Source organism: Amphibalanus amphitrite, unplaced genomic scaffold, assembly GCF_019059575.1.
Source record: "Amphibalanus amphitrite isolate SeventyFive unplaced genomic scaffold, NRLGWU_Aamphi_draft 001257F_arrow, whole genome shotgun sequence".
In the NCBI taxonomy this organism is placed as follows: domain Eukaryota; kingdom Metazoa; phylum Arthropoda; class Thecostraca; order Balanomorpha; family Balanidae; genus Amphibalanus; species Amphibalanus amphitrite.
In genome coordinates, this window is record NW_024882750.1 from 89,448 (window position 1) to 161,536 (window position 72,089).

Below are 72,089 nucleotides of genomic sequence, written 5' to 3' on the forward strand. Positions count from 1 at the left end.
GTTTACAAAGTTTGTCGACCCCGGCTCTCAATGAAGATCTACGTACCGATCAAAATTTCATTGGCGTTCTTCCAGCGCGCCCCACGCGCGAACCGTGCACCCCAGCGAGTGGAAACCTAGAAAAGGCGCTGACCCGTTCTGTCACCTATAAGGTGTGCAAGTTTCAACCCCCTACGATATACCGTCTGCCCTGTAGGCCGACTAAATTGAACCCACTACACGGCGTGGCGGACAGACAGACAAACAGACGGATCCTGTTCAAATAGTAATATAGACTAGGGTTACCCGCGTGCTCCGCAACGCGAAGGGGGGATTTTTTGACCCGTGGGTATTGGGTTGGTCTGTGGCGATTTGGTTGGTATCCATTTCGTTCAAATGCTTTTTGACGGCCAAAACAAAAAAGATCCATCGCATCGAGGTGCCCGTGTCGTATTATCATGCGTTCTACTTTAGAATGATTCGAAAACTGGCGTGAAGTCTTTTGAGGGCCATCGATGAATTTCGCTAAAAATGACAATGTAATGGTTTGGAACATTTACATTTTTAAGGATACTGTTGCTAATCATGCAAAAATGAAGAGTGAATATTGGACAGAATTGAATGTTCTATCCAATGGTACCATATTCAATTGCCAAAGGTTTCAGGTTATGCAGCAAACCCCGTGTGATTAATAAAGTGGCACAAAATTGACAAATACCATTTTCTCCTGTGATTTGCACCACCTTGATTTGGATCAATCAGCTTTTCACAATTTCTATATGAGAGGCGGTACCTTTCTCTTGCAAATAGGCGTTGATTCAACTCGCTCCATTTAACGATCACCTAAAAATAAAATTAATTCCAAAATCCCTCAAAAACCGCAATTTTTCAAATAAAAGTGCCCTCTCCGGTGCACGTGGCGCGTGCTATCCTCTGCATTGCACACCATTCAATAGCCCGTTCAATTCTGTACACGATGCTGTTTTCCCCGTGCCGGTCGGACCCCTGGTCACCAAGATATTGCACGGGAACTGGACCCGTGTCGGCCAAAATTAGCCGTTTTCGCCCGATTTCGCACGCCGATTTATACATGTAAAGTCTATGACGCGAATTTGCACTTTTTGAGCACGCGCCACGCGCTCCCTATCAATCCGATCGAGCTGAGACCCCTCAAAGGCACATCCCGCATCCTTGATCTATAAGTTGTGCAAATTTCACCGGGCTAGGTGCAACGGTCTGGCCTGTAGTCCACGCAAAGCACCACCAAGTCGGGACCTCGGTAACGGACAGACGCACCCTCCTCAAATAGTAATATAGACAAGCGGCTGCGCCACTTGCTTTGCTGCGTGGTAGGAAAAAATTGCGGCACCAGCTAATTTGCTTTCGAATGGTGTTTGAATCATGTCGATGTGTCGTCTAGAAGTATAGATATGGACGGAAATGTGAAGAGAATTTAAAAAAGAACTGTTCTGAGGGCTTTGTTGGATAAAATTTGAGTGATACGGGGTCAAGACGGGTCAAAGGGGTCAGCCCCGGTCATTTTGGGTCAGGCCAGGTCACATAGGTCACTTCTCGTCCGATTGATTCAGCCCGGGCCACTGTTTTACTTTTGCCTCCACCACTACCCCTACCTCTACCACTACCCCTACCACTACCCCTACCCCTACCACTACCCCTACCACTACCCCTACCACTACCCCTACCCCTACCACTACCCCTACCCCTACTTCTACCACTACTACTCCTACCACTACCCCTACCCCTACCACTACCCTACCCCTACCCTACCACTACCCTACCCCTAGCCCTACCCCTACCCCTACCTATCCCTACCCCTACGAACACCGCTAGGTCATGTCAGGTCACAAAATAATTGGATTCAATCAGTGCTAAAATATCACACTTAAAGTGTTCCAAGCCCTGCCCCTATTCGTGCCATTCCTTTTGTCGGAAATGGCGCTTTGTGGCATATGTGGCGCATTGCGACAAACGCGGCGCATTTTCACCCGGCGATTGAGCATGTATCTTGGCACCAAATTGCACCCATATCGGACTATATTTGACAAAACTGTGCGATTTGCGGCAAAAAGGGCGCCTTGTGACCAATGTGACGCATTGCGGCAAACACGGTGCATTTGTATACTCGTATCACAAACTGTTTCCATTGAACGAAAATCAACACATTTTTTCGCCACTTTTCATTCAAATTAATAACTTGCCGATCCGCCAATGCGAGGCACCCGCCACCGATCGGCATGCATTTAATCCACAAAGTTTGTCGACCCCGGCTCTCAATGAAGATATAAGAACCAATCAAAATTTCATTGGCGATCTTCCAGCGCGCCCCACGCGCGAACCGTGCACCCCAGCGAGTGGAAACCTAGAAAAGGCGCTGACCCGCTCTGTCACCTATAAGGTGTGCAAATTTCAACCCCCTACGATATACCGTCTGCCCTGTAGGCCGGCTAAATTGAACCCACTACACGGCGTGGCGGACAGACAGACAAACAGATGGATCCTGTTGAAATAGTAGTATAGATGCAGACAGTGCAAAGAATGCAAGTTTCACATCAGCAAAGTAATCCTTGTTTTTTCACGTGGTCGACATCGCAAGAACTTCCCGTTAAGTCAAAAATTAATAATATCCTACCGGACAAAATACAGTGAAAAATTAATATTATAGGATTAAATTGGACTTACTCCACAAGAGAATCGTTTTCGGTCGGAGCTTTCGACATGTATTACATGTCCTCTTCAGCGAAGGTCGGTAATCGGGGCGAAAATAAAACGTTCGGGTCGAATCGAATCGCACAAGATGTCGGTGAGCTGCGCAGAGTTATTTCAGGCCGCTTGAATTATAAAATAAGCAAGCCTGAAACACGTGACGACAATAAGAGTATATACACTCAATGAGAAAGTCTACCAAAAAACACGAACGCATACCACACTAATAAAATCCTAAAAAATATAGAAATCAATACATACTATCTCGGTACAGAAATATAATTCGTTATACATACCTATAAATACCACAAAAGTTAAAAACTACAAAGATGCTAAAGCAGGTGGGGTACGAAAGTGTAAAGAGATCAATATAAAAAACACTATCACACGATATAAATGTTTAACACACTATAAAACTACTGGCAAACACGACGAATTATTGGCAGCCAGCGGTCTTGCAGCAGCGCACCTGAGTTTCTGTTCACATTCGCATCATTAGGCGACACCAAGACGGCCTCCCGCCGTCCCACAGTCCGGATGTACGCCGACTCGAGCAGCAGTCGCATCTGGTAGTGGCTGGCTCGATTTAGTACCTTGACCTCATCGAAGGCAGGTGAACAATCCCTGTGAGCACTGAAGGCCGATGCGTTGGCTCTCGAGCGAACAGCTCCAGTCCAGCTCTCCCGGTGTTCTCTGACTCTGGTTCCCAGCTCACGGTCTGTCTCGCCGATGTAGACCACAGGATCACCGTCAACTTGGCAGGAGCACTCGATCTTGTAGACCACGTTGCTCTCCTGCAGCTTCGGCAAGTGGTGCTTGGCTTTACTGCAGAGCAATGATCCGATGGTCAGCGACGGCTTGGAGACCAGCTGGATGCCGATCTTGCTGGCTTCCCGCTTGAGCTGGTAAAAACAGGAGCCAGCGAACGGGACTGACACTCTGACAGGCGCAGCTGGTGAGGTCGAGCTTGGTGGTGACGGTAGAGCCCTGGCCTTCAGTCTGAGATCCGCTTGCGCTTTCTGGATGGTGGCCTCGATGAATGGGAGCGGGTAGCCATGCTGACGGAACTTGCGGCGTATAAAGTCGAACTCCTGCTGGCAGGTTTTGATGGTCGTGCAGTAGCGGATGGCTCGAATGCAGTCCGATCTGATGGCCGACCTGAGATAGCGGGTCTCGGTGTATGATGAGAATGCCGGTACTTGATCAGTGCTGCATGCTTTCCGGTAGACCTTAGTGCTGAATCGGTCTTCCTTTCTTGTTATGAGGATGTCGAGGTAGGGCAGCTGTCGGTCAACTTCAATGTCAGTGGTGACCTTGATGTTAGGGTTCTTGCCGTTGAGCAGGTTCACCCACGCACTGAGAGTGTCATCGCTGCCCTCGAACAACACTAAGTAGCATGGGTGTAGTTTTCCAAAAATCATTGGGGGTGCTCAATAGCTTTCAGAAAGGCATGCCATAGTTTTTGTAGTTTTTTTAGCTGTTCTTTTTTTACTGTAGCCATCAGGCATCATGCAAGAAATGATGTTAAATCGGTTCGAGAGCTTGTTTTAATAGCGCCACTGTAAAACAATTTTGGCTCACCCAATGCATTAACCCGCGCGGGGCTGGGGTCTCCAGCCGAACGCGCGGGGCTGGGGGGGGGGGGGTAAATTTTACCCCCTGTTATCTCCCGAACTAATGGTCCGATTTGGAAAATTCAAACGCCAATCGAAAGATGTCATCACGAATAACTAAAAACATGTACTTAATTTAAAGTTTGAGGTCAAGGTCAAGGTCAGGTCAAGGGTACAAATTGCAAGTTTCTACAGTATCGGCCTTGCACCGTAGTTGCCGAAGAATGGAGTCATGGACTGAGACTGATTGCCCAAAACGTGTTTGGGCCTGACCTTGGCCATAAGTTTGGCAGGCCAGATTTTGTACTGGACCATTTTGAGTCAACTTTGAGAAATACATAACGTACAACGGTGGTAAAATCGTTGCTATAGGTATAACACAGTTTACCCGCTCCGGGTGTGAGGGAGGGGTGTGGGGCAATGAGTGCACTGACGTGGCGCCCTCGGAGGGCCGGTATGGGATTAAAGCTCAGCTACACTAAGGGCTTGTGTGGTGCCTTCATTTATCGGTGGCACCCTCAGAATCACCGGCGTAGGGCCCTCAGAGCCGCCGGTAAGGGAGGCACCGGTGTGGGGCCGCCATGCAGGTGCCGGTGTGGGCGATCAGAGGTGCTAGTGTTATTCTCTCAGAGGCGCCGATGAGGGTCCTTACAGGCGTTGCTCCGGGCCCTCATAGACGCTGGTGTAGAGCCATTACAGACGGGTGTGGGGCCTTAGAGCTGCTGACGCGAACTGTCTACAAGCCGGCAGGGGGTCTCAGTGACCAGCAAGGGGTCCTTAGGCTTAGGCCGGCAAAAGAAGTCCTGCGGGGTCCTAGAGACCGGCATGGTACTGTCAGACGCCGGTGGGGCCCTCAGGGTCATTCGTTGTGGGGCCCTCAAGTCATCAGTGGGTGGCCTTTATATGCGCAGGTGTTGGATGGGTCCCAGGGCATATTTTAAGGATTTTTTACTGCGTCCCAAAGGTGTCATAGGGCACATGCTTCGATCGGAAAGGGCACATCGCAAGCGAAATAGTAGGTATATAATGCGAGTGAGATAATGTACAGACAGATACATGTGCCATTGTGTACTGTGCTGGTGGAGGGGCAGCAAGCGGGATATTGGGAGCGGGCTGTTGTAATTGCTTTTGGCCGTATCGAAATTCGTAATTTTGGGACGCAGTGGTCCACATTTCGCGAGGACTACGTCCCAAAGGCAGGGGGCTGCGTCCCAAAATGGGACGCAGTCAGTGTGTTAAAATATGCCCTGATGGGTCCTCAGAGCCGCCGATATAGGACTTTAATAGGCACTGGTGTAGGCACTCGGAGTTGGGGGAGTGAAACCTTCAGAGACACCGGTGTGGGCCCTCATAGGCACCGACGAGGGCCCCATAGTTGCCGTTATGGGGCCCTCAGAAAAATAAGTGTGGGACCATCACAGGTGGGAAATGCCCCTAGAACTGTCCCCTCATAGGCCGGTAAGACCTCTCAGAGGCCAGTAACGGGCCTTTGGAGACCACCGAGGTGTCCTTAAAAGCCGCAAGAGGCCCTCAGAAGTCGGCGTGGGGCCCTTATGGAGACCTTAGTGTGGCTCTTTAGGGCCCATGAGGTGCTCTAACGAGCCCCACGGGGCCCTTCTAAGTAGAAATATGGCCATCGTTAACCCTCAGCGGTCAAATGGCGCCGCAGGGCCTCTCGGACCTGAGGGTCCCTTTGAACCCGATGGGGGGAGGGGGTACGTGTCCCCTTAGACCCCTAGCTATGCCACTGTTTCATATGCATCATGTCAGGTATTTTAGGCTCGCCCCCCCCCCCCAACGTGAAAATCGTTCCCGGGCCCCTGATTACGAGCGAGCGAGCGCAGCGAGCGAAGCGAGTCTTTTCAATATAACGGAAAAATCTCAGCATGAGCGGCCCGGCACGGCCCGGCCTGTAACGCTTTTGAGAGGCTTATATCTCAGCAACCGCTGGACCGATTGGCCTGTGGTCTTTTTTGCTGGGTAGCCCCATCCCTTCTACCCCGTAATTGACTACTTTTGATACACCTCAGTGACCGTCGTGGCACGTGCCAGTGAAAAGTCAAAGGTGTTCAAGCTGTTTTGCAAAAGTAGTGATTTTGAGAGGCTCATATCTCAGCAGCCGCTTGGGCGATTGATTTGCGGTAATTTTTTAGGGTAGCAGCATCCCTTCTACCAAAAATAGGATACTCCCGATGCATGTGGGTCACCCCCAGTGCACGTGCAAAATACAACAATGAGAGGTGTCAAATTTGTTCCCATTTTAATAACTCGGTAATTACTGGGGCGATTTCGCTGAAACTTGGCATACAGGTAGGCACCCACCAGGCAATGTATTCCCATGTGTTGCGGTTAAGGTGCTACTGCACGTGCGCACGTGCAGGGGGCGCTTCCAGATCTCGAGAACGGCTGGGCCGATTGCGCTCAAATTTCGTACACGGTTGGGGACCAGTTAGTAGGGTGCCATGCAAAAGTCAGTTTGGACCCCGTTTGCACGTGCGCACGTGCAGAATGCCGCTTCCAGATCTCAGGAACGGCTGGGCCGATTGCGTTCAAATTTGGTACACCGCTAGCGACCGGTTAGAAGGGTGCTTTGCGCAAGCCCGTTGGAAGTACCCTCTCGCCTTTCCGCACGTCCAGGGCTCACTATCTCGCTCGCTCGTTCTTCGCCCAGAAGGCGTTTTACTGGTAATATCAGATGTAATGTTTACACAAATATCATGCATCTTAATTTGTGGTGATTTATTCAATGTATATTCTCTTAGTCACTGAATTGAGTAAGCATAGTATTTGCATGATTAACTGGGCTCATCACAGTACTAGGAGATGGACATTCTGATTATTGAGGGCCTTGAGTCAGCTGGGAATGTTTTGAGGAGGCTGGGGGTGCTTTAAGAAGGCAGGGGGTGCTGAGCTCAGGATTGGGGGTGCTTGAGCACCCACAAAGAGATATAAAGTTACGCTTATGCTAAGTAGTCGTCCGCATACCTGCAGAATGACTGGACTCTGCCTCCGCAGCTGGCTGCCAAGAGCTCCAGATCGAGTTCCCAGTGACCCATATATAGGTCAGCGACAACTGGAGAATAACTCTTGCCCATGGCTAGGCCTGCTGATTGCCTGAACCATCTCTCCTTGTCACCATCTTGGACCACAGCATGACAGTTCTGGATGGATAGGCTCAGAAGGTCAGCGACTGCGTCCGGTTTCAGACAGGTGACATCCGAGAGGGCATCTCGGTTGTCTTGCAGCAGAGTCCGAATGAGTGCGATGGCCTCCTGAGTCGGTATGGATGGAAACATCGCCTCCACATCCAGAGAGATGAGCCGGCAGCTGTTGGTGGAATGGTCCATGTTCTGCAGCATGTCCAAGACTTGCAGCGGAGAGCTGATGGAGTGCGGCGGCCGCGGGAGAACCTTCAAGCATGCAGTGAGATGTTTGGTGAGCTCATAGTCTGCACCGCGGTGGGCTGGGCAGATGGGCCGGAGCTTCAGGTTGGCGATCCAGTGGAGTCTTTCCTCTTCGGTGGTTGGCGCCGAAGAGGAAAGTCGCTGAAGAGGACATGTAATACATGTCGAAAGCTCCGACCGAAAACGATTCTCTTGTGGAGTAAGTCCAATTTAATCCTATAATATCTATTTGCTCTCCACACTAACATGTCTCTAAGTGAAAAATTAAGATAATTTAAATGACGCACGCTCACTAAATGTAGAAACAGTCTCATTTGCATACTGTTAAACAATGACACTAGGCCTATGGATTCGCGTGAAAACAACTAAACGTCACTAATTACGGGGCACCGTACCTACCACATCTGACGGCACAAAAGTAGAAAAAAGGTTTTGCCCTACTCACTTCATCCAACAGGTCACACATTGCATCCTCGTGTGATTTTTTGATTGGCACAAACTATGATTTTTCCGAAAACCTAATAAACCGCATGATGCGACTACTTCAAAACGACGTCCCATATGGGGCTCAAATGAACGCCCCCGCTGTCGATGTTTATCGAAGGGCGTGACTGTCTGATTTCAATAGCCTCACGGATTTTCCTTTTCTTCCAGTGGCTTTCGATAATCGATGGCCAGAGTTGATGTCTCAAACGGGTTTATATCACCTCCACATGCCTCAAAATGTCTGGCGGTGGCAGAAGTCTCACGCCGTCCGTGCTTCATATCGGCGACATGTTCCTTCATACGATCACTTTTTGGCCTTCCGGTCTCCCCGATGTAACTTGCGCCGCACGAGCACCGGATCTGGTAAATTGCCCCCTTTTTCTGTTCTCCCGACACAGGGTCTTTGACTCTTACCAAGTGGTTTTTCAGCAGCTTTGACTTGTGGGCCACAACTCTTTGCGCTCTGAGCAGTTTCGCTATCTTTTCGCTGACGCCTGGTACGTAGGGCACCGCCGCAAATGCTTTTCTTGTACCGGACGGACACCCCGATAACAGCAACGGCTCACAAAGTTCTAGCAGGCCAGATTTTCCATTCTAATCTTTTGGGCGTTGACCTAAGATGACCCGGCCAAGACCTCGACAGCATCCTCGCTTTTCCGCGAAGCTCTACCTCGATTAGGGGCCAAAAGCATACCTTAGCGTTACGTTGGTAAACGTTTTACCTTAGCGACCCGTAAAACACGAATAAGAGCTACAGCGACACAGAAAGCGTATTTGATAGCTTTTTAAAGCTCTTTCGCCAACTTCGCCTCAGATATGACTTCGGGTCTATGGCTGGTGTACCACAGAGGCCAAACAGCTAAACGGACGGATTCTGCCGAAACATTTGTTCTGTAACAACCTATGATTCAGTGAATGTGTATGATATCCCGCGCCCCGCTGGGGGGGGGGGGGCAGAATCTGCCCCCTCCCGTTTTTCGCCAATAACTTCTAAACGCGTCACGCCAGCGACGTCAAACTTTCATTACCTTATCATACATCAATGTGACACGTTCCCTGAAAATTTGAGCAAAATCCGTCGGAATTTTTTTTGAGAAATTGACGTTTTTGTGACGTCATGTTCGCCATTTTCGCCTCAAAAACGGCAAAATTTCAAACGCCGCTAACATCTTCATTTTTAAAGGAATCAAGACGTAACAAAAAGGTTATACGTGATTCTACTTTGTCTATCAAATGGCTATCTCGGTTTTTTGAAAATTTTGGATTTTGACCCAATTTAAAAAAAAACTGACTTTTTTGGGAAAATTATTATAAAATCCAAAATTTTGAGTGTACCGAAAAAAACGGAATATATGTCAGAGAAGTAGTCTATGTGCACCTATATACCAATTTTTAAAAGAATCAGTTCAAAAATGTGGGAGTTATTCAAAATTTTATGACGTCACGACACACAAATTTTTTGGAAAATGATTTTTTTGGAAGTTCTAGACCTCGTACGGAAACAAAATAGCACTATTCGATTCGCCGTGAAAAACTGCATCAGATAGACACCTTTTTAGGCCTTAACAACCAACTTCAAAATTTGACCTCACTTGACCTGACCTTGACCTGACCTCGACCTGAAATTCACGTTTTGAGCAATCAGTCTCAGCCCATTCTCCGGCAACTACGGTGCAAGGCCGATACTGTAGAAACTTACATTTTGTACCCTTGACCTGACCTTGACCTGACCTCTGACCTACTTAAGCAAAAAAAAAACTTGGGCTCTTTAGATCCGCCTTGTTGAGAGCTTTCGATTGCCGTTTTCCCCGTCTTTCTACGACCATCGGTTCGGAAGTTAGACAGGGGGGCAGAATCTGCCCCCCCCCCCCCAGCAGGGCGCGTATGGCTGAATAGCCCAGCGGGGCGCGGGATATTCATGTTATCACCATCGTATTTGTTTCGTCGAAATACATCGCATGGCTTACAATTAACTTGAAAATTTAACTAGAAAACTTGACATCAGGTAAAGGTCATGTCCTGACCGGAAAAGAACCTGCTGCATATGGATCGATCTGTGTTGCTGAGCTGAACACACTCCAGGTGCTGTCATCGCTCTACAGCGTCTCCATCGAAAGTTGTTGTCGAAAATGTGTTAGAGACCTTTGGTGACCTAATGACTGACCAATTGACCATTCGAGTCACCATCTGGTGATTAGTTGCACCTTATCTCTAAAATTCGCAGAGGTGCCATGGCTACAAAAGTATCTAGCGTTTTTAGCATATTCGTTTAAAGCAGAGGGCATTCGTGCTTTTTCACATATGTTATCATGATTGGTGAGGTTACATATTTGACCAGAGTTCACTTCTCAGATGTAAAATCCCAGATTCATGAACTGTTGGCACTTATAATCCCATTCATTACACCAAATTTAAGACTTAGGTATAGGAGATAATATATAGGAATGACAAGATTGCAGTTTTTAGAGGCATTAAAACTGAGCTTGACATGACATTAGCCCTTTTCACGACGGCCATCTGGTACACATTTGGTGCACATCTGGTGCAGATCAGGTGCAGATTTGGTCAAATCAGGTTCAGTGTGTCTCTTAGTAGCTATCAGCTAGGTTTACACTAATTGCTTATATATATATATATATATATATATATATATATATATATATATATATATATATATATATATATATATATATGCCTGCTTTGCCGTATTATCAGAGAGCATCATCGATTAAAACACTGAAATAAATTCATAAAATAAAGATATTTGCTGTAAAAGAGATTAGGTGCAGATTTGGTCAAATCAGGTGCACTCGCCGGATAGCCCGTCGTGAAAACGGCTATTGTGACCTGACCTCAGGTGACCTGTGCTTGATTTCTATGCACGGTGCAAAAGTGATGTACAATAAGATATACCGCTGCTTTCGTGGCGCTGCGCGCCGATGTTTTTGTCAACACACGAAAAAAAAAACGGGAGTGTGGCTAAAAACACCCCTACCCATCAAGACAAAGACCGGTAACCCGAGTCCCGACCCCCACTCAAAAATCCGTGGCGACGCCCCTGGTGACACGAATTTTTTGTCAAGGCTACAGGTCAACCCGAGGTCACGGACAAAGCCACACACATATGATAAAATGAATGTCACCATCGTGTTCTATGCCCAAAATTACCCATAAAACATGTGTCACAAGCTGCGAATATCAGTTTTGATTTTCGGGGCCATGTGCCGGTTGACCTGACCTTGACCCTGACCTATGCTTGACTGACCCCTACATGGAGCTAACACTCTTGTAGGCCTTACATGAATGATTGTGCACCGTTTTGACAGAGTTTATGACGAGAGGCGCCCATTGCAAAGTCCTGAAGTCCATGCTACTGAAAGCCCGATTTCAGGTATTTGACCTGACCTCGACCCGACCTGTGACCTCAAAATTCAACTTTAAAGTACTCATTTGAAGCGTCTCGTCTCGTTCTTTCGTTTGCCGCCTCGTGCGTTTCGCTGCGCCTATTGGTTCTCGTGTTATCGGCTGGGGGCGTTTAACGCCTCCCCCCCCCCCAGCAAACGGCGGGTGGCGAAATACCCCAGCAACTGCCGGGTTAAAGCGATTTAGGCGCCAACTATAAATAAAACAATTTCCGTGAAATAAATGCATAACAACGTCTCCAGCGCCTTAATTTTGAGCTCACTGCATCTATAGTTCGACAAACATCCATTGAACACGTCAGTGCCACTGGCCCGACCGGCAAACTATTCACTCATCTTATTCGCTCTCATTCAACTCATTCACTTATCACTATCGTCCTTTTTGGGTCGGCCGTAAGCCAGACGACGCTTGACACCAGAACTTGAGACAATTTGAGCCGAAGGACGGAGGAACTGAGCCAATGGGTCGAAAAATACACCAGTAATGCAGATATTCGCAGCCCGTTTGTGTTTGCCTGCAAGACTACCGCGCCTTGCTTACGTTTGAAATCAAGATTACTAGAACATAAGGTTGGACAAATTGTGACGTCACTGGTGCTTGGAATATTTTTTCTAGTATCCCACTAGACAGGCCTAGTTGAAACTAAATTTGAAGGGAGGGCAATCCATTGCCAAGTATCTGATTTTGTGAAAATAATTGTTGGAAATGTAAAGTAAGGCACCATGGACTTGAGTGTCATGATTAAAAAACTTTTCCTCAGGACTATATGTAATTAATGTTTATGTTTTTCGGAGTCGGTATTAGGCACAGCATCCAGTCAGCCAGTCATCTGGAGAAGGTATGTCGACGACACATTCATTTTGTGGAAACATGGGAATGAGGCACTTGAACAATTTCACAGGGAGCTGAACAGCTTCAGCCCAGCCATTCAGTTCACGGTAGAGAGGGAACAAGACCAGCAGCTCCCGTTCCTTGACGTCCTCGTTCGCCGCGACAGGGCAAGGCTGAAAACATCAGTGTATTCGAAGCCAACAGCATCTAATCTGTACCTGAAGTACGACTCCAATCATCCGGCGTGCATAAAAGCTGGCATTGTAAGATGTTTGGACACGAGAGCCCAGGTCAACTGCAGTGAGCCATCAAGCCGGCACGAAGAGAGGGCGCACCTCTGTGACCTTCTACAAAGTAATGGCTACCCAAAAAGTTTCATAGAAAAATCGATGAAGAAAAGAAAACAGATCGGGCAGCAAGCTGAAGATAACGCGCAAGAAAAAACATTCGTCAAGCTACCATACGTAAGGGGCGTTAGTGAAAAACTAGCTAAAGTCCTCCGTCCCATTGGAATCCAAGTGGCACACTCATCGAACCGCCTAAGAAGCCGCCTAGTCAAAGCCAAAGACGCCCCCAAACCCGAAAAGAAAAAAGGAGTAGTCTACCAGATATCCTGTTCCTGTGGCTCAGTCTACTCGTACATCGGCGAATCGGGAAGGCCAAAGGATGTCCGACTCAAAGAACATGTCGCGGACATCAAGCACGCACGGCTGGACAAGTCTGCTACAGCAAGACACTTCAGCACCTGCAGGGGTGACTTGAACCCACTCACCGCCAAGACGCTAGCCACTGAAGGTCACTGGAAGAGGCGCAAGGTCCGAGAAGCCATAGAGGTCAAGCTAACGCCACAGGCCACTATGAACCTTGACGAGGGCGGCGTCCGTTTGAGCCCCATATGGGACATTCTCTTAAAGGGACCCTCCCACCTTCAAAAAAGTTTATGAATTGGCATGAAAGTGATGTCGCTCGGTTCAGAAAGAGCGAAAACGAATATCTACCAAATTTCACCGAAAAATATTCACCGGTTTTAAAGATATTAGACTTTTACTTTTGTTTACTTTTTGGGATCTCCGCTGTTCCTAGCGACTTTATTTGGAAGCAATGGTTTGGCAGCTGAAAGTGCGGCACTTGTTGCGCGCAAAGCAGCATATACCGCCGCGTGCTACAAAACGTTTTAGTCAAACATTTAAAAATCGTTAGATATCTGCGCTGACGTCACACATTCAGAGGGGTATTCCTATGCATTAGCCCCTCTGAATCAAAACGCTGCAATTTTGAAATTCAATATTTCCGATTTAAGGCATTTCTCGATGTTGTGAGTGCCGAAACCGGTAATTGTGAGCCAGGGACCCCATTTTGGCTATCTCAACTCAAATCTAATGTTAAGGTGGGAGGGTCCCTTTAACCTAGACCCGCAGCATACATAGTATCGTCGTCTTCAAACCGCTAGCTTATAGAACCTCTAGTATTTACCCAGCGGCCGCCATCTTTTCTCATATCGTTTTTCGTATATTTTGTCCTACAATTACGCCCATTGTGAACCTTACATTACAAGTTTGTCCTCAACAGTTGTAGTTTTATTATAAAAAAGTCACCAACATCTGGTAGATTGCCTGTAATATGCTTGGTGCTAAATTGGGTTTAGGTAATTAGGTCTTCTCAGGCATATTTAAAGTGTAGGTTTTTAGATGACGTTGTCGCGTGTTTTGTATTGTATGTGATTGTCGAACTACGAACCGAGATTTTGTGCGCCATTTCACCGATGAGGGTACCACAACGAGTACCGAAATATCTGAATAAATGTAATATTTGTACTTATCCTCTTGAACAACTCCGAAAAACATAAACATTAATTACACCATGGACTTGTTTTCAATTGGGAACAGATGATATAAAAAGAAAAGTAAATGTTTTACGATACTACTAAATCAGATAATTTGGTACAAATTCATAGACGTATAAATAAACTGGACTGGCAATTCGAAGGGACCTCCCATGGAAGATAGTGGCGCCGACAAAGTGGCGCCAAAAATCTGTGCTGTGAAACGTTGTAAAGCAAATAAATTTGTAATTATTTTTAAATGGATGATCGAATCGAGGTGATGGTGGTGCCGTTTGACGCGCCATTTCTGGAGGCAGGTGATGGTATAGGTCCCGGGTCACTTTCTGTCACGTGGCGCGTGTGACTTGCCGACAAACACATTGAGAACTAAAATCTTTTATCGACGCTTTAAGCCAATCCAAGGGAGGTCCAGGTGCCAAATTTGTAGGTCACATGTCCCGGTACCAAACCACTAACATATGGAATAATCGGCACCGAGAGATAGGTACAGTCGTCAGCAGACTGCGTGGTAGGTATTCTTTTTTCGACAAAACCAGTAATAACTCAAAGACTATGTTGTCAGTCGATAGGAACTCACTGAAAATAGAGGCGCCATGCTCTACTCCTTCGATCGGGTATAGCACTAAACAAAGTATATGCCTTGTGTGGCAACAAAATGCAAAAGTTTGTTTGGGGGGCAAATATAAACTTTTGGGTTTTGTTGCCAAACTGGATGGAAAATGAATGCAATGATAATGCCAATCTAAGGTGCGGAGTCCCGCGCATCTTGCTGTTATGATTTCCGAGCGACCGATAGCATAGTATCTGCGTTATTCTCGGTTTTGTCGAGGAAAGAATACCTACCACGCAGTTTGCAGAGGGCTGTACATGTTGCACATGCTCGGGGCGAAAAACATGTTTTGATGAGGCATTCTCCGATGTTCGAAAACTTTGACCTAAGCACCTAAAACTCGGCACAATGGCACAACATGGACAAACGCTTGAAGGCGTTGTACGAATAGGTGTACTGAGGTGCACGGTCCACATGCTTCGCACGTGAAAACCTTTTGATATTACACTTCGTGCTACGCATACTGCGGAACGATATATTTATATTTCCGAAGCTAAGCATCGTAGCGACACGTGCAAGGTGGCGTTGGAAAAGTTTCACCGAGGCGCATCAGAAGTATGCCCTAAAATTCCGAATTTGAGGCAACGTGGTCAAGGTCAGATGAAATTGACCAGAAAAGGTCAATTAAACCCTCGCCGTTTGACCACTGATTGAGCTAGAGCTTCGCATAAAAAAGAGCGTGTGCCCGTGAGGGGAGCAAGCCGATGCTACCCAATTTTAAGATCCTAGCTCATCGGTTGACCTGTCAGGTCAGGTTAATGACCCAAAAGTCGGGAAAATCGGGACCTGTTAGAACGTCGTAAAGTGTGGTTGCTATGAGGTTTTTCGCGGTGCTGATCACGAATATCATGTTAGTTTTGATCACAGATGATGTCTTCATGCATTTAGACCAGGTCAGGTCAGGTCAGGTGAAGGTCACTCAGCAGGGCTCCAGCCGGGTATTCATTGTAGGTGTCAACCGCCACTGACAGCTTCGTAACATGTTACGAAGGCACCAAAACTACATCGAAGCTGTTGAAAGAACTGCTAAATTCGAAATCAGCTCCAAAAACTAGCCAAACATGCACAACTCGAAAAAGTGAACCGAGGTCATCAAAGGTCAATAACCTGACCTGACCTTCAGGCGACCTTGACACCCACAATAATGCATGGGACCAATATCATTTCACGTGTTTAAATGTTTGAAACCATAAAAACACTGCAATCGCGCTGATACTAGCTGACATACGCAGAATCGCGATTCCAGCCAGACATGGTCTCGAGGGATAGGTTACAGGTCAAAGGTCAATTTGGTCAGGGTCATGATTTTTAGGGTAGATTTAGAATTATCCACCTTGAGGGTACTGGAAGTTTTGTCGCGATCGGCGACTTTTTACGCGAGTTAGGCATTCGCGAAAAACGGAGCGAAAAACCCCATAAGCGCGTGGGTTAAGAATTTGACCTCGGGTCAAGGTCACAGAAAAGGTCATGTTGTATGTCATGCGATTTGTATTGCTGAGCTGAACACATTAATGGTCATTTCAGCTCTCTAGCATATTGCTATCTAAGTTATGTACGAGTATTGTCTTGTAGTATTGTCAAAAAATGTTGGAGACGTTTCATGACCTGAAATGACCTCAGGAGCATAAACGGGTATTAGAAGCATTTTTTCGGTTCAGTGTGTCATGATCACCTGTGTTTCTTGATGTTTGAGGGTGTTTTAAGCCAAAAGAAAAGCATTTCAATTTGTTCCTTTTGATTTACGTATAATGGAGAGGTCACAAAATTAGCCTGAGTCCTGACCTTAGGTCACCGATATCCAAATTCTGAGAAAAACAAATTGTTGGTACTGATTTCCCCATGCAATACCTACCCTGAGTTTCAAGCTACTGGAATGTATAATGTAGGAATGACTAACTAAATCTCACAAAGTTCTTAGATACATGGTCACTTCACTTTGCCTGGTGACCTGAGATGACCATAAGTGACATGGGGTCAGACATTTTTGCACACGTTACGAATTTGATGTATCGTAAGCTTTACTAAGTATGGATTTTATCAGGATTTAATTATTATCACAAGTTAATTTCACAACATAACATTCATAAATTTCATTTCTTTGTTGCTGACGAAGCTAGCTGACGATCGTTTGTTGAAGGTGCAACGTCTTCACTTTCGGTTGCTAGGGACGCTCGGTTGCTAGGAATGGCGTCATCAGTAGCAAAATGCCGATGCCAGATGAAGATTTGGTGGGGGCTGTTTGAAATGGAATCATGTAAAGGCAGTTTTCATCTGGAATACCTAGAATAAACCGTAGTTTGAGTGGAAAAAGGCCGCGTGACCATGTAAGCACATTGCCCCAACAGACGGTAAATAACTTTTGAAAATACCTATCTCCAGTTTTAGTGTTTTCTAGACCAAAATTTTGTGAGGAATCCGATGGTGCGACTCCCGAAATCTGAAAAATTTCCATTTTTGATATAAATGTGATTTTTTTTTAACCAGGATACTTTTCATGCATAACAGTAAAGAAATTGACAATAAAATTATTTAATTTTTGTTAACAACACTAAAATGTGTTAACCCTCGCCGGAACAGGCCATTTTGCGTCCTTCGACGGCACAAGGGGGGGGGGTACGACCCCCCTCGCGTTTGGCCCCTGATCGAGCTAGAGCTTCGCGGAAAAAACGAGCGTGTTGCCCGTCACGAGACGAAGCCGATGATACCCAATTTTAAGGTCCTAGGTCATCGGGTGACCTTCCAGGTCAGGTCACTGACCCGAAAACCGAGAAAATCGGGACCTGTTAGAAAGTCGTAAATTGTGGCTGCTCAGTGGTTTTCCAGGGTGCTGATCACGAATATCGTGTTAGTTTTGATCAGATATGATGTTTTTAAGCATTTAGACCAGGTCGGGTCAGGTCAGGTCAGGTCAACCGGTAGGGGTTGTGACGGGTATTCGTAATACGTGTCAACCGCCTCTGACAGCTTCGTAACATGTTACGAAGGCACCATAACTACTTCGTTAATGTTCAAATGGTTGCCAAATTCGAATTCAGCTCCAAAAACTAGCCTAGAAACATGTAAAACTCGAAAAAGTGAACCGAGGTCACCCGAGGTCACCAAAGGTCAATGACCTGACCTGACCTTCAGGTGACCTTGATACCCACCCTAATGTATGGGAGCGACATCAAATCACATGTTTGAACGTTTGAAACCACAAAAAGCTTGCAAACGCGCGGCTAATGTTAGCCGACATACGCCGAATCGCGATTCCGGCCAAACATGGTCTCGGAAAAGAGGTCACAGGTCAAAGGTCATTGGGGTCAGGGTCATGAAATTTTCAGGGTAGGTGTAAAATTGATCAATGCGAGGGTACTGAAAGTTTCGTCGCGATCGGCCGCTTTTTACGTGAATTATTCGCGAAAAACCTTAGGGGGGGGGGCGGTTGCATCACCCCCCCCCCCATGTGCCGGCGAGGGTTAATCATGACTTGTTGTTTTAACCCGCGCCCGGCTGGGGGTCCTGGATTTCCACGCCCTGCTGGGGGGGGGGGGGGGGTGTTTGAACACCCCCCCTTCTAACTCGGCTCCTGGGCCACGTAGCGATACGCGGAAGGCGGCGTTCGAAAGAGCGTCAAAAATAATGACGAAATCACTTCGGTCAATTTTTTGGTCAGGTCAAAGGTCAGGTCACCAGAGGTCATTGAAGGCAAAATTTCGCCGATTTCGAGTTCGAATGTCGAAAATTTCCAAGAAGCCAACGCATAACTTGGGAACCAATAGAGCTACAGCGCCGCGGAAAAGCGCATTCGATAGCCCTATTAACGCCCTTTCTGAGTAATTTTCTCAGATTTGACCTAACGTCAACGGTTTTGCCTGCAGGGGGCAAAAACTGCAAAAATAGCCGGTTTTTTCGGAAACAGTTTTTCTGCAATAACTTTTGACCCAAGCATTGTACGAGCTTACTTTTACCGGCATCGTGTTCCTCTCGTCAAGACGCATCGAATGAACTATAACTTGACCTTGAAAGGTCAACTTGAAAATTTGACCTCAGGTCAAGGTCATGACCTGACCGGAAAGGGTCATGTTGCATATCAGTCGATCCGTATCGTCGAGCTGAACACATCTAAGGTGTTTTCATCGCTCTAGCATGCCTCTATCAAAAGTTATTTGCGAAAAACTGTTAGATACCATTCGTGACCTAAGATGACCTCAGGGCATAAACAGGGGTCACGGACACCATTTTCATGTTCAGTGTGTCTAAACCACTTGTAATTCAGTGTTTGGGAGTGTTTATAATGTCTTTCGTCCAAAAGAGACGCATTTCAATTTTTTCCCATTGCCTTATAATGGGGAGGTCGCAAAATTGACCTGACCTTAGGTCATCGATATTAAAATTCTGAGATATACAATTTGTACATGCTATTGCTCTTAGCAATCGCTGAAAGTTTGAAAGCGATCGGTCACTCGGTGTAGCTATGACAGACATTGAAACTTTTTATGAGGTGAGGTCACTTCAAGTGACCTGGTGACCTGACCTTGAATGACCTTGGTCTGAAACTTTCACAACATGTGTAGAATTGATGTATGATAAGGTGTACCAAAAACGGCGGCGCTCCGCGCCGCCGTTTTTGAGATATTCGCGAAAAACCACAAGGGGGGGGTGTTCAAACACCCCCCCCCCCAGCAGGGCGCGGGTTAATCTACCTGGCATGATCCTATATCAGTGCATATATGTGCAAAGATCGGTACGTTACACGTCCAATAACATGTGCAGGGTCACGTTTCAGCTAAAAATGAAGAAGGATCGCTCGCAGTTGTGCAACGCCAGATGAAAAGATGGTGACTAGTTGCATGTCGTGAATGCACATTATCATTAGTATCGCAGTTCATGCCGGTATCGCATAGCTGCAATATCCAAACATTATTGCCTAAATGTCGCGGTCTAAAGCAGTCGGCTTTATCAGCACTGCCAGAACTATCAGCATCTGTATTAAATACGCGCAAGTCCTCACTACATGTGTGAGCTACTCCGCGTCTGCAGGTGCTGCAAACGTTTTAAATCAATGTTACCTACTTAATACAGTATATTGCTAATCGAATTCATAAATGTCCCTCCCCTCCCCTGCAGGTCTGCAATACCCTTGGGCCTTGGATGTGATAATTGTCCCGCTAACCTATCGATATGGTCTGGGTTAGGACAGATGGCTTGGTAACTGGCTTATGACACCAATGGCCTGGGGCGGCCCCTTTCCGGAACAGCCAATCACAGGCCTTGTGTACATGACGTCAGGTCAGGGTCAGTCTGGGTCAGAAGCTCTCAGTTGAGCCGTGGGCATTTAGTTTATAGGATTGCGTGTTTGGTGTTGGCTGCTCAAGGAGATTTAAAGAGGTTTTTTTCTGTATCACATCAGTACCTCGAAGGTCATGTCTCCAATACCGTCTAAACTATTCAAAATTGGGGCGCATACATCCGCCTGCCAGATAACGTGCATTTCCTGCTGGCGGCGCGTTGTTTGCGAGAAGTCTGGTGGTGTCAGTGTCCCTGACCCCGCGGGCTCGCAGCTCCTCAATCAATATTATAGCGATTTAGCTCTAGTGAGATATGGACTTATTTGGGATTACTCTCAGGCTTACTCAGATGCCATACATCCCATGCGCATATGCACAAGCTGTCGATTAGATCTCATTTTGGATCGAAAAAGGCCTTCTGCAGCACCAAAGTCTTTCAGGGCTTCACGTGAGCACACTCAAGAGCATGAATGGCATCCGGGACAGTGTCACGTATGCGATGCAGCGTTCACTCGTGGGAGACCAAGGAAAATGAGAAGAGGGTGTCCCCGCTCGAATTCGTCAGCATTCATCAAAATATGCTCAAGTTGTTTGGGAGAGTGCAGTCGAGGTCGACCGCATGACTGTGGGCGAAACTCGGCCGCCAGTAATAGCATGAAGCTAGTTGGCGGCTCAAAGACATCGGCAGCACGTGTGACAAGTCTTGCGTTGAAGTCTCTGGTCAGTTCCAGCTCCAGTCAGTTCCAGTTCCAGCTCCAGTCAGGTCAGTTCCAGTTCCAGTCTCTGGTCAGTTCCAGCGGCGATGCTGTCTTAAGGTCGTTCTCCACGGTACATGTTTTGCGCGTTTTTAATGACGTTTTAACGCTTTTTTGATGTTTTGCGAGTTTTTCATGATCCGGCGTTGATCTGTACCATTAAATTACACGGTGCCATCTCCACGGCGGAAGATTTGTCAAAAATCGAAAAACGCGTGGCTTCATAAAATCAAAAAACTGCAAAACTCGTAAAACGCGTCAGGTTGTGTCATGCAAAACTCGTAAAACCTTTAAAAAACGCAAAACTCTCATTTGTAAAAACGCGCGATTTATCCAAACATTTGGATCGAATGAAAGTTTTCCGGTTTTTGACAAGGCTAAAGCCCGGTTCTGACTGCCGAAATCGATCGGAGCGGATGGTAAGCGTATGGTGATCGTATGGTGAGCGTGGCTGGCGGAAAAAGATAAAAATCTCTAGGCCCGATACGATCTGGTAAGCCCGGTTCTGACTGCCGTTTTTCGATCGTTTGGTGGATCGTATGGTGATCGTATCGGGGGCATTCCATGTCAACCGGGACAGCCAAAATCGGCCACCTCTGCGATTTTGTTCAAACTTGGTATACTTATAGGCTATTGGGTGAAACCTCTGAGGGTGAAAGGATTTTGTCATATGCCCTCGGGCTACATAGATACAAGTCGCTAAACTTTTGCTTTTTGAGCAGAATTGGACGTGTATTGCAATCTTGAAAGATCTATAGCTTCAACATTTTTGAAGCTATTGATTTCAAACAAACTGAAACGTGTACATAAGGAGTTATGCTAGTTAAATTTGACAATTTTTACATTTTTTGGTGATTTTGAATTTGTTTTATTTTGAATTAATTTCTTAAAATGTTATTTGTGAAAAATGGGTACCCTTCGATTTCGCTCAAATTTAGATATTGTCTTCCACTACACGTAAGGCACACGTGCTGAGAAAATTAGAGTGGGCCAACGATAACTTTGGATGATATAGCAACAAGTAGTGCAACGTAGCACGGGCGGTGGAAGAGGCCGATTTCGCTAACTCCACCTGTTTATCACCAATAACTCACGCCATAATTATCATATTAACGTCAAACTTTCAGTATCTGTCCAGAATTGAATTGCAAATCCTCCCGTGCAAGCAATAGGTAAATCGGTCCACAACTTTTCTAGTAATAGCGGTGTAAAGTCAAACATTCCTGGCGGAGCGGCTTGGCGGCCGGCGCCGGCCGTTGCCGCCTGAATGGTAGACTGTGCCGGCGCGGGACGGTTCCATCTTTGCACCTCGCTTCTTACCGCTGATTATGATCGATTCGTGTCAAATTTTGTGTGAAGGCTTAAAAATGTACAGGCAATCTAATGTTCAAATAAATACGAAAATCAACTAGTAAAAATTGAGGTATTAGGGTGCAAACACAAGCTGTGACTGAAACGTTTCCCGCGTCGGCCGATCCCCGCCTCTGCCGGCGCCATCTTACTCTTAGCAGGCCACTTACTGCCAAAGTTATGGTAAGATTAACTAGAGATTCTCATAACACTACAAATGTCGTATAAAGGAAGAAATAGAAAAATCGGCCAGTAACTCTTAGAGCTATGGGCGTATAAACGCAAAATAGTCACTATAGCAAATTTGATCACGTTTAACCTCATTTGATCTTGAAGATATTGATCTAGGACCATGAAATTGGAACACGATAAAGTTCCCCATCGCCCCACCTACAATTCAAATTCCGTTTTTCTAATACCTTTTTTGGCTAAACCGGGCCTTTCTCCCCTAGCGCTGGGAGAGTCAGGCGTATTTCCTTTTTGCAACCAAAGAAAGGCGCTGCCCGGAGAATACCCAATTTCATCATTAAAAAACTGGCTTACGATGACCAGTTATCTTCGTGGCTTAGTAGTAAGTGTGCCGAGTGTACCCACCTCGAAAGCTAAAGGTCGCTGGCTCGCGGCCGGTCAGCCTAAGCCCTGAAGTGTTTTAACACGCATTCATTTTTTAAGTAGCATCTGGCCAGCCGGCAACTGTCGTGAGGGCTAATGTTCGCACCTATCTAGGTAGCATTTGGCCAGTCGGCAACTGCCGTGAGGGCTGTACATATTTACGCGTGTTAGATTAGGTCAGGTCACGTCAGGTCAGGTCAGGTTTGCTTTAGTTTGGGGTAGAAAGAAGCATCTCCGGGTAGCGCCTCTCCTTGGTTGCTAAAACGAAACACGCGAGCCCCAGACATTACAAAGTCCAAAAGACAGTTACGTAGACGTCGGCCCATTCTGGATTTTTTATATGATGTAGCTAATGTATAGGAGGATAAAATATGTAAAAATGAGCAAAATCGAAGGGTACCCATTTTTCAGAAAATCAAAATTTATTTTTTGAATTTTAATTAAGTTCACTAATTAGTTAATTACGTCAATATTGTTATCCTCAAATGAAAGCCTGATCTATTCCCTCCATTTCACACTTTGTCTCGTGGTGATATGTCTAAAACTTCAATAGTTATGACGCTTTAAAAATGATAATGTGCCTTGCCTAAGTCAATGTTTGATGACGTGTATCTCGGAGACGTGACGTCATATCTTGACAAAAAAATGTCTCCTTTCTTTTCACATATAGATGACTAGGTTCACAAAGTTTCGCAAAAATCGGAGGAGGTGAGGTTCAAAATGATCATTTTTTGTCCCACTTGACGTGGAATGCCCCATCGTGATCGTATGGTGATGGGATGGGGATCGGCACGCTCGTTTCTCGATCGCCGCGATGGTAATCGTATGTGTGCAGTGAGAACCGGGAAAAAACGTGACTGTGCGCGTCGTTCGGTAGCGGCAGATCGTACGTCGTATTGCGTTCCGTCGAAAGATGGATTGAGTTTATCTTTTGTCTTGATCGTATCGTACAGTTGACATCGTGTGGAGAACTCGCTGTGCTGCTGCTTTTCTTGCTGCTGTCTTGTGGAAGGTTTGTGCCAGTTTGTGCAAGGTTTGTGCTAACATATTTGATATCTTGATATAACATCAGTACAGTAGCATACTCTAAATAAATAAGCTTGATTGACATACTTATAATCAAAGTAGGTACTTCCACTTAGAAGATACCATACGAAAAATCATTGTTTCGTTCCGATGCGTCAATTACATCAAAGTATGCACGAAAAAGCCTCACCCGATAATGTTAATTTGATACTTAAATTAAAGAAATGTTTTAACAACATTTCAACTCTTTTTAAGTCTGAAAAGAATTAATTACCCTCTTTATAGATCTCGTCCCGTTCACGGCGGCCAATCAACGCGCTTCCCCCAGATGACGTCATCTGTGCGCCTGCGCTCTGCCGAGCCGGCAAGCCTCGTGGTGACCGGCGATTTACCGGCGACACCGGAGGTGGCAGGAGGTGGTACATAGATATCTTACCAATGAATTTCTGTCAAGTTCAACCAACCGATTTTCAAGAAAACCGATGCACAGCATTCACAATACTCACTTTTAGGTTGTAGGTTACTTTCCAGGACAATTTGACATGATTTTCTATTTTCCACGCATTTTCAAAATCGCGTACCTTCCACGGCCGATAATGGTTTCCACCGCCATGCTGCTCCAATCAAGCCGAAATGTTGATTAACTTCACGAAACAGTCAGACCCGACTATTCAAACTAAATTATTGAATTAGAGAGATGTTTTAACTACCTACATTTAACGTCTCTTCAAGCGTAAAAAGTATTTATTGCGTTCTTATCTATCACCGCCGGCAGTAATGGCGGACGCAGACTCCCACACGATACGCACGATTCGCACGATACGATCTACCAGTTACCAGATCGTATCGGGCCTAGAGATTTTTATCTTTTTCCGCCAGCCACGCTCACCATACGATCACCATACGCTTACCATCCGCTCCGATCGATTTCGGCAGTCAGAACCGGGCTGTAACTGGTAGATCGTATCGTGCGGATCGTGCGTATCGTGTGGGAGTCTGCGTCCGCCATTACTGCCGGCGGTGATAGATAAGAACGAAATAAATACTGTTTACGCTTGAAGAGACGTTAAATGTAGTTTCAAACATCTCTCTAATTCAATAATTTAGTTTGAATAGTCGGGTCCGACTGTTCCGTGAAGTTAATCAACATTTCGGCTTGATTGGAGCAGCATGGCGGCGGAAACTATTCTCGGCCATGGAAGGTACGCGATTTGGAAAATGCGTGGAAAAATAGAAAATCATGTCAAATTGTCCTGGAAAGTAACCTACAACCTAAAAGTGAGTATTGTGAATGCTGTGCATCGGTTTTCTTGAAAATCGGTTCGTTGAAATTGACAGAAATTCATTGGTAAGATATCTATGTACCACCTCCTGCCACCTCCGGTGTCGCCGGTAAATCGCCGGTCACCACCACAGTGTATATAGTCACCACGAGGCTTGCCGGCTCGGCAGAGCGCAGGCGCACAGATGACGTCATCTGGGGGAAGCGCGTTGATTGGCCGCCGTGAACGGGACGAGATCTATAAAGAGGGTAATTAATACTTTTCAGACTTAAAAAGAGGTTAAATGTAGTTAGAACATTTCTTTAATTTGTATCAAATTAACATTATCGGGTTAGGCTTTTTCGTGCAATAAAATTAATACTTTGATGTAATTGACGCACCTGAACGAATCAATGATTTTTCGTATGGTATCTTCTAAGTGGAAGTACCTACTTTGATTATAAGTATGTCAATCAAGCTTATTTATTTATAGTCACCGTGATTTATTTAAAGTATGCTACTAATAAGATAAGTTCTATCAAATATGTTAGCACAAACCTTCCATAAGACAGCAGCAAGAAAAGCTGCAGCACAGCGAGTTCCCCACACGATGTCAACTGTACGGGGACCCGCAGTTGCTACTGTACAGCGACCCTGAGTAAATTGTCCCAGCACCCTCACAGGGAACAACGATAAGCTGTCAGAGGGCACGCACAGAAAACCTCAGCTGCTCTTGTGCAGGGACCGGCAGTCGATATCAATGTTATCGGTTGTTACTGGACAGGACAGACGGCTAGAGTTGGGGTTCGTGTACAATAGCAACTGCGGGTCCCCGTACGATACGATCAAGACAAAAGATAAACTCAATCCATCTTTCGACGGAACGCAATACGACGTACGATCTGCCGCTACCGAACGACGCGCGCAGTCACGTTTTTTCCCGGTTCTCACTGCACACATACGATTACCATCGCGGCGATCGGGAAACGGTCGTGCCGATCCCCATCCCATCACCATACGATCACGATACGATCACCATACGATCCACCAAACGATCGAAAAACGGCAGTCAGAACCGGGCTTAAGAAGGTAATCCTTCTACTATTACTACCATCTTACGGTGAAATGGATGCAATGGAAAGTGTGGAAAGCGATGAAACGCAATTTGATTAACCCTCGCACGACCAGGCCATTTCTCATAACACGAACGACCAGGGGGGGGGGGGGGTGTTACGACCCCCCCCCTGGCGTTTCGAAACGGAAGGTCGTAGAGCTTAGCGGAAAAAACCAACGGATTGCTCTCAACGAGATCTCGCGATTGGTGGTATATTTTTTGGTCCTAGGTCAACATTTGACCTACTTTTGACCGGTCAAAGGTCAAATTTTCGGAAAAATATACTTTTTTCAACTTTTGGCGGCGATTGCGGCAAAACGGTGGGAGATATCGACTTGAAACCTTCACTATCATGTTCCTTGATCAATTCTCTATCGTTTGGTATGTATTTCGTTTCCCTAGCTCTAAAAATGGCGTGTTGGGAGCGCCGGAAGTCGGCAAGGTCACAGTCGGCGGCAGAAATTCGAAAAATCAAAATTTAAATTTTTGAAATCTGATTGTATTTTTGGATTTGGGAGGTCCATTTGCTCCCTATAGAAGCTAATATTGCTGCATATTCCCATTGAGGTGACAAGAATTAGCAAAATAGTGGTTCGGGCGCTTTTCAAAAATAGTACCGGACGCTGTTCCTCTTGTGACGTCATAGCTCCGTGACCTGACCTGACCCGGTCAAGTTTCTTATACCATATGATAGCCAATACTTGCCCCAACATGCATGGGAAGTTTCATCACGATCCATCAACCGATATCCGTACCACCGGCAGGAAACCTCGGGCGTTGGCACTCAGTTTGTGAAAATCCGGCCGGAGGCTGTACCTCTTATGACATCATAACTCCGTGACCTGACATGACCCGATCAATTTTTTTCGGCAAAAGATGCGCAAAGGTTGCCCCAGAGGGTATTGAAAATTTCAGCCCGCTACGACAAGCCGTTTAGCGTGCACTTCGAAAAAACCTCAAGGGGGGGGGGGGTTGATACAACCCCCCCCCCCTAGGCGTTCTAGGGTTAAGCCAATGATCATGGCAAGTACTCAGACAACCATACCAATAACTTCTGTTGCTATTCAGATAATGTGGATGTCAAATAATTACATAGTGAGTCTATGGATAACAGATATTACGATATCAGATCATTTCAGATAATTGATAATTAACTGATGTCATAGCGGTGATAACAATAGGGTAACGTGATGATACCCCTATAACTATCTTTACAGCGAAAATCGAGGGGTTAATAGAAGCCGTGCGCCAGATACCTACCCTGTGGGACGAGAGGGCCACGGCATACAGCGCACGAAGGGCGGAGAAAGATGTTCTTTCTCTGAAATTGAAATTGTTCTGAAATTGTAAAGACTGAAAGACTGTTGTTCTGAAAGACTGACAAACTAAAACCGTAAAAAGCGAAAAACTCGCAAAACTCGCAAAAGCGTCTGTTAAAAAGCGAAAAAAGCGCAAAACTCTCGTTTGCTAAAACGCGTAAAAACCGAAAATGTTTACACGTGGAGACAGTACTTTACCCTGTCAAGGCAAGAGAATGTTAGTACACGTGGGGCCGCCGCGAACACAATCAGTAACCATTAGCGCTGATGACATGTTAAGCCAGCAAGCTTCCTTTAATTTCAGCAGTCGTCGAAACATGAAAAACATGTGGCAGTGGCGGAAATGGATAGAAGAGTCCGGCGTGCGAGTGACAATGCCCAGTCGCCGAGCGGTGGATAAAGCACGCGGCGCTCGCACGGACGATTTATTTGCTACTGCGACAGTACCTGGCAATGTGGGTACCGAAGCCAATCCGAGGCTTCATGACATCGAAGTAGTGTACTGTAGCAACATCAGCGAGCTGTGCAAGCGTGTGTGCTCACACAGACAGTCGGTGTTAAAGGAAAAGTGCCACCTTCGTGAAATATGAAGATATCGTTGCTTTTCATTTTGACATTATTATTTTTCATGTTCTTTTTAAATCTGGTGCCAGAAGTGCATAATTCGCAAAAAAGTATGTCAAACTATTTAACATATTGGTACTATGTTTGTACTCTCTACCGCACCTTCTGTATGATGTCATAGCGATGACATCACACTCAAGCCAATCAGCCTTCAGAAGACAGTCTCGTCGGCTTGTGTCAGATTAGGTAGCTGATTGGTTAAAGCTGAGCTGATTGGAGCTAATTGGTTAAAAACCAAAGCCTCGCCGCGGGTGGCTGTATTACAGGATAAGAACGCATTCCTGGGATAAGGACGCATTCCTGGCATATTTTCTTTTAAAATTGCCGATACCTACAAATGGAGGCCGAAATCGGCCGTAAGGTGGGACACTCTCGGGGTTTTCGGACACGGGCTTCAAGATGGCCATCTCAGTTTCAAACCCCATGTTAAAGGTGACCCTTTTCCTTTAAGAAGCGTAAAAATACAGGGTGATCACGGTCAGAGGTCGATAAAAAACTTAGCCCTCGCCTGGCGGGGGGGGGGGGCAGCCTCCCTAAATTTTTTCGCGAATAGCGTAAAAGTTGGTGTCGCGTAGCGCCGCAAAATTTGGCACAACGTCTGGGAATGAGCCTTTTGCTACCTATCCTGAAAATTCACTGCCATCCGCCGCGTCGGCACACCGGTATCTCCTCACCTTCTCCCCACACGGCCTTGACTCCCCAACTCACACCATCACACTACTGCATACGGTGACCGGTCGCACGGGGGATCTGAATGCCTACGTTTGCGCGCCAAAGTCTGAAACAACTAACGATTATCATCAGCTTAGAGATGTTGAAATTTAGCATTTTAAAGCTTCTAATTCAAAAGTTAATATGTGTGCTTTAACCCGCGCGGGGCTGGGGGGGGGGGTAAATTTTACCCCCCCTCGCGAATTTTTGCGATATCTCAAAAACGGCGGCGCGCAGCGCCGCCAAACTTTCAGTACCTTTTCTTACATCAATTTGACACGTTTCCTGAAAATTTGAGCGAAATCCGTCGGAAAATTTTTGAGAAATTGACGTTTTAGTGACGTCATGTTCGCCATTTTCGCCTAAAAAACGGCAAAAGTTCAAACGCCGCTAACATCTTCATTTTTAAAGGAATCAAGACGTAACAAAAAAAGTTATACGTAATTTTACTTTGTCTATCAAATGGCTATCTCGGTTTTTTGAAAATTTTGGATTTTGGCCTAAATTTTTTCAAAAAACTGACTTTTTTTTTGGAAAAATCATTATAAAATCCAAAATTTTGAGGCTATCGAAAAAACCGGAATATATTTCAGAGAAGTGGTCTATGTGCACCTACATACCAAATTTTAGAAGAATCAGTTCAAAAATGTGGGAGTTATTCAAAATTTTATGACGTCACGACACACAAAATTTTTGAAAAATGACTTTTTTGGAAGTTCTAGACCTCGTACGGAAACAAAAATAGCACCATTCGATTCGCCGTGAAAAACTGCATCAGATAGACACCTTTTTAGGCCTTAACAACCAACTTCAAAATTTGACCTCACTTGACCTGACCTTGACCTGACCTCGACCTGAAATTCATCCAGAGGTGGTCCATATTACTTATTGAGTGTGCCTATTGAATTCTATGAGTAAAATGACCCATAAAACATGTGTCGCACATGCCCTTTTCTATATTTTGTTTTTTGGTAACCTGACCTGACCTGACCTGACCTTGACCTTGACCTCTGAATGATATTGTATGCAACGAATATTGTCTTGGTAGCCTAAGAACACGTTTTGGGCGATCAGTCTCAGTCCATGACTCCATTCTTCGGCAACTACGGTGCAAGGCCGATACTGTAGAAACTTGCAATTTGTACCCTTGACCTGACCTTGACCTTGACCTCAAACTTTAAATTAAGTACATGTTTTTAGTAGTTCGTGATGAGAGCTTTCGATTGGCGTTTGAATTTTCCAAATCGGACCATTAGTTCGGGAGATAACAGGGGGGTAAAATTTACCCCCCCCCCCCCCAGCCCCGCGCGTTCGGCTGGAGACCCCAGCCCCGCGCGGGTTAAGGCACTTGTCCTTATTGATTGAGAAAAGAGCGGACTTTTTATCGTATTACCTAATGCGAAGTAACGCAATCGAAGTGTGATTTCCGTCCACTGTGCGTTTTCAGGCGCGCTCGATAAAACGCCCAGGCCTGGAGAAAGTTGGAAGGGTGATTTTCTGATCCTCCTTACCACAAAATGACCCTAAGCGAAAAAATGCCCGCAGGGCGCTGCCAACGCGTGCCAGCGGCCCTGCTAGTAAGGGCGAAAATCAATGTATGTGTATGCGGAGCACACCCTTAGCGCTATGATGGCTCCTTGGAGACACCTGGAGAAACCTCTGCCGGCAGAAGGGTCAGGTCCCTCGCAGACGGCGCGGCACGGCGGGAGCTCAGCGGGTGGCCTAGCCGGAAAGAGGATAAAAATAGCCGACTGGCCCGACCCAGCGAGGGGTGACCGAAGGGTGACCAGGAGTGAATGAGGGAACATGATATTACACGCGGTACTTACCGAGCAGCCGATAACAGCACCGGACGATTAGAAAGTCATAAGTCAATGCTGTATTTCAGGCGTAAGGATGCATCCATGTAGACGGGCGGACTGTCTCCAGCTCTTCGAAGCATTGCTAATGTTGGGTCGAAGCATTGCTAATGCGCGGGTGGCAGCGGCGCGCCCAGCGGGAGGCGGTCCGCAGTGGCGCGCCCAGCAGCGCGCCGAGAGGTGGCACCGGGCACACAGTGCACCAACACATCCTAACACTAATATCTTGCTCCAACGGGCGTTGGCACGTTGGAAGTTTTATCGACCACTGATCACGGTCGCAACGTGCTCAAGATTTCAATTCAAGTAACACTAAGCAATTCGGTTGATGACCTACAGATTCTAGCAGCAACAACTGATTCGGAAGAGTCGATTCTTACTCTGAGAAATATGTTCAATCTGATAAACATCGAGTCATTGGCTTCGACCGGCACACACGTTTTGTTCGCAGGGGATTTAAAGGTAGACTGCCACCTTTTTTCCACAAAACGGTTTTCACTAGAGCTGAGCCACCTATGTCCCAGACTGAAGTCGGTTTTCCGAAATTCGAACCCGTTTGCGAGAAATCGGAGACCAAAGTTCAGTTTGATGCCATTTTTTTAGTCCAAGAAAACCGACATCTCTACTGTTTATCGATAACTTTGAAACATGAATTTTCTTATCTTTTGGTAAATATATGTCAAAACTTTGATTGTTTCGAGATCAGAGAAGAATTTTGGAGTGTCAAAATAAAAGTTAAACTTATATATTCAGTAGTTCATTTTTTCCAAAAAAGTGTGGGAAATGGGGTTTAACATGGGCCAGACCCATTCCAAATGAGCCATGATTTTTTAATGTTTTACGAACTTATGTAAATGCAAAATAAATTAAACATGGCCAATTTCTCATGAAATCATATATTAGTAAATCATAAAATACCTTACTTTTTCAAATAAAATGTAATAATCTTATGACCTTGAAGTCTAGTGATGTGTAAACATTGTCGCTAGACATTAACCGATTGATAATTGTATGAAAATCGACAATTTTTTTCGCGATTCACGTGATGATACTTTGTCAGGTGAATTCTAAAATTTTGTTTTGTCCAGGGAATAAATCATAGGCCGATCTGAGAAAACTTTTTGAAGGTGGCAGTCTTCCTTTAACCCACGAGCCGCTGGGGGGGGGGGGGCATAAAGTTGCCCCCCCTTTACGTTTGGTGTAATATCTCCGAAACTGGATAAGATACGAAGCTGAAACTTGGCATAGCTTCAAATGAATACCTAGCGCATATTTGAGGAAAGTTTGGTGGTTGTAGCTCCTAAGATGACGTCACAGTGACGTCATAAAGTTTTGTCGTTTTCCAATACGGAGCGTTTCCGATGTCGCTGAGCATGATACGCGGCGGTAAATGAAGCAAACAGCACCTGCTGTCATTCTGACACGTCTAAGTACACTGTTAAGTATATCCTGACCAGTTATCGGTCCTATATTCTCGGTCTCATATGTCGGATATATCGTGAGGAAACTAAGGGACGCCAATCTACGATTGGGCTTCTGACGTCACTGTGACGTCATTTCAAATGGGATCGACACCAAATTTGGACACAATCTCGGTTAGGTATTCAGAAATACGTGTGCAAAGTTTCGTTTCTCTATCTCTTCGCGTTGCGACAATATCGTCGGAAAAGTAAAGGGGGGGGGGGCAACTATATGCCCCCCCCCCCCCCAGCGGCTGGCGGGTGGCGCGGAGGCCCAGCGGCCGCCGGGTTAAGATTTATTCAGCTCTTGTTGGGAATCAAGACGGGTAACGCCATGTATCCCTGTCCGTGGTGCTGGTGGCGGGCCACTGGTGCCGAGCGGGATCCACTCGATGCCCAGTGCGCCACCCGCGATGTCCGCAAGGACTGTGAGGACTTTGCAAATCTTGGCTCCGACCGAGCGAAAAGTTCGCGGTGTCACGGGCAGCAGTGTGCCTCTGCTGAACTGGTGGCGAATCCGACAGACTGCATCAGCCCATGTACACTTCATGTGACACTGGGGTTGGTGACCGCCCTTGATGAGGCGATGACGAGGCGGGCGGGAGATGTCGTTATGACAGAGCTGTATAACGAGGCCAAAATCACCAAGTCATCCTATCAGGGTGGAACCAAGGAACATTCGAAGGCAACCAATGCTACAAGCTGGTGAAGGCGGTCTCTGTAGCTCAGTGGACTAGCGACCACCCATTAATGGTGTTTAAGCCATTATTCTGTTCCCTCGCTCGGTTCTACGAAAAGGTATTCACAGCCCGTCGCAACCTTCAGCAAGCAGACATCACTGAAATAGAATATCTGGTGAAAGAGTTCGTAGACATGTGGATATATTCATCACATGAACTTGAGCTCACTCGTCCCCTGAAGCTGCATGTGCTAGCAGGAGATATTCGCGAAAAACCACAAGGGGGGTGTTCAAACACCCCCCAGCAGGGCGCGGGTTAACGCATTCAGCCGGAGGAAGACAATGAATTATTTTCCACCGTGCTTTTCATTGATTATGTTGTTTTATTTTGCTTTGTTTGTACAAAAATAAATCAAATGAAAAAATCGATTTTTTTCCGTTGGAAGACACTAAAACATACATAAAACATACTAGGTCGCATACTTGGCATTTGGGAGGAGTGGAGCCAACTTGGCCCTGCCGACCCTCGTGGGTCCAGTGATAACGTAATTAAAGGGACCCATTACCATATTGACCTCAAAGGCCGGTATGGGCCCCGCCGCCCCACAGGCCGAAGTGGGTCCTCAAAGGCCAGTGCGTGACGCCCAAAGGTAAGTCTTGGGCCCCCAGAGCATGGGCCCTTAGAGGTCAGTGTGGGGCCCTAAAAGACCGGAATCGGCCGGCGTTAGACCCCAAAGACCAGCAGAGGGCCCTCAAAGGCCAAGATGGTCCTCAGAGGCCGATGCGTGCCCTTAGAGGCCGGCATCAAGTCTTCAGAATCAAGTGGGGACCTGAGAGACTAATGTGGGTCCTCACAGGCCAGCATTGGGCCTTAGAGGTCAGTGTGGGGCCCTAAAAGACCGGCATGGGCCGGTGTTGAACCCCGAAGACCAGCAGAGGGCCCAACGTCAAGGTGGGCCTTCCGAGCCCTTAGAGCCCGGCATCCGGGGTCTTCAGAATTCAGTGCCGGGCCCTCAGAGGCCAGATGCACCTAACGACTAGTCTTGGGACCCCGGAGACAGAAATGAGGCCACCAGAGGCCGGTGTGAGGCCCTCAGACGCCGGTTGGGCCCCTGAGGCCGGTTTAGGAGCCCTCAAATGCCACTGGAGGGCCCTCCGAGATCAATATGGGTCCTCATCGGTCAATGTGGGAGCTTGACCGCCACTGAAGGGCCCTCCGGGTCTGTGGAGAACCCTCAAAGACCGGTATGGGAGCTGTTAATAGCTGGCGTGGGTTTCTTGAGCCTCGTGACAATCCAATAAGCTCCCATACGCCCATGGGGGCTTATCGGTTGTTTGGGGGGAATGATATGATGGCCCCTGATTTGCCTTTGGGGGGGGGGGGGGGCAGGACCCTGATGCCCCTCCCCTGCAACTGCCACTGCACTGAAAGTGGAATGGAGATGGGCAGATACAGACATTGCTGGCCCCCAGTCTGTTTGAACCGAGGTAGGGAGGCATGGCCACCCTGGCCCCTAGCTACTACGCCTTTGACGAACTATGCCGACCCCAAGCAGATCCGGTCAAGCGTTGGTCGTTTGTATATGCATTCTGCTGCATCGTGCCAGTATTGTCTACTCTTATACCTTTTCAGTGCTCGCTGGCCCGCCTCGTATTCAACAAAATGCTGCCACCAGGACTCACAGTCTTGTCTCTGATATGGGTTCCTAATTCCTTCATTGAGTGAAAGAAACTGCGGTCAATAACGCTGTAGAAACAAAAGGAAATCTTTTTTGAAGGGCAAGTTGAATAGTCGTCAAGTTCTGGTTTTTAGGGTGCCGGGTGGTAGGTAGGTACAGACAGACACAAAAATCAGCAAAAAGTATGTGTGTGTCTGTGGGGGGGGCAGTTCAAACTGCTGCCCCCCCCCCAGCTCCGAAAGTGGGGAGGGGGCATAGCTCCCCGGCCCCCCTGCTCCTACGCCTATGCTCGGGAACATTGAAAACGAAGTTTCCCTGAAGTTCGTTGACACTGTGCCATCGTACGGACAATATAGGTGTCAGCTGCCACGAATGACGTCATCAAAGTATGTTCATTTTTGAAGACGCAATTTCCAGACATTTACCAAGCATAATATGAAATGTAATATTTTTGCGGTAAGAAATTCATTGCCAGACGCTGAAGCTGCCAAAACCTACGTGAGAGCCTCGATAGTGAACTTGGAGCCAGCGTCCTTTCAGTTTTAATCCAGTTTGCACGTGCGCACGCGCAGGAGGATGCATCAGGAACGTTCGGTAACGCACCAGACGTTACACCTGTATTTAATGTTGCATTACATGTCATCCGCTATGAAGAGGGCCGTTTTGGGCCAGTCGGGCGGCTGGTGGCCAGCGGAGGCGGCCACCACCACCGGCGCGTACACGCCGGCCGGGGCGCCCAGCCTGTGCCATAGCTCGCCCACAAACGAGGCCACGAACACGGCCTGCACGACGAGCAGCGCCCACTCGCACACCGCGAACGCCGCCAGCGAGTGCAGCCGCCACGAGCCGGGCCGCCAGCCCAGACGCGCCGCCTCCGTCACGTTGCACGCCGAGTCCATGAGCTGCATGTTGGCGGCGTGGCCGTCCGGTTCCAGGGAGCTGTTGGTGAGCGCCGACACTGCGAGGCCGGCGGTGAGCGCCAGCAGGCAGCGGCGCAGCCGGCGCAGCCGCGGCTGCCAGCGCGGCGTCAGCGCCGTCAGCAGCGCGGCGCTCGCCGACCAGCTGCCGATGGCCACGGCCACACCCGCAAAGTGCAGCGTGCGCCTGCGTGCCACCGGCGTGAGGCCGACCAGCGCCGTGGCCGCCGCCGAGACCAGGCCGAGCAGCACCACGAGTCGGCCCGTCCAGGCGGGCTCGCCGCGCGCCGCTAGCAGACGGCCGACGGCCGCCGAACAGATGGCGCCCACTAGCGCGTGCAGGCACAGCAGGGCGGTGGCCAGCGCGGCCGTGGACGGACACGAGGCCGCCTGGCTGACGGTCGGCAGCAGCGGCACCAGCTCGCCGCGCCGCACCCCCACGGCGTACGGCACCAGCAGCAGCGCGCCGGCCACCACCGAGAGGGCGGCTGGTGCCAGCGCCAGCAGCCGGCCGGCGGCCATAGCGCCGCCGCGCACCAGTCGCACCCGGTCCGCCCCACACAATCGGACCCGTCGGCTGTGCAGATCCAGCAGGGCGTCCTCCACAGAGCAGGGCGTCCTCCGTCGGCTGTGCAGATCCAGCAGGGAGTCCTCCACAGACCCGTCGGCTGTGCAGATCCAGCAGGGCGTCCTCAGATCCGTCCTCAGTCCTCAGATCCAGCAGGGCGTCCTCAGATCCGTCCTCAGTCCTCAGATCCAGCAGGGCGTCCTCCACAGACTACGCAGTTGTGCACTGAAAGATAGAGAAAGGAGTTTTTAACATCTGCACATCTACTATACTCTTTTTTGTCGAATGAAACTCTGTATGTACATATGTGTTTCTGTCTGTTTGCACCGTGTAGAGGTGTGCTTTGACGCCGTGTGCAGGTCAAACGGTGCCGTCGAAGGGGCTGAAATTTGCACACGGTGTTGATGACGTCACGGGCACATGCAGTGTTAAGTTTCGAGTCTCGGGGCCGGGGGGGTCACGTGTCACGCGCTGGAAAAATGCGTATTTCCTCAAAATTTTGCTCGGCTCTCAAGCTTGCCTCAAGGCATCGGCAGCCGGTTAAAGGTAGTGTGCCAGCTTTCCTGGACCATATGGAGTTAATGGCTCGGATAAAGAGAACCGGATTTTTAGAACTTATCCATACCTTCAAAACTCATGGAAACGTCTTAAATTCATGAAATTTTGAGTACCCCAGTGCGAAATTCGCCCTGACGGGTTGTCGGTCGTACCCCAACCACATTTCACACCACTATGAACAATAAATGCAAACACTAAAATCGCTATTACCGGTAGGCTCATCCAATCAAGTTTCGATAAACCCTGTCATGGTGCTGAGCTGGCTGCCCGGCGGTGCACGCGTATGTGAACCATGGTAGCGGGTGCGCACGTATGCGAATTGTGGGGCGTTGGCTCTGTGACCCGGGGGCTACCCGGCCGGCCTGAATACAGTTTGGACCGAGACGCCGTCTGTGACATTGGCGACGAGTGAGTGCTCCGCGGCGATGGCCGGCAGGGCGCCCGAGTTCGATGCGGACATCGAGTGTTTCGGTGCATATACGCGGCGGTTAAATCAGTACTTTGTGGCGCAAGATATCGGGAGTGATCAAGAGGCGAAGAAGCGGGCGGTGTTGCTTTGTGCGATCGGCGCAAAAACTTTCGGACTGCTGGAGGATCTAATTGCTCCAGCAACTGTAAGTGACAAAACTTACGATCAGCTGGTCAGTGTATTGCAAAGTCACTTCGAACCAGAGAAATCTGAAATAGTGGCGAGATTTCGATTTCATTCGTGCTTCAGGAATGACGGCGAGATCAGACAGTTGCTAATTTTCTGGCGCGACTTCGCAAACTGGCTAAGGACTGTTCTTTCGCACCGAATGTTCTCAATGAAATGCTGCGTGACCGTTTGGTCTGCGGCATACGGAACGAGTTGCTGCAATCGCGGCTTCTCAGTGAGCCGCGGCTGACGCTCCAGTCGGCGGAGCAGCTGGCCCAGGCACACGAGTCGGCGGCAGCGAGTGCGGCTGAGCTCAGCGGCGGTGCTGAGCAGCGAGTGCGGCTGAGCTCAGCGGCGGCGCTGAGCAGCGAGAGGACGGAGGCTCCGTTCATCAGCTGACTGGTGCCCGGGGTCCGCTGCGGCTGAGTAGCAGCTCCAGGGGTGCTGATGCTGGCGGCGCAGCTTTGTCCAGGTCTGGTGGTCGGCAGCGCTCTCAGCGGGACAGGACATCTCCCGGACCAGGCGTCAGCACGGCAGCCACCTGTTTCAGGTGCCTGAAGAACCACCGATCGGACACGTGCCCGTTCATCAATAAGGTGTGCTACAACTGTGGCCTCAGGGGTCACGTCCGAGCTGCCTGTAGCAGTGGCGGCGGATTCGATTTTGGCGTGGGGGGGGGGGGCAAGATCCCAGTCGAGATGATGTCATAGGCGGATCCAGAAAGGCGTTTTCGACGCTGTAAGGGACATACCCCCCAAAAAGTGTCCAAAATCCAAAAACTCCTCGGATTTCGATTCCTTACGGACTTACTGCTGAACAGCACAAAGCAAAAAAAAAAAAATCCTGATAAAAGTGTTATTATTAGGAAACATATTTGTCTATTTCGGGCGATGCAGGGGCCAGGGGAGGGGGAGTAAATATTTGCTTTAAATGCCCGCTCCCTGGATCCGCCAGTGGACGATGTAACGCTTTTCGTATTGCTGTACTAGAAAAAAGCTCCAATGGGAAAAATTGTGCCATAACCCGATCGCATATCAGATGTTGAAGAACGGTGCCAAACCTTTTGAAGTAGGCGCGCGCTATTCTTTGCAATGAGGTAACTCGTTACCATTTCCTCTGTTCATTTTACGTTCGATTTCCATTTAACCTTCCTTTAAAAAGTATTTCTCAGACAGATATCAACTGAAACTAGCTCACAGCGGGAGGAGACCGCTCAAACATTCAAAGACAGTCGGTCGCATCTAAACATATTGGGACAGCGATCCGCCAGAAACCCTCCCCAAGGCAGTAGTTCACCAAATAAGCTCACCGAGACGGGCTGTCTCGATGGGTTTATACAGTAAGCCTACAGCAAGGCTTAACAAAGGCCCAAACGCTCGTCAAGCTGGGAACGGAGGGTGAGGGAGCGCGGCGGCGGGCTGAGGTGAAGGAACGGTGGACTGGAACGGGAATCCAGAAGCTCTGGGCGGGGCGTTTCTTTATTAGGGCTTTAGGGTGTGCTGACTGCGGTAAGGTCCAAATTATCACACCAAATTTTGCCACGACATCTACCGGTTCAGGCACTCGAGAATCAGTGGCCAGTGATATCTGCAAAGACGAAGCATTTCCAACCCAGCTTCAGCCTGGTGTCAGGGCGTCTCAGGTGGCTTTAATTACAGTTGCACATACCAAACGACCTTAGTGCAGCCAGTCTGTGGCCGAAACCATTCGGAACAGACTTCAACGAAAAGTGAGACAAGGTTAGTGCTATCGTTAAAGGAAGACTGCCACCTTCAAAAAGTTTTCTCAGATCGGCCTATGATTTATTCCCTGGACAAAACAAAATTTTAGAATTCACCTGACAAAGTATCATCACGTGAATCGCGAAAAAAATTGTCGATTTTCATACAATTATCAATCGGTTAATGTCTAGCGACAATGTTTACACATCACTAGACTTCAAGGTCATAAGATTATTACATTTTATTTGAAAAAGTAAGGTATTTTATAATTTACTAATATATGATTTCATGAGAAATTGGCCATGTTTAATTTATTTTGCATTTAAGTTCGTAAAACATTAAAAAAATCATGGCTCATTTGGAATGGGTCTGGCCCATGTTAAACCCCATTTCCCACACTTTTTTGGAAAAAATGAACTACTGAATATATAAGTTTAACTTTTATTTTGACACTCCAAAATTCTTCTCTGATCTCGAAACAATCAAAGTTTTGGCATATATTTACCAAAAGATAAGAAAATTCATGTTTCAAAGTTATCGATAAACAGTAGAGATGTCGGTTTTCTTGGACTAAAAAAATGGCATCAAACTGAACTTTGGTCTCCGATTTCTCGCAAACGGGTTCGAATTTCGGAAAACCGACTTCAGTCTGGGACATAGGTGGCTCAGCTCTAGTGAAAACCGTTTTGTGGAAAAAAGGTGGCAGTCGACCTTTAAGTGCCATTATAGACTTGGGCCCCGTTGGCTTGACCCACTGGAAGGTGGTAGCTATCCGACGCTGCGGGGCATACTCATTTTTCCAAAATGCCTTAGATTTTGCTTTCGTGTTCATAGGCGGCGGAACGGGGAGGGCACCGGGGCACCGTGCCCCCTTTGATTTTGGCATTTTAACGTTAGCCCTATGGGCGTTGCATGGAAAGAATGGGACCAAAAGTCGGCAGTGCCCCCCCCCCCCTAATTGAAGGTGTTCCGCCGCTACTGTTCGTGTTTGATGCTCTTTATTCTATAGCCAGCCTTTAGACAGAGGGGGGAGGGGCACTAATGATCAGTGCCCTAACCCTCAAAAGTTTGCATCATTAATTTTTACTTTTTAATAGTGAAAACTGAAATAAAGCGGATACTGAACTGTGGACATCCAGTTTTAACACTGGCCCCACACAAGCCTCCGAATGCCCAAAGCAGATCTATGATGACTGGCCTTTGGGTGCCATACCATACCATGCAATATGCATTGGTCAATGTGGTCAATGCGTACGACCGTGGCTTATTATGAGCGCTCATCAGTCCTAACTACCCGCAAGCGAATGGCTAGCCCTTCCGTCTCCGCTCGCTTGCGATTTGGCATTTATGTAGATACAAAATAGCGGCAAACGACCACTGAAGGTATGAGTTGCGTCTCTTGCACACTTAAAATATCTCTAAATCGAATCTAAAAAGACAAAAAATGATATAAAGCGGAAATGGTTAGCATTTAAACATATTCAAAAGGCACCGTTGGACAAACTGTAGGAGCGCATAGCTGCAATATCAGGTTATGGAAATTTTCCCCATGTTTAGGGCACAAATTAGGGAGGGGCAAGAATATACGTTTGCCCCTCCTCCAAAAGTTTCTTAGGGGACGATGCCTCCTCTGCCACCCCGTATCCATGGGTGTAACTTTGTATACTTTTGAGGTCCCATGTGGGACCCCAATGCAAACATTTGGGACCCCAATTGTCATTTTGGGACCCCAATAGTGGAGGCCCCCGAGACGCACCAGCTACTTTACAAATGGAGGTCCGATGTTCATATAGAAGGTTCTCTGTATAAAAAGGAGGTCCCTTGGACAAATCGGAGGCCCTGTTGGACAAATGGGAGGCCCCCTGGACAAATAGGAGGCCCCCTGGGCCTGAACAAGTAGGAGGCCCCCGGAAAACAGGAGGCCCCCTGGCTAAATAGGAGGCCCCCTGGAGAAATAGGAGGCTCTCTGGACAAGCAGGAGGCCTCCTGGACAAATAGAAGGCCCTAGACAAATAAGAGGCCCCTAGACAAATAGGAGGCCCTCTGTACAAATAAGAAGTCCCCTGAACAAATAGGAGGTCCCATGGGCAAGTAGGAGGCCCTCTGCAACTAGGAGGCCCCCTGGAAAAATAGGAGGCCTAGACAAATATGAGGCCCTCTGCACAAATAAGAAGCCCCTGAACAAATAGGAGGCCCCATGGGCAAGTAGGAGGCCCTCTGCAACTAAGAGGCCCCCTGGAAAAATAGGAGACCCTATGAACAAATAGGAGGCCCTAGACCTAGACACACAGGAGGTCCCTTTCACAAAAGGAGGCCCCCTGGACAATTAGGAGCCCCCTGGACAAATAGGAGGCCCCCTTTCACAAAAGGAGACCCCTTAGACAATTAGGAGGCCCCTGGATAAATAGGAGGCCCCCTGGATAAAAAGGAAGCCCCCTAAAATAGGAGCCCTCTGGATAAATAGGAGGCCGCTTGGAAAATAGGAGGTTACTTTAACCAATAGGAGGCCGTCTGGAAAAATAGGAGGCCCCCTGAATAAGTAGGAGGCCCGCTGGACAAATAGGAGGCCTCTTGGGCAAATAGGAGGCCCCTAGAAAAATAACAGGCCCCTTGGACAACAAGGAAGCCCCCTGAACAAATAGGAGGCCCCCTGTACAAATAGGGGGCTTCTTGAACAAATAGGAGGCCCATGGACAAGTAAGAGCTAGAGGCCCTCTGTACGAATAGGAGGCCCCCTGGACAAATAGAAGGCTCCCTTAACAAAAAGGAGGTCCTTCAAAAAAGGAGGCCACTGGACAAGTAGGAGACAAATAGGAGGCCTCTGCACAAATAAGAGACCCCTGGTAGAATAGAAGACCCCTGGATAAATAGGAGGCCCCTGAACACGTAGGAGGCCCTCTGTATAAAGAGGAGGCCCCCTGGAAAATAGGAGCCCCCTGGATAAATAGGGGACCTTCTGGACAAACAGGAGGCCTCCTGGACAAATAGGAGGCCCCTAGACGAATTGGAGGCCGCTTGGACAAATAGGAGGCCCCCTAGACCAATAGACTCTGTAACAGTAGGAGGCTCTCTGTACGTGCAAATAGGAGGCCGGCGCTCGGCCTGTAGAAGCTTAGCTGTGTGTACAAAAAGGAGGCTCTCTGTGCAAGTAGTCGAAGTAGTAGGTTATCTGTACTATACCTACAAATAAGAGGCCCCCTGGGCAACTTAGAGGCTACACAAATCGGAGGTCACCTATAAAAAAGCGGGACTCTGTTGGAATGCCTGTTTGAATGCATGGTTTTCCTGATATTCAAATTATTTAATCCTCGCCCGCACATGGGGGGGGGGGGGCAGTGGTTGTAGTTTAGTTTGTAGTTGTAGTTTGTACCCCCCCCCCCCCAGGTAGTTTTTCTGCTCTGCATTAAACATTTTGATTGCTAAAAGCCGGATGTTTCGTATATCTGCTTCTCTATTCTTTCTTAGCGTCCACTGAAAATGTCAAGTTTCTGTGGTTTTTGGTTTCGGAGATATGACTTTATTCTTCAGGTGATGTCATAACCCAAATGACAAATGCCCAATATCCTGCGTTGGCTATGGGTCTTGTGAGCGTTTGTCATCTTGATTTCGGCCTTTTTTGCCAGTCTTACCTCCCACCTATCATGGAACATGTTGTTCGATGATGTACATAGAGATGCCAGGGTCAAGGTCAACCAAGGTCATCTAAAAATATCGCGTTTTAGGCAAGCTGAGTTGACTTTCGTGAAGTTTCTTTGACTGTATTTTTGGTAACAGCTTCTCAGTTCATTATCTCATGCTATAGGGACACATTCACAATCGGTGCACACATCAGTATACACACAGACACACACAGACATACAAATACATATCATTGACCTTGACCGAACTTGACCTGAAATGACCACAGCCAGCAAAAACCTAGTCGGATAGTGTGACAAAGAGGTTCTAGCTGGCTTGGCACCACAATACGGCAGCGTCATCGGTATATGATGAGCAGCGCACGTGATATTCCAACGGGCAACGGTGACCCCAAACAGCAACATTCTTTAGTTTGACCTGACCTGGAAGGTCAATGACTGACCTGATGAGGTTAAATTTGGTATCATTGGATTCGTCTCTTCCCAAAAAAATATGTTGCTCTTGACTGCGAAGCTTAAAATCTTGTTTGTTGAATAAATTGTGGTGAGGTCGAATAAAATACCTACACAAGCAGCGGGCCAACCCATCATATAGGTACCGATGACGCTGCCATATTGGTGCCAAGCCAGCTAGAACAGCTCTTTGTCACACTATCCGACTAATTTGCTGGCTGTGGTCATTTCACGTCAAGTTAGGTCAAGGTCAATGATATGTGCTTGTATGTCTGTGTATGTCTGTGTATGTACTGATGTGTGCACAGATTGGGTTGTGTGTCCTTATTACATGAGATCATGAACTGAGAAGCTTTTACTAAACATGCAGTCAAAGAAACTTCACGAAAATAGTTTTAGATGACCTAGGTTGACTTTAACCCTGACCCTGACATCTGTACATCGCATGATAGGTGGGAGGTAAGACTGGCAAAAAAAGCGGAAATCAAGGTGTCAAAACTCAAAAGCTCACAAGGCCCATAGCCAACGCTAAACGCAAGATATTGGGTATTCCTCATTTAGGTCATGACATGACCTGAAGAACAAGGTCATATCTCCAAACCCAAAAGCCAAAGAAACTTAAAATTTTCCAAGTGGACGCTGAGAAAAGATAGAAAAGCAGCTATCCAAAAATCGGGTTTCTAGCTTTAAAAATGTTCAGTGTAGAGCAGAAAAACTAAATTGAGGGGTGGCAACCCTCCCCCAGGTGCGGGCGAGGGTTAAGCCTCACACTTTCTGGGGTATAGGTTGGATTCCTTGCGCAATACTGTGCCATTAAATTCTTTGTTCTATAATAAAGGCATTTTGTTTTATCGTCGAAAGTGAAAAAGCCAGAAATTTTCATCGATTTCGGACGCCGCGGGGGATGTTTACATACAATGTCACCATGCTGGCCTGGATCCACCAGTATGGGTCAGGTGAACTACCATTTCTTTATTAATATTAAAAAAAAAAAAATCATGACATCCGGGCTGTGACGAAAAATAAATGTTAGTGGCCTAAATCCGACGATAAAACTGGATTTAGGGGTACCCTAGGTTTGGCTTCTGAGCCTCCGGTCCCCAAGTGAAAATTTCTTAGAGGAGGCCCTGGCGTAGTTCGTAAATTACCGCTTCCGCAATTGGAGGCCCCTAATTGCTTGGAGGCCCCCACTAAATGGAGGCCCCCTTGGACGTTTGGGACCCCAATGGTGATGTCAAAGTTTCACCCATGCCCGTATCTGTCGCCCCTGTAAGCGGTCACTGAAGGCCTGGGTTGCCGCTGCGTCACGTTGACGCTTATAATGCCTCCAAAACTAGGTTGAAGAGAGGAAAACTTCAATTGAACGCGAAAGCTTGCCATTTAAGAAAGGCAACGTATGAAAGTATATGGGCATCTGGTTACATCTTCAGATGATCGAACAGAATAATCAGGTATATGGTTTCTTGTCTAAGCTTTGTCACAAATTATGGGGGGGGGCAAAAAGATACTTTTGCCCCCCCACGATTTTGCCAGGGGGCAGCTGCCCCCCCTTGCCCCCCCGAATCCGCCGCCCCTGGCCTGTAGAGGGAACCAGCAGCATCTCCGCCATGTTTCAGCTGATGACGACGTGTTAGCCGGACCGGACAGGCAGGAGTGTAGCAGAGAGGGCGGCGCTGCGCAACCGAGGAGTTCCAGTCCCGGGTCCGGTGAGGAGGTGTACAGCATGTTCACTGTCCGGACCGGCCTCGGTGTCCGGCGACCGCCGCTGATGGTGCCGGTAACGCTCGACGGTCAGAAGGTCGAGATGGAGCTGGACACCGGGGCGACTCTGTCGGTCTGCTCTGACGCCGGGTTTCGGCAGCTCTGGCCCTGTGGAGGACCGAAGTTGGAACCGTGTTCAGTGAAGCTGAAGACATACAGTGGTGAGCAGCTTCCAGTCCTGGGACAAGCTGCAGTAAACGTCGAGTACGACGGACAGGCTCAGCGACTACCCCTCATCGTAGTCGAAGGTGGCGGTCCCTGGCTGTTCGGCAGGAACTGGCTAGGACACATCAGGCTCGACTGGCCCTCCATCTGTCGAGTGACTGCGGAGACCCGTGTGCAGCCCATCCTGGACGAGTTCTCTGACGTCTTCAAGGAGGAGCTGGGCTGCTATCGAGGCGGCGATGTCAGCATCGACGTGGACCCGGACGTCCAGCCTCGTTTCTTCAAGCCTCGCACCGTACCGCTGGCGTTCAGGGAAGCTGTGGACGCCGAGCTGGAGGACCAGATCCGTGGCGGACTCTGGGAACAGGTACGGCACAGCAAATGGGCGGCTCCCTTGGTGGTTGTGCCCAAGGCTGGGGGTCAGTCAATACGGGTGTGTGGGGACTACCGCTTGACCGTAAACAGGGCTGCTAAGGCAGAGCAGTATCCCTTGCCGCGTGTGGAGGAGCTGTATTCAAAACTGGCGGGATGTACCATATTTTCAAAGACAGACTTGAAAAGCGCGTATAATCAGCTTCCGTTAGATGAAAAGGCTCGGGAATATCTGACTGTGAACACCCCGAAAGGTCTACTTCGACCCCTTCGGTTGACCTTTGGCTATTCCAGCGCTGTGTCGCTGTTCCAGCGCACGCTGGAAACTGTTCTGGCTGGTATCCCTGGCGTTGGGGTCTTCTTGGATGACATTGTAGTCGCGGGTGTCGATGTCGCCGCACATGACGAGGCCCTCCGGCAGGTTCTTAGAAGGTTGGAGGATGCGGGGTTTAGGGTCAACAAGGCTAAGTGTAGCTTCGGAGTCAGCAGTGTGACCTATCTCGGGCTCAAGATAAGTAGTCAGGGTGTGGAGACCACAGACGAGAAAACGGCCACGATTATGCGTGCCCCGGAACCGCGTGATGCTAAAGAGCTGCGTAAGTGGCTAGGTTTAATCAACTACTATGGGAAATTCCTTAGAAATCTAGCTAGTGTGTTGGCTCCGCTCTATCGTCTGTTAAAGGCAGATCAGCCCTGGCAGTGGGCTGAAGCAGAGAAGGCTTCTTTTCTGAAAGCCAAAGAGATGCTAGTTAGCCCTCCCGTGCTAGCCCATTTTGATCCCGCCCTTCCGGTGGTTCTCGCTTGTGACGCGGGGCCGGTCGGCATTGGCTGTGTGTTGAGTCAGATGACGTCACAGGGTGAGCGGCCTGTGGCCTACTATTCGCGCACGTTGAACGATACCGAGGGTAGGTACTCGCAGACTGATAAAGAGGCATTAGCTGTAGTGACCGGCGTTAAGAAATTTCACTATTACCTAGCGGGGCGAACTTTCACAATACAGTCTGATCATAAGCCGCTGATAGGGCTCATCGGAGAGCAGAAACCACTGCCCGTGATGGCGTCACCCAGGATGGTCCGCTGGGCTCTAATGCTCGGGGTCGGGGCCTACGACTACCATCGTGAGTACCGACCGGGATCTAAACAAGGCCACTGTGACGCGCTTAGCAGGCTGCCTTCGTACGAGAAGGTTTGTTGGAGCGCTCCGATTCCGGCTGAGACTGTCCATTTGCTCGAGTTCATCGACTCATCCCCAGTGAATGTGTCCCAGATACAGCGGTGGACCGCTCTGGATCCCGTGTTGTCAGCTGTACATCGATATGTGAGAGACGGCTTGCCAGATGCCAATAGTGCTGCCCTCAGCCCTGATTTTCAGCCGTACAGGTCCCGTATAGGTGAACTGAGTGTACAGGATGGCTGTGTGTTGTGGGGGTCGCGAGTAGTGGTCCCGCCGCAGGGACGGGGTGTCATGTTAAAATTGCTACATGAGGGTCATGCTGGGGAATGTAGGACCAAAATGCTGGCCAGAATGTACGTTTGGTGGCCGAAAATCGATGACGACATTCGTGATATCGTGAGGTGTTGTGTAAAGTGTCGGGAACTGAAGGGGAGGGCACCTGGCGCTCCACTGCATCCCTGGCAGTGGCCGACACGACCCTGACAGCGAGTCCATGTAGACTATTGTTCAGCTAATGGGTGGATGTTTTTGGTGATAGTCGACGCCCACTCCAAGTGGATGGACGTCTACCCCACTCGTTCCTCCGACTCACTTATCACGATTGAAAAATTACGAGCGTCGTTTGCGTGCTGGGGAGTGCCTGCGGTGTTAGTGACTGACAACGCGCAGTGTTTCGTATCACAGCAGTTCGAAACGTTTTGCAGAGTAAATGGAATCAGGCACTTAACGACACCAAGCTTATCACCAAAGTCTAATGGCTTGGCCGAAAGAAGCGTGCGAAGTTTCAAAAACGGGCTGTACAAACAGATCTCGGGGTCAATCGAGACCAAAGTATCTCGATTTCTGTTTAGGTACCGCACAACACCACACACTACGACCCTATGTACGTATTTCCTCTAAATAACATCTCCACCTATCTAACGCCGTTTACCGTTTGTCGCTACGTTGCGCCGTTTTCGAGATCTTAGGGGGGGGGTTGTTTTCAACCCCCCCCCCTGCAGTTCGTGTTCGGCTCAGACCCGCTGCAGTGCGCGTGTTAACCCGCGCGGGGCTGGGGTCTCCAGCCGAACGCGCGGGGCTGGGGGGATAAATTTTACCCCCCTGTTATCTCCCTAACTAATGGTCCGATTTGGAAAATTCAAACGCCAATCGAAAGATCTCATCACGAATAACTAAAAACATGTACTTAATTTAAAGTTTGAGGTCAAGGTCAAGGTCAGGTCAAGGGTACAAATTGCAAGTTTCTACAGTATCGGCCTTGCACCGTAGTTGCCGAAGAATGGAGTCATGGACTGAGACTGATTGCCCAAAACGTGTTTGGGCCTGACCTTGGCCATAAGTTTGGCGGGCCAGATTTTGTACTGGACCATTTTGAGCCAACTTTGAGAAATACATAACGTACAACGGTGGTAAAATCGTTGCTATAGGTATAACACAGTTTACCCGCTCCGGGTGTGGGGGAGGGGTGTGGGGCAATGAGTGCACTGACGTGGCGCCCTTGGAGGGCCGGTATGGGATTAAAGCTCAGCTACACTAAGGGCTTGTGTGGTGCCTTCAGTTATCGGTGGCACCCTCAGAATCACCGGCGTAGGGCCCTCAGAGCCGCCGGTAAGGGAGGCACCGGTGTGGGGCCGCCATGCAGGTGCCGGTGTGGGCGATCAGAGGTGCTAGTGTGATTCTCTCAGAGGCTCCGATGAGGGTCCTTACAGGCGTTGCTCCGGGCCCTCATAGACGCTGGTGTAGAGCCGTTACAGACGGGTGTGGGGCCTTTAGAGCTGCTAACGCGAACTCTCTACAAGCCGGTAGGGGGTCTCAGTGACCGGCAAGGGGTCCTTAGGGCTTAGGCCGGCAGAAGAAGTCCTGCGGGTTCCTAAGAGACCGGCATGGTACTTTCAGACGCCGGTGGGGCCCTCAGGGTCACCGTTGTGGGGCCCTCAAAAGTCACCAGTGGGTGGCCTTTAGATGCGCAGGTGTTGAGTGGGTCCTGAGAGCCGCCGATATAGGGCTTTAATAGGCACTGGTGTAGGCACTCGGAGTTGGGGGTGTGAAACCCTCAGAGACACCGTTTTGGGCCCTCATAGGCGCCGATGAGGGTCCCATAGTTGCCGTTATGGGGCCCTCAGAAAAATAAGTGTGGGACCATCACAGGTGGGAAATGCCCCTAGAACTGTCCCCTCATAGGCCGGTAAGACCTCTCAGAGGCTAGTAAAGGCTGCAGCAGACTCTTTCCGCGTTCAGGAAATCGCATGCGAGAGCCTATTCAAATAGTTACATTGTAATTCCTCTCGCATCAATCGCTCGCGGGAGGTGCGTGCGATTGATGCGAGCGTGCTTCCATGTATTTGAATAGGCTCTCGCATGCGATTTCCTGACTGCGGAAAGAGTCTGTTTCAGGCTTAACGGGCCTTTGGAGACCACCGAGGTGTCCTTAAAGGCCGCAAGAGGCCCTCAGAAGTCGGCGTGGGGCCCTTATGGAGACCTTAGTGTGGCTATTTAGGGCCCATGAGGTGCTCTAACGAGCCCCACGGGGCCCTTCTGAGTAGAAATATGGCCATCGTTAACCCTCAGCGGTCAAATGGCGCCGCAGGGCCTCTCGGACCCGAGGGTCCCTTTGAACCCGATGGGGGGAGGGGGTACGTGTCCCCTTAGACCCCTAGCTATGCCACTGTTTCATATGCATCATTGTCAGGTATTTTAGGCTCGCCCCCCTCCCCCCAACTTGAAAATCGTTCCCGGGCCCCTGATAATATCAGATGTACCTAATGTTAACACAAATATCATGCATCTTAATTTGTGGTGATTTATTCAATGTATATTCTCTTAGTCACTGAATTGAGTAAGCATAGTATTTGCATGATTCACTGGGCTCATTACAGTACTAGGAGATGGACATTCTGATTATTGAGGGCCTTGAGTCAGCTGGGAATGTTTTGAGAAGGCTGGGGGTGCTTTAAGAAGGCAGGGGGTGCTGAGCTCAGGATTGGGGGTGCTTGAGCACCCACAAAGAGATATAAAGTTACGCTTATGGTAAAAGGGCTATCGAATGCGCTTTTCCGCGGCGCTGTAGCTCTATTGGTTCCCGAGTTAGCCGTTGGGAGTTTCCAAAGTTATTGAAATGGACTACATTTGACCTTTGATGACCTCTGGCGACCTGACCTTTGGCCTGACCCAAGAAATGACTAAGTGTTTTCGTCCTTATTTTTGCCGCTCTTTCGAATGCCGATTATCGCGTGTCGCTACGTGGCCCAGGAGCCGAGTTAGGGGGGGGGGGTGTTCAGACACCCCCGGCCCGGCGCGGAAGTCGCGGAGCACCGGCCCGGCGCGGGTTAACTTATGTCATATTGATGTTTGTTTTATTTGACATAATTTCCTAATAACACCCAGACTAAAGCTATTGCTAAATGTGACTGGAGGCTACCCAACACCAACGTGACCTTCCTTGCTTCGATGTGACCCCAAGGCTGTGAACAGTAATGATCTCTGTGACTTGATATGACCCATTTGTAATTGTAGTAGTGGAAGAGCTAGTGGCAGTGGTAGTGGCAGTGGTAGAGGTAGTGGTAGTGGCAGTGGTAGAGTTTGTGGTAGGTCGTGGCAGTGGTAGAGGTTGTGGTAGGTCGTGGCATACTCGAGTCGCCACAGAAAGACCAGCGATTCGCAGCAGACACCCTAACCACAGATATGTGAGCGATAAGGCAACCAGAGCGGCGCGTCCCTGACTCGGTCAAACGCGTCTGTAGCGAGTGTGAGGCCAGAGAGATCAAACCCAACCTAACGCGCCGCTGAACCGGGGTGTGAGGCGGCGCAGTCTACCGCTCCAGTCAAACGCTGGGCCGTCGGGGGCCAACATCACTATGTAGCCGAGTGCACTAATGTAAGTACATACTTACAGCGGCGTACCGTAAAACGGGGTGTTAAGGGACAGTTTTGAGGTGTTTTGTTATACGACTCAAGAAGGGTTGGGGATAGAAGCATCAACTTGTTAGCATTTTATGTGGAATTTGGTGCTTTACATGCCTGCTACATTAACGTTTTAAAAATATATACATGCAAATTATTTTTATCATTTTTCATCACTGTCCCTTAGCACCCCGATGTGGGGTGTTAAGGGACACCTATATTATTCCAAGAAATGGTCATCAAATGCCCACGATTGGGGTGTGAAAGGGCGCACAATTTATTTATTGAAATGTTTTGCATATTCCGTCACAAAATAAGTCAGGTTCATTCACAACTAATGGCCTTTTAGCCAATTATACATACGTAATGCAGTTTACGCTTCTGGAAAATGTGCTAATTATAAGGTAAACAGAACCAAAAAGCACCCTTCTGTCATCAACAAAAACCCATTTTGAAGCTAGTCACTTGTCTTTATGTGGCCCTCTTTGTTTTGGCCTTTTTATGATGACATCACATTTACCTTCATCAGTCTTCATTGACTCATCATTGTAAAAGAGAGTGTTAAGCGAGTTTTGAGGTGTTTTGTTATACAACTTAAGATGTGTTAGAGATGAAAGCATGAACTTGCCAGCATTTCATGTGGAATTTGGTGCTTTCCATCCTACTGAAAGCAAACTTTATGAAAATTACATTTAGATATTATTTTTTATTATTTCTTCCCTGCCCCTTAGCACCCCACATCCACCTCAAAATATGCATGTGTCCGGAAAAGAGGAAGAGGATGATGAATGAATGGGTGGATTTGTATAAGTTTTTCAGGAAACATGTGCAATACATGTGACAATACACCTATGCATTCATTTTACCTGTACACCCACTAGTTTCTGTGGTACACACAGAGTTTTGGAGATGTCTCAGTTTTGTGAAAATGTAGCATGATTTTCAAAACCATTTTTGAACCAAATCACTTGCATGAAAAACCATCCCATTTTGTCCTATAGTCAAGAACAAAACAGTGTCAACTGCCACACTCAAGTTTTTATTTAACCTTCTCAAATTAGAAACCTAACATGACTCAAAGTTTTTCCCACGCAACTGTCCCTTATCACCCCACTGTCCCTTAACACCCCATTTTACGGTACTTAGAAAATTGCGAAGGGGAGGGGGGCAAGGATTTGGAGGGCGCCACCTCACCTAAGGAGGGTGCCATACGGTCGCGAGTTAAAAATCCTTGACGATCGCTCAGCGGGGGGGGGGGGGAGGCGTTTTTACCACGCCACCAGTTTTTTTTGCGTAAGTTGGTAGTGTAAGTTATGCGGTATTGATTTCGCATCGTGTGTACTCGTATTTTTGTTTTTACTCCAGGTCATAAAACGTCAAGTCATCAGCTCAACTTACGTAACTATGCTTAAGTCTTTTTTAAAGTTAGGTCACTTGAGATGACCTGGTAACCTTGCTTTTAGTGACTATGGTTTGCATTTTTTAGAGCATGTGTAAGAGCAATGTACCAAGAGGTGTGCCCAGCTCCCGCTCATCCCTTCCCTCCCCCCCCCCCCCAAAAAAAAACGGAAGCTCGTAGTGGCACCTTTTTCGGATTTCTTTTAACCGCATGTCTTAAGAGACGTCCTGGTGCGGGTTAATCTCACACGTGACAAAAGGTTGCAAGTGATTGGCATAGGTAGGTACTAAGTTCCTACTAAAGAAGTGCTCTTGAAATGCTGCGCCGACGGCCGAAGGCGCGCGAAATTTTTTAAAACAATTTTTCCTATGCTTTTTAGGTACATCTTTTATGTGCTCACTGTTCAAAGCTCTTGTCACTCTTTTACCAGATTTGAAGGTGTAAAAAGCCTAAGGTTTGGTGGGGCCGCTGCCACACAAACTGTATACTGTATAGGAAGCTTCGCCAATGGGTGACAATGTAAAACAGTTTATTGGCGGAGGCATACACATAAGTGGTGCGACCGACTTTGGCGAGTGTCATTTGAGCGAACGTCATTTGAGCGAACCATTTTCAGCGACTGGCAACTAAGCGGATATCAAATTGAGCGATTATAAAATATAGCGATTATCAATTTAAGCGAAAGCTATGTTTCAGCGACATCTTTTTCGGCGACTACAGTTTGAGCGACTGTCATTTTAGCGAAACACTTCATCGTCCCGTGACGGTGTATTTTTATTTTTATTTTTATTTTGCGAGCGTACGTGCAACGAATGTTTCCGGAACTTTTCATGGTTATCCGGAACTGGATGGCGGATGTCACGTTCAAAGTTCTGACATTAAGCTCCAAATTTAATGCCACATTTCTCAAAAATTCCAGCGGTTCGATTTCATCCCCCCTGCTGTTTGCCAATAATGATGACCAAAAGTTTGTTCAGACCCTAGCGAAAAAGTCCTATAGGACTGGCGAACTGTCCTATAGGACCAATAGGATTCCTATAGGAATTTGTCCTATAGGACACTCTTCTACAGGACTCCTATAGGATTCCTATAGGATATTGTCCTATAGAACAATTTCCTGTAGGACTCAATAGGAAACCTGTAGGACACTTTCCTATAGGACACTGCCCTATAAGATACCTTTAGGAATCCTATATGGAAGTTTCCTATTGGAGACTCTCCTATAGGAGTGCTGTAGGACTCTTGTATGACAGTTACCTTTAGGATACTGCCCCATAGATAGGAGTGTTATAAGACTCATATATGATACCTACTTTCCTATAAACACCCAAGTCACCCATCTGACAATGTCCCAAGGGATTCTAAAGGTAATCCTATAGGATATGCCTATTGGACACTTTCCTATAGGAGCCCTACAGGACACTGACTATTATATATGATTCCTATAGGACTCCTTTCGCAAGCCAAACTTGTAGCAGAGGGTCTTCGCGCCAGATATACATGCATGTGAAGCATGGGATCTTTGGAAATAAAAACGACGGATGATCGATCACTGAAATTTTTGTTTGTGTGCGTATGTTGTAGTTTGCATGTGCGTGCGCGCTATATACACTATTCTGTATTCTGTATTTGGTACAGCCGTCAACAGGACATGACCAATTAATGACGCGGAGTCATATAAAAAGGTACCATCAGGTCAACTCATGCATACATGCTAAATGGATTCATATTGCTTGTGCTGTTTTCGCGAAATTCCCCCGCTTGAATTTGGATCAGATCAGGTCCCCATGTTGTAAAATTTGTTCTTGCCCCAAGCAACGTACGAATTTCCAGATATTTGGGTGAGGTACCTGAAACAGAGACTGGATCCCTTTGTGCCATCCATCGAGTTTATTATTGGTCCTTGGCATTCCTTCCATCGTCCTATCTCTCACGTTCCACATTTCCAGATCAAGGTTGCAAAATTAGGCCAGATATTTTTGTGGTTTTCAAGCTTAAAAGCAAATTTTTAATTTGCCGCGCGCAGCTTGAAGCATGACACATACCAAGCGGGTACCTATTCCAAGGGCAAGAATTCCCGAAAAGTAGCAAATGATTGACTTCCGTCGCGTTCGGTTTCGCTGTAGCTGTGTTAGCTCAATTGGTCCCCCATTGACCTCCATATATTCGCTCAATCTGGTTTCGCTGATTCTGGCCCTCGTTTTTAAGTTGATAATCGCTGTCATTGAATTCGCCGACTTGACAATCGCTGAAAAAGTCAATCGCTTAAATTGATAATCGCTGAAAAGGCTTCGCTCAAATGTCGTTCGCTGAAATGACGCTCGCTCAGGTGTCGCAGAATCACACATCAGATCACCGTATCGGATTGGTACTGGAGCACGAGATGCGTTAACGCAAGCGCACAACGAAAAGGCGGCATCAACAGAAAGATAAACCATAAAAGGACTGTTCCTCATGAGATCGATTAGCCTCCTCGGGATTCTCATCCAAATTACCTCAGACCAGCCCTCATGGCCTTCCCACAGATGCATATAATTGTTGAGTACCTACATCACCAGTTTCAATCACCGAAACTTCAGATGCCTGCTGTTGCGGCCGAACTTATTACTTAATCGTGATCCATATCATGGTGTGTCAAAAGTGGAAATAGCCGGTGCCCTCTTGCAACCCGGCAGCCCGCCGCCATAATAGGGAAATGCTTTTTGTCGCTTTTTCGCTCCTTTAAGTCACTTGATCTAATTAGAGCTTAACTAGGAACGAGGCGGATCACTTGGACGTATTCGGGAGCCGAATACGTTGTTTTGGAGTCAATACCTGGGAAACCCAGGCATTGGCATAGGTAGGTTTTAAGATGCGATCTTTGATGCGCCCAATGCGAGTTTTTAAGAGTCTACATGCCCAAATTAACGTTGAGCGCGACCGTTTTCGGTCGGTGGTTTTCCGGGACCTTGTGGCGAAATCGCCTTATTTATTCAACCAGGGTGGACTAATTTGCTTAACTGGGAATAAGGCGTTGAAGAGAATTATTCAAGGAATAGAACTGTGTAAACATATTTTTTTGCACTGTTACAACTGTATCCGCCCTCGAACGATAAATATTGTTGACGCACCAGCAACACATCCCGTGGAATGCGTTTGGACTTGGCTGGATCTAATATTAGCGAGTATCTGCTAATGCAGCTTCTTTGCTTGCACAGTATGCACACACACACATACAATGCTTCCTGCCCTTGGATTATTCCTCACTTGAATGAAAATTTTGTTATAATAACTATTCCAAGCAGTTGACAGATTTTAGTGCAATGCAAAGTCCGAACCGTCCCGCGCCGGCAGTCTCCCAGGCGGTGCGTAACGGCCGCCGCGCCGCCGCTCTGGCAGGGTGTTTGACTTTATATCCCTGTTGTTAGAAAAGTTGTGGACCGATTGACTTGATTCTTGCATGACAAGATCCGCCATTCAATTCTTAGCAGGTAACGAAAATTTGACGTCAATTGCACGATCCGCCGCCCATATTGCGGTACTGCCATCTACTGACAAGGCTGGAGAACCAAAGCCGTGCGGCTAGTTACCTACACTTCTGACACACCATGAGATGTCACGATGCACGTAAAGCAAGATCAATCCGTTAACCCGCGCATGAATGAGGTATTTTCCATAACGCGAGTGACGGGGGGGGGGGGGCTCTTCAGAGCCCCCTTTCTATCTCCGACACTACTGGGCCGATCGTCAAAATTCAAAGGGCGTCTGATAGCCCTAGAAAAACTGTCGAACAAAACCTATTTTCATTGACCTCGAGGTTACCGATGACGTCACAGGTCAGGTCAAAGTGAAAATTATCGGCATTTTTGCTTGTTCACAATTTATGCTCTGACCGCCGGCTGACAAGTCCGATCAGGCTCATTTTTGGTTTAAGCACTCCTTGATAAATGCCTTAGATACCCTGAAGGTACGTAACTTTTACTTCGAATTTTTCAGGTGAAGGCCAGGTCATCCTAGGTCACGAACATTGTATGTCATGTTTCGGTCGCGTGACGCATGTTTTATGGTCAATTTTTCTGGTATATTTCGAAAACAATGTCGTCTGTGTCATTTGAGGTCATTTTCAGCTGAATTTACCGGAGGTCAGGTCACGTTCAGGTCAGAAAAGGTCAAATTTTGAAAACTATTTTTTTTCAACAAAAATGTTGCCTATCAGATGTAGTTTGAGGCGAGCTCAGGAACACGATGGTGCCATTTATATTGCTGTACGATGTCAAAAACGTACTAAAAATGAGTTTGAAGAATATGCATATAATTGTAAAATTTTGACAATAATGCTAATAACTTTGCTTTTATGAAGATATTGGGCTAAAACTTACTAGAGTAGTTAATTAGTGTGTGTTCTATCACACATTTTCCAGTTTTTGCGAAAAATCAAAACTTTATATTACTTGTATGCCGCTGACGAAGTGACCATAATACAGTCACGAAACTGTCCGGAAAAGCCGAGTACTTTAATTCTATTACTATATACTTGCTGAGAACTATTAAAAAACAAAAGATAGATTTTTTGTTATTACGAGCGAGCGAGCGCAGCGAGCGAGCGAGCGCAGCGAGCGAAGCGAAGTCTTTTCAATATAACGGAAAAATCTCAGTATGAGCGGCCCGGCCCGGCCTGTAACGCTTTTGAGAGGCTTATATCTCAGCAACCGCTGGACCGATTGGCCTGCGGTCTTTTTTGCTGGGTAGCCCCATCCCTTCTACCCCGTAATTGACTACTTTTGATACATCTCAGTGACCGTCGTGGCACGTGCCACGTGAAAAGTCAAGGGTGTTCAAGCAGTTTTGCAAAAGTAATGATTTTGAGAGGCCCATATCTCAGCAGCGGCTTGAGCTGCTGTAATTTGTATAGTCTTGCGGTAATTTGTATAGGGTAGCTGCATCTCTTCTACCAAAGGTCGGATACTCTTGATCTATGTGAGTGACCCCCACTGTACGTGCAAAATACAAAAAGAAGAGGTGCCAAATTTGTTCCCATTTCAGTAACTCGGTAATTACTGGGGCGAGTTCGCTGAAACGTGGCATACAGGTAGGCACCCACCAGGCACTGCATTCCCATGTGTTGCGGTTAGGGTGCTACTGCACGTGCGCACGTGCAGGGGGCGCTTCCAGATCTCGAGAACGGCTGGGCCGATTGCGCTCAAATTTGGTACACGGTTGGAGACCGGTTAGTAGGGTGCCGTGCAAAAGTCAGTTTGGACCCCGTCTGCACGTGCGCACGTGCAGAATGCCGCTTCCAGATCTCAGGAACGGCTGGGCCGATCGCGTTCAAATTTGGCACACCGCTAGCGACCGGTTAGAAGGGTGCTTTGCACAAGCCCGTTGGAAGTACCCTCTCGCCCTTCCGCACGTGCAGGGCTCAATATCTCGCTCACTCGTTCTTCGCCCAAAAGGCGTTTTACTGGTTGTAAAAATATTTTTTTTTAATTTTCAAAATTTCGAAAATTTGAGATAGCAGTTTGATAACTAGTGTATTTGTAGTCCACTGACGCAAAGAAATTGGATCTAGCTTTAAAACAAAGCTCTTGAGAGCGTTTGCCGTAATTCAACATTTTGCATCAAAATCGGCCGACATGGCCAAACTATGGCAGCTAAAAAGTTGAAATTTTAACACAGGGTGTCAAATTGATGCCGCTGAGGGTACCGCAAGTTTTGTGTTGATCTATCAAACGGTTTAAAAGATATTGCCGAAAAACTGGAGAGGGGCTTTGTAGAGCCCCCCCCCAGGCATGCGTGGGCTAAGACCAGACCTGTTTTATGCATTGTAGAGCGTAGATAGTTTTGGTATGCCTACTTCATTGCGCTGAATACACGTTTATTTGTGGCAGTCTTCACAGGCAAGACATCAATATGTGCAAGAGAACGGCTAAGTTGGGAAACATGCCAAAGGAGTAGATAAATGATAGGAGGGCAGCGATCAACGGAGGTCGCCAATAGGTAGAAGGACTGCGATTGACAGGATGGCGCTAATATGTAGGAGAGCCCCGATCGACACCCCGAGTTTCCATAGGAGGGCACCGCTAGGTAGGAGGGTGGCGAGCAGCAGGAGGGCGCCAATGGGTATAAGGGCGGTGATCAACAGGAAGGCGCCAATAGGTAGGAGGGCCCCGATCAACAATCAACAGGAGGGTGCCACCAGGTGAGGGGGCGGCTAGAAACAGGAGAGCACCAATAGATAGGAAGGTGGCGATCAACAAGAGGTCGCCAATAGGTAGGAGGGCGGTCATCAACAGGAAGCCGCCAATGAGTGGAAGGATGACGATTAATAGGAGGATGGCAGTGGTGAGGAGGGAGCCTTCGCCCAAGAGGATGACATTGAACAGGAGGGGACCTGTGAGGAGGGCGATCAACAAGAGGGCGCCAATGGCTAGGAGGGCGGCGATCAACAAGAGGGTGCCAAAAGGGAGGAGGGCGGCCGATCACAATTTCACATGAGGGCGCAATGGGTAGGACGGCGCCAGTAAATATGAGGGCGCCGACCAGCAGCAGCAGAAGGGCAGTAATGTGTAGCATGGTTGCGATATACAGGAGAGCGCCTTCGGGTGAGAGGGCGCCTATTTTCAGGAGAGCACCAATAGGTAGGAGTACGCCGATCAAATGAGGGCGCCAGTGGGCAGGAGAGCAGCAATCAACAGGCTTACATGGGCGACTACCGCTACGCTTAGAGAGCTACAGCCAACAAATGCGGTTGGAGGGTGCCCGATGGACATATCCAACCGTATTTGGAATAGCGCTCTCTGAGGGCGCCCTGCAACCGTGTTTTCTCTGTAAGCACATTCGCGAGGGCGCCTTTGGCGCTCTCCGGTCGCGATTGTTTTTCGATTCGATTCAATCACAATTGCATTTGCGATTGGAGGGCGCCTTCCTCCAATCGCAAAGGGCGCATTCGGCGCCCATGGGGGGCATGGCCCAGTGCCCCCCCCCCCCGCCTACGTCCCTGCATACTTACACTGCACCAAAAGACAGACCACTTCGCCCCAAAGTCAGAGGCTCACAGCAGTAGGTGTGAGAGCTGACGGCTGGTCACCTCGAGGCGCTGCATCCTACTGCGCGCGCAGTGCCGACTCGACTGGTGGACGGGCGGCGTGTTAGTGCTGCCGACTGGACTGTTGAGCGCTACCGGCGCGGCCCGGCTCTGACCCGGTCGGCCGGCGCGCTGCTGACGTGTCGTGACCCGCCGTCCGTCAGCGAGCTAGATCGAGGGTGTTACTGCGCGGCCCGAGCTCGGCCGCCGCCGCAGATAGGCCACGGCGCGGCTCCCTCGGCCCTCCACACAGTAAACAAGGCCCCACCACCAGTGGGCACTGCCTCCGCTGAGCCGAACCCCCGTCTGCCTGTCCCATATCGCGCCGGTATCAGGTCAGGCAAGGTATATAAAAACACTAGGTAACACCGAGAAATTCCTTGAACATGAAGGCAACGGGTTCAGGTCTTGACAGATATTGCTAGCACAATTTGCAAGAAACTTGCTCCGTAACTACAATACAGATTTTCCTAATAGGGGAAAGACAGGTAAGAGGGTCAGGGCAGGTAAGACGGGCACCCCTCCTGCAGACCAAACCAATAGCGCTACGAGCTAGAAAAATTAGGACCAGAATTGCCTTTCCCACTACACACCACCATTGAAGTCTGGTGAATTTGTGTTCAGTCGATAATCTTTTATTTGATTTCTTTAAAACACTCATTTCATTGAAAACATCCCATAATGTATTGTGCAAGCTTTTGTGTGCAGCACCATAGAGTTAAAAACTCGCAATCACTTGTGGTACACTCATATGCCACCAGGGGCGTAGCCAGAGCCTTTCGATAGGAGGGGCACAGTGGGTCCGATGGGCCCCCCTCGCAGGTGGGCCCCCCTTGCAAACGGGCCTCTTCGCAGGTGGGCTTCTCTTTAATGGTCTTAGAACTTGAGGAAAAGTGGAAAATTGGTAAGTACAAATTTGATGTTTTTGCCTGAGGAGTGTGCATAAAATGCACAGTATTTTACAAGTGAGCGAAGCGAGCAAGCGAGTTAATTTGTGCACAGTGAAATAACTTTCAATATGAGCGGCCCAACGTGGCCCAATACGATCTGTGGCGCTTTTCAGAGTCTTAAGCATGCCTCATCAATCGCTCGACCGATCGACAAGCAGCACTGCATCAGGGAGATCCATCTCTTCGATCATGATCTAATTAAACTACCTAGTACCTTTGATGCATGTGGGTGAGCGACACGACACGTGCCTTGTGTCAAGTCAGGGGTGCTTAAATTGTTGCGCTTACAATAACTACGCATTGACTTGGCAAATTGCGCTGAAACATGCCCGATAACTGAACATCGTGTGGACTAGGGGATGCATTTCCATGGCTATCACAGTTTGTCTGCTACCCTGAATGTGCGCAAAATTATGAACTTCGCAGCACGGGTCATCTTCGGCCGCCGTAAATTCGACCACGTCTCTGGCCTCCGCGACTCGCTTGGATGGATACTTCCGAAAGCTATGGCCGATATTCAAACCCTCGTAACTGCTCAGAAAATAATAAGGAACGTTTTTAGCTGAACTCGAATTTATCAACCATTTCAACATTTACGAAGTACACTGAGAGCTTTTTTGATTCCCTTTAAGCATATTAGGGGAATTGGTCTAAAGCAACACCCTGATCATTTCTCCGAATATACCTCAAATACACTTTCTTTGAATATCGCTCTGAAATTCTTCTAATATACCTACCCTACACTGAAAACCTTTTTGATTCCTTTTAACCCGCGCCGGGCCGGTGCTCTGAGATTCCGCGCCGGGCCGCGGGGGGGGGTGTCTGAACACCCCCTTCTAACTTGGCTCCTGGGACACGTAGCGACACGCGGTAAGCGGCAATCGAAAGAACGTCAAAAATAAGGACGAAAACACCCCAGTCATTTTTTGGGTCAGGTCAAAGGTCAGGACACCAGAGGTCACCAAAGGTAAAATGTTGACTATTTTAAAATTTTGGAAACTGCCAACGGCTATCTCGGGAACCGACAGAGCTACAGCGCCGCAAAAAAGCGCATTCGATAGCCCTTTTACAGACCTTTCTGAATAATGTTCTCAGATTTGACCTCAGGTCAACGGTTTAGCCTCCAGAGGGCAAAAACTACAAAAATAGCCGTTTTTACGAAAAACGTTTTTTTTCGGCCATAACTTTTGACTCAAAAGAGTTATGACATTACTTTTGCCAGCATCGTGTTCCTCTCGTCAAGACGCGTCGAATGAACTATATTTTGACCTTAGAAGGTCAACTTGAAAATTTGACCTCAGGTCAAGGTCATGATCTGACCGGAAAAGGTCATGTTGCATATCAGTCGATCCGCAACGTCAGCCCAACACATCTAAGGCGTTTTCAGCGCTCTAGCACGCCTCTATCAGAAGTTATCATCGAAAAACTGTTAGATTCTGTTCGTGACCTGAGATGACCTCGGGGACATAACGAGGGGTCACAGTTGCCATTTTCTGGTTCAGTGTGTCTATTTTACCTACATCTCGATGCTTGAGAGTGTCTTGAATAGCGTTCGTGCAAAACAGACGCTTTTTCAATTTTCTCCCATTGACTTATAATGGAGAGGCCGCAAAATTGACCTGACCTTAGGTCACCGACATCAAAATTCCGAGATATACATTTTATAGATAGTGTTGCTCTTATCAATCGCTGAAAGTTTCAAGGCAATCGTTCAGTCAGTGTAGCTATGCCGAGCATTCTTATTTTTTCTGAGGTGAGGTCACTTGGCGTGACCTGGTGACCTGACCTAAGGTGACCTGGGTCTGAAATTTTCACAACATGTGCGGAAAAGATGCACGAACAGGTGTGCCAAAAACACCTGTTCGTGTTTTTGAGATATCTGCGAAAAACCGCAAGGGGGGGGGGGTGTTCAAACACACCCCCCCCCCGGCCCGGCGCGGGTTAAGAATATTAGGGGTTTTGGTCTGAAACAACACCCGGATCATTTCTTCGAATATACCCGAACTATACCCTTGTTCTTTAAATAGCTCCCTTGAATTCTTCTAATATACCCTAGTAAGTACCGGAGAGGAATGGAATATGATTCCTGTTCTATTCCCTGCGATACCCACAGTACACTCCTTTTAACCCGCGCCCTGCGGGGGGAGGGGTGTTTGAACACCCCCCTTGTGGTTTTTCGCGAATATCTCAAAAACGGCGGCGCAGAGCGCCGCTGTTTTTGGTACACCTTATCATACATCAATTCTACACATGTTGTGAAAATTTCAGACCAAGGTCATTCAAGGTCAGATCACCAGGTCACTTGAAGTGACCTCACCTCATAAAAAGTTTCAATGTCTGTCATAGCTACACCGAGTGACCGATCGCTTTGAAACTTTCAGCGATTGCTAAGAGCACTAGCACGTACAAAATGTTTATCTCAGAATTTTGATATCGATGACCTAAGGTCAGGTCAATTTTGCGACCTCCTCATTATGTCAATGGGAGAAAATTGAAATGCGCCTCTTTTGGACGAAAGACATTATAAACACTCCCAAACACTGAATTACAAGTGGTTTAGATACACTGAACATGAAAATGGTGTCCGTGACCCCTGTTTAAGCCCTGAGGTCATCTTAGGTCACGAATGGTATCTAACAGTTTTTCGCAAATAACTTTTGATAGAGGCATGCTAGAGCGATGAAAACGCATTAGATGTGTTCAGCTCGACGATACGGATCGACTGATATACAACATGACCATTTCAGGTCAGGTCATGACCTTGACCTGAGGTCAAATTTTCAAGTTGACCTTTCAAGGTCAAGTTATAGTTCATTCGATGCGTCTTGACGAGAGGAACACGATGCCGGTAAAAGTAACTGTTCCGTCCTTGTCCGCAGAACACTCAACTGTGCCTCGTAGTCTTCATATATTGTGACACCGCCACGAACTCCACCCAGTCGCCAGCCAGACACGAATGGCGCGCACACCAGCAAACCTCCCGGCATCGACTCCGCTGACGTGTAAAACCCGACCAGTGAAATCGGCCACTAAATCAATAGCGCAGTACGCAACACTCCTCCCCACAGGCAAGAAGTATACCCATGCCACGATTCAGCACCGTAACTCGGTAGGGGGCACCACTGCAGCGGTTTAGGGGTGACCCGCCACGACATGGGCCGGACGAATTTGGTCAGCATGACGGGTGAAGGCGCGGCCGTCCTCGAGGCGAACGTCCACCACTACACCACTGCTGTTCGAGACCACCGCGGGGACCCATCGGCGGGCGAAGCCCTGACACTCTTCAACCCAGACGGCGTCCCCGACGCGGAAATCGCGCGGTCGGGCGCGGCGGTCGTGGACGTCCTTCCTGGCTGACTGACGGGCCTCCACGGTGGAGCGCAGACTCGGGCGCAGCGACTGCAGTGGAGTACGCAGCGCTCGGCCGAACATCAGTTCAGCCGGAGCTCGCCCCGTTGTCGACTGTGGCGAATTCCTGTAGGTGAAAAGAAAACGCGACAGTTTTGTCTGGAGACTTCCTTCAGTCCTCCTCTTCAACGCCGATTTTACGACTTTCACCAAAGCCTCAGCCTGGCCATTGGAGGCGGGATGACGCGGCGGGCTAAAAACGTGCCGGATACCATTCTCAGACAAGAACAACTTAAACTGTTCACTCGTAAAGCAGGTGCCATTGTCTGACACAAGGACTAAAGGTAATCCAAAAACAGAAAAACACTTGCGAAGGTTTTCAATCACACACGTTGAACTTGTCGAGCTCGTAACAAACACTTCAAGCCATTTGGTGAACGAATCCACAACTATTAAAAGCATCTTTCCCTCCACGGGGCCGGCAAAATCAACATGAATTCTGCTCCACGGCTCGGTGGGGAATATCCAGGGTTTGATATGATGAGGGAATATCTCATCCTCGTCGCCAAAAGTGTTCCGTCCTTGTCCGCAGAACACTCAACTGTGCCTCGTAGTCTTCATATATTGTGACACCTCCACGAACTCCACCCAGTCGCCAGCCAGACACGAATGGCGCGCACACGAGCAAACCTCCCGGCATCGACTCCGCTGACGTGTAAAACCCGACCAGTGAAATCGGCCACTAAATCAATAGCGCAGTACGCAACAGTAACCTCGTGCAAGGCTTGGGTCAAAAGTTATTGCAGAAAACTGTTTCCGAAAAAAATCGGCTATTTTTGCAGTTTTTGCCCCCTGCAGGCAAAACCGTTGACGTTAGGTCAAATCTGAGAGAATTACTCAGAAAGGGCGGTAATAGGGCTATCGAATGCGCTTTTCCGCGGCGCTGTAGCTCTATTGGTTCCCGAGTTATGCGTTGGCATCTTGGAAATTGTCGACATTCGACCTGGAAATCGGCGAAATTTTGCCTTCAATGACCTCTGGTGACCTGACCTTTGACCTGACAAAAAAATTGACCAAAGTGATTTCGTCATTATTTTTGACGCTCTTTCGAACGCCGCCTTCCGCGTATCGCTACGTGGCCCAGGAGCCGAGTTAGAAGGGGGTGTTCAGACACCCCCCAGCAGGGCGTGGAAATCCAGGACCCCCAGCCGGGCGCGGGTTAACCTACCAAAATACCCCTACATCGAAACCTCTAGTATTCCTTCTAGGCGTATAAGGGGAATATTTTGCAAACTATACTCTCATTATACCACTTAACACTCCCGTATTATTCTGTGATTTCCATCACTGATCTGAATGTATTCTTGCATTAGGGGCGTTCCACGACAAATCGACAAGTGCCCTGCACCCTCATATTTTATTTTTTGCTTAAAATTGGTCTAATGGGTTGTGATGGGCGGGGAAGCCAGCTGTGGCAAGGATTTTTTCTTCGAACAACGGTTTCCGAGATACGAGGGGCGTTCAAAAAGTTATCGGCCCGACCATGAAGGAGCAGAGATACGACGTCGACTTATTAGACCAAAAATGTTCATTTATTCAAATAACCAGCGTTAAGACAAAAACATTTCGCGCAGCGCTTCGCGAGAGGCCCCTGGGTCTCCATAGCCAAGTGGGTTTCGGACGCATCTGGCACGTCCAAGACGGCTGCTTTTGTCTCCTTGCTGTCAGCGAAGTTGCCACTGCTAAGCAATTTCCTTATGTTGGGGAAGAGGTGGCAACCTGATGGTGCAAGACAGGGAGAAAAAAGTGGCTGTGACAACAACTCGAAGCCACAGCTCACTGCTTCGCTGATCGTCACCCTGCTCATGTGTGCTGGTGCGTCGTCCTGGATCAGAAGCACACTTTTAGTCAGCTTCCCTAGTCTCTCCTTGATATCTGCTGCTCGCTACTGTTATCGAAGGGAGGTGTAGTATTCATCATTAATTGTGCGCCCCTGTTTTAGAAAGTTGACGAGCAGAGCCCCGCCAGCATCCCAAAATGCAACCACTGTCACCTTGCCGTCTGACTTAAACACGTCGCACACATTTGATGGCCTTTACTCAGTGTGCTTCCACTTGTGCAACTCGGTCACGCCCTTAGGATCAACGTGTGACACCCACAACCCCTCCACGGTAACAAGTAGTTCAATGAACTCTTTTGGATCTTCGATATAGGGACCAAAATTTTCGCGTTACGCCTCCTTTCGAGTTTGCCTTTCCTCTGGAGTCAGCAAACGGGGGATGCATCTTGCAGAGATCTTAAACATATTAATACGCTGTCGAAGAATGGCTTTGAGGGACCTGATAGACACCTCCGCTTCTGCTGCGTTGTTCCAGACCAGAACATTTGTCATTTTCACAAAGAAGTGCTAATTTTTCATATTTTCTTGAGTCAATGCTGTTGATGGCTGGCCACTGCGGGGGTGACCTTTAATGATCTGTTGACCAAAATTGAACAGAGATGTACGCTTTTTGACGCTATATTGTAAGAAAGACAAACCTCAACATGTGTTGGCACTAGCTTTTCGTGAATAACGTTTGGTGCATTTTCCTGCAATACATGAACCAAATCACTGCTCCCTTCTGGGCGTCGCCCATTCTGACCGGGAATGGCAAACTATGTTACGATTAATTAGCAGCCTGAACCAATCACAGGGCAGATTGGTTAATGGCTACGTAAGTGGACATCCCAATAACACATCATTGAACACACCGCGTTGCAGGCCGAAATTCCAACTCCTTCATGGTTGGGCCGAGAACTTTTTGAACGCCCCTCGTATAGCCTCGGGCAATTCCTGGATGTCGCGCTGCAACCCTATGTTTGGCGACCTATAACTCAGAAACTATTGGTTTTCTACGATAAAACTTTATATGGTTCAACTCACAATCAACCAACAAACATTTTGGCTATCTCGGATTTTCAATTTTTGAACATTTTGATCACGTGACCTTTTGACCTATTTTTCGAAGAGTGACCTTGATATTTTCCCCACTGAAAGTTGCAATTTTGTCTGATGACGATTTAAGCCTTATCAATTGTCATTCATATGCGAAAATAAAAAAAGCGGATATCGCCCTGCGTTGACCTCAGGTCAGGTCATTTTTATGACCTGTCCATTATTACGAGCGGGAGCGACAGCGAGATCTCGAGAATAAAGCAAGATAGCGACAAGCGGTAAACGGTGCAGGGTACACACGGATAAGGTCTTTAATTTTATTCAGGTCATTTTCAGGTGAGGTCAAAGATGACGTCACAGGAGCAAAAAGGAAGTCAAAATTGCGGCATTATATATATGAAGTTTTTCTCGAATAACTTTCACGGTATCCCAGCTAGGAACAAACTAATAGCACCATCGTGATCCTCTCGTCGATCCGCATCGAAACATATGTATGTTGACCTCGAAAAGTCGAAAGGTCAAAAGTTGACCTGAGGTCACGTGACCTAAGGTCAACTTTTGAGTTGACCTTTCGACCTTTCGAGGTCAACATACATATCTATCGATGCGGATCGACGAGAGGATCACGATGGTGCTATTAGTTTGTTCCTAGCTGGGAGACCCTGAAAGTTATTCTAGAAAAACTTCATATATATGTAGTGCCGCAATTTTGACTTCCTTTTTGCTCCTGTGACGTCATCTTTGACCTGACCTGAAAACGACCTCAGTAAAAATTATAGACCTTATCCATTTGTACCCTGCACCGTTTACCGCTTGTGGCTATCTTGTTTTATTCTCGAGATCTCGCTGTCGCTCCCGCTCGTAATAATGGAAAGGTCATAAAAATGACCTGACCTGAGGTCAACGCAGGGCGATATCCGCTTTTTTTATTTTCGCATATGAATGACAATTGATAAGGCTTTAATCGTCATCAGACAAAATTGCAACTTACGGTGGGGAAAATATCAAGGTTACTCTTCGAAAAATAGGTCAAAAGGTCACGTGATCAAAATGTTCAAAAATTGAAAATCCGAGATAGCCAAAATGTTTGTTGGCTGATTGTGAGTTGAACCATATAAAGTTTTTATCGTAGAAAACCAATAGTTTCTGAGTTATAGGCCGCCAAACATAGGGCTGCAGCGCGACCTGCTGGAATTGCCCGAGGCTATATCTCGGAAACCATTGTTCGAAGAAAAAAATCCTTGCCACAGCTGGCTTCCCCGCCCATCACAACCCCTTACACCAGTTTTCAACGAAAAATAAAATATGAGGGTGCAAATTTAATTTTTTATTTGTCGATTTGTCGTGGAACGCCCCATTAGACCCCACATAAACCCAAAAGGGAAAATAATAATGCCCTAAGTGAGATGATGTTTTTCGTACTCCAGCGTAGATGGAGTACGAAAAAAAAATCAACACCTAATAAAAAAAAAATCAACACCTAATAATGCCCTAGGTATATTCGTCGTAGAACTTGCTCAGAAACTGTCTCATTACTCTCAGCTCCCTCGTCCGATTTCCCTTTATATATCGTTACACATCCAAAACTCACAGACATTTGGTCTTTTATTATTATTCATGTTTTACATTGGTGACAACAGCATGGACATAGCTTCACCGTTTCTCTTCCGATAAGACGCAACTTGGGATAAGGAAATCTGAGATCATCATGAATGGATATTTAATATCTATGTTGGGTGCAGATACAGTGTCTTCTTGTCGTATGTATTCTTGCACAATGCACATTTATCGCCTATTCGTCTTACACAGCGTGCACCTCTCGTACCGCCTGTCCCCTCACGTCTGCCTCGCCCTCGGCGCGCTGACCGCCGCCCGGTCGCCGCGCATGCGCCGTCCGCCGCGCAGACCTGAGCCGAGGGGACGCCGGCGGACACCGCACGCACCGCCCGCCGTGCGGACCCGAGCCGAGGGGGGGGGGGGCGGTGTCATACCCGCCCCCACACACCGCACGCGCCGTCCGCCGTGCGGACTCGAGCCGAGGGGGGAAGCGGGGTCATACCCGCCCCCCCACACCTCCCCCCAACAAAAAAAAGAAACACTTCCAAAATAAAATAAACACATACATGAAATAAACACTACACCGTGTGGCAGGCCGAAACCGGTCCTGTTGCCGCGATACATCACTGTGAAGGCGCCCGCGTCCGTGAACGGGCGATACGTCTCCAGGTCCGGGCATTGCGTCGGCCGAAGATGCTTGACGTTTCCCGCAATCCTCAGCCAGCGACAGCGGTTTCAGTTCTCCGTTGGCGTCTGGCTAGACGCCGCGGCTAGACGCTGTCGGCACAAAAACATTTGCGGCAGCACAGATGTCCAGAAGCGGCTAAACGACCGCTGTTTTATCCCTCGGTTTGGGTCCCTTTCAAAAGAATATGTCACTCAGTTTGCCCATCATGCGATCATATCCTGTATTGCTGAGGTGAACCCCGAGGCGGTCACTGAAATAACTCTCAAGGAGCGTCCCATCGACGACGTGGCGTTTGCTTCGACCGTTACGTCGGGTGACTGTCATGGCCCTGCCGATGTATGGGAGGAACCGGACCTCGGGGTATTGTTCGGCTACCTCTCCCAGGATCCGGTCCACCTCGAACGCCGGCGTGTCTTCCCAGAACACACCGTCGTCCATCCACAACCGGATGGTTGGGCCCGCCAGGGTTACCCTCCCCTCCTTCGTCAGGTGCTGGAGCACCTTGACCACGACCCTTGAATTTGGGTGTTCCTGCTATCCTCATGGACAGCCGTGATTCAGACATGCTGCTATCCAATGTACCTTAACGAAGGAAAAAAATATACCAGGTCTCTTATAATTATAACGCCGGTATCGAACGTCGTAATTATTCAAGTTTCCTCGCGAGCCCAACGAAAAAATTTATTCTAAATTAAATATGTATCAGGGGACGGTATATCGTTCTCCCTTTCGCTCAGAATGTCGAATATTATCGAGCGCCTAATGGTGCCGAAATCGGTCACTATTACTCGCTCTCAATTATAATCATACCTAACCATCGATACCCATTCAATCCAATGTCTGGACAGACATTATTCCAACCAAACGGTAAGCACAATAATATCAAGACACTGTCTCACCTGTTGTAGATGTGGTCCTACCGACCGCGCCAAATGTTGGGTGCAGATACAGTGTCTTCTTGTCGTATGTATTCTTGCACAATGCACATTTATCGCCTATTCGTCTTACACAGCGTGCACCTCTCGTACCGCCTGTCCCCTCACGTCTGCCTCGCCCTCGGCGCGCTGACCGCCGCCCGGTCGCCGCGCATGCGCCGTCCGCCGCGCAGACCTGAGCCGAGGGGACGCCGGCGGACACCGCGGACACCGCACGCACCGCCCGCCGTGCGGACCCGAGCCGAGGGGGGGGGGGGCGGTGTCATACCCGCCCCCACACACCGCACGCGCCGTCCGCCGTGCGGACTCGAGCCGAGGGGGGAAGCGGGGTCATACCCGCCCCCACATCTAGTTCGGTTATAAAACACGAAAATCAACGGTGGTTTCAGCAACGCAAAAATGGCGTGTATGTTAAATAACTGTTCATTACCAAAGAGATGTCATTAGAGCATTGCATATCCTGTAACAATTGCTGACTTTCACCTAGCAGCTTACACGACACATTTTTACAAGACAAAACTTATACCATTAACCGTAAACGTAAACGGGGGTGACTTTGCCATGCTGAGTGACTTTGCCATGCTTCTCAAAAAATGCTTTAGGGTGATCTCCAGTGATATTTTACGAATAATGTAATAATTGTGTATGCACAAATGAAAGATAACTGATGGGCCTTCTAGCATAACCAACACTGAGAGATAAGTTACCACTAAATACCGAACTGGGCTCCATTTTATTGGAGTCATTGAAATGGTCAAATTTGAAGAGGTCCGAACTTTTTATTATCTAACCATGTTCTAGACCAACTGCGATGCTGAAACTTGGTATGGTTGATCATGACAAGGCTGTTAAGCTAGCATATCCAACAAAACTGGCATTTGTCACTTCATTTAGCTAAAATTTTTGGTGGCGATTCTTCCAAGTGAATTGCAGGCCACATGGGGTGACTTTGCCACCATGTTATCATTGCAAAAATGAAATACTTATCCGATGCAATTCAAAATAAGTTTTAAATGTAGCATCATTATGATCTCCAAACTGGTTTTTTAATGTAAGAGTTTATATGTTGAAAATTAACACAGGAGTACACAGTGGGAGTATAAAAAGGCAAAGGTTACCAAAATAAAAAAATGGATGAAGCTAGGCCCAACTTTTTAGCACAGCAATGATCATCTACAACTCCTGAGATTGCCAATAAGACAGGCTGAAGAAATATGTATCATTTTATAGATCAAAACGCTGATAATAAGGGTGTCGGTAAGTTCCCGCAAGAACGTCCTCTTTCTGTCCCTCTTAACCCGGCAGTTGCTGGGGTATTTCGCCACCCACCGTTTGCTGGGGGGGGGCGTTAAACGCCCCCAGCCGATAACTCGAGAACCAATAGGCGCAGCGAAACGCACGAGGCGGCAAACGAAAGAACGCGACGAGACGCTTCAGATGAGTACTTTAAAGTTGAATTTTGAGGTCACAGGTCGGGTCAAGGTCAGGTCAAACACCTGAAATCGGGCTTTCAGTAGCATGGACTTCAGGACTTCGCAATGGGCGCCTCTCGTCATAAAAGCTGTCAAAACGGTGCACAATCCATCATATAAGGCCTACAAGAGTGTCAGCTCCATGTAGGGGTCAGTCAAGCATAGGTCAGGGTCAAGGTCAGGTCAACCGGGAAGGCACATATCCCCGAAAATCAAAACTGACATTCGCAGCCTGTGACACATGTTTTATGGGTAATTTGGGGCGTAGAACACGATGGTGACATTCATTTTATCATATGTGTACGTGTTTGGCCCAAAAAGTTCAATTTAAGAAATTCATGTATCATGGTCGTGAAGTAGTCACGAGAAATTGTCAAGATTCAGTTCAAGATTTTGAAAAATGCGGAACGATAATCAGTAATCGAAGATAGCCATTTGATTGCTCATGGCATTGGCAGTCTAATGGCGTTTACGGCATGTCTGTATGTCTATTCTGTGATTTTATATGATTTTTTGAACATAAGCCGTTTTTGGTCGAAAACTCAGAAATCATGACGTCACTAAAACCTCGATATCTCAAAAATTTTCCGACCGATTTTTTTGAAACTTTGTCACAATAATCTTCAATCAATTCCATACAGGTACCCAAAATTTGGCGCGCCTGCGGCGCGCCGTTTTTATGCTATGGCCCGACGAAAAAAGTGGGGGCGTTTAACGCCCCCCCCCAGCAACTCGCGGGTTAATGCCGCTGGAAAAACGCGGCAAGGTCCTAGAGTACCGATACAATAATATATTTGCTTCTTTATCTATTCTGAACCATTTTCAGTTTCTATTTACGATCAAATCTCAGTCATTTTCAACAAATATAATGTATTATAAAAAAGTAGGGTATCTCTCCTTTTTTGTATTGTATTGTATTGTATTGTATTGTATTGTTTTGTATTGACATCGCGTCTCATTCACTAGTGTGGCTTTTCATGAGAACAAGTACAGATATAAAATGTTAACCCGCGCCCTGCTGGGGGGGTGTTTGAACACCCCCCTTGTGGTTTTTTGCGAATATCTCAAAAACGGCGGCGCGGAGCGCCGCCGTTTTTGGTACACCTTATCATACATCAATTCTACACATGTGAAAATTTCAGACCAAGGTCATTTAAGGTCAGGTCACCAGGTCACTTGAAGTGACCTCACCTCATAAAAAGTTTCAATGTCTGTCATAGCTACACCGAATGACCGATCGCTTTG

The 72,089-nt window shown here is 47.8% G+C and overlaps 1 protein-coding gene across 1 annotated transcript; it reads right to left on the minus strand.

The window, feature by feature from the left end:
* Positions 1 to 35,067: 35,067 nt before the first annotated feature.
* On the minus strand, positions 35,068 to 59,107 carry LOC122371545 (DNA damage-regulated autophagy modulator protein 1-like). The gene is made up of 2 exons (XM_043347937.1): positions 58,885 to 59,107; positions 35,068 to 36,343 (listed from the first exon to the last, which is right to left on the minus strand). The coding sequence occupies exon 2, from the start codon at positions 36,070 to 36,072 to the stop codon at positions 35,266 to 35,268; it is 807 nt and encodes a 268-aa protein (XP_043203872.1). The 5' UTR covers positions 36,073 to 36,343; positions 58,885 to 59,107; the 3' UTR covers positions 35,068 to 35,265.
* Positions 59,108 to 72,089: the final 12,982 nt, after the last annotated feature.

Bases quoted from the DNA above. Each gene is read 5' to 3' on its own strand.
- LOC122371545 (XM_043347937.1), bottom strand. From the start codon at position 36,072: ATGGCCGCCGGCCGGCTGCTGGCGCTGGCACCAGCCGCCCTCTCGGTG.